Here is a 70490-nt window from a genome sequence, read left to right as displayed (position 1 = left end):
TTCGTGAATTCGCGTGCACGCGAATATCCCTTCGCGCGCGAATCGCGAAGCCAAGTAAAAATGAAGAATCATCGAGCGAAGAGGGGGCAGAGCAGGAGCCATCCATTCGAAGGAGAAAACTCTGTCCGTCGTCGTCCGGATTTTCCTTCGAGGAATTTTCAGTTTATATATATATCAGGCGCCGATAAACCAGCCGGACGAGCAGCGCAAACAAACAACCAAATGAAACAAGCAAATAGCAATTCCAGCGAGCGGAGCAAACACTGCCAACGGTTACTTATATTACGAAATATCGATAGAGCACCAAGTTTATTCGAGCATGCACGGGCGCGTTGACGCAAGCTCTCGTGTTAAGATGCACGCCAGCTGACAACTCCATTTGAGCTTGCCCTCGCTCGACCAAGCAACGTTATATCCTGTCGGGTATCGATTTTCGTTAAATTAATTTTTGCTCTTTCGCGGGAGAGGGGGAACAAAGCAAACACGCGTGGCAACGAGCGGCCGTTGGGATTCGCCGGCAGATACTACATTTTCAGCTCGCGCTTGCCGCGGACGGGTGAGATACATACATGTATATAGACGTGTCGTCGTGCGGCGCGAGGAGTCGGGAATGCCGCGCGAGTTTCGCTCGCAAAGCCGCGGCACGGAGTTTTGACATCGAACAAAGGCGAAAGCCAGCGGGGCCGTCGTCGCAGCTTCGCAACATCCGCGGAGATGATCGATTGGCCTCGGAGCCAAGACTGGGTCGAACCTTTCGCGCCCTTATTTCCGCGGTCGCCGCTCCATCTTCTCCCGCTCGAGCTCGCGCTGTGCGCTGATTTTCGTGCATTCGCACGCGGACGCGCGCGCATCGACAGCTCAATAACGGGCGTCGCGCACTTATCTCGGCTCCAAGTGTCGTCCGCTCCTGTTGCGTATCCGTCTCGCGCTCCAGCTTATCGACTCGTGTCGCGTGCGACACGCCTGCAGTTCATCAGATATAAGCCGTCGCTGTCTACCGGCGGAGTCAACAGCCGAAGAATGCGTCTCGCTCTAGTCAATTTTATCCCAATCTGTCACATGACTCCTACGGGCTCTGCTTTATTTTGCACTTTTTTACGCAAACGGAGCCGAGTGGCGATATTTGATAAGTGACTGACTGCGGGTGGGCCAGCCGGGCCGGAAATTCGTCTGGAACTTAGTGCGGCTACGGGCGGGGAATTCGTGCCACAGCGGTGCCCCGCGAAACGAAGCGAGCTTTGCGCGCCTTTGCTCTTCACGTCGCACTCGCGTTTCCAGCGAAAACTCAATCGAGTATCACGCCGTCCATCGCCCTGTGCCCTTCCCGGCAAGTCGAAAGACAGAGAGCGAGGCAGAGAGAGAGAGAGAGAGAGAGAGAGAGAGAGAGAGAGAGAGAGAGAGAGAGAGAGAGAGAGAGAAAGAAAAGAACGCGCGCTCGGCTTATTCATCGTCTCTGGATCGCACGTGTCGCGATGCGGCATCGGCTGCGCGGGTGTCTCGCGCGACGCAGCCTTAGTGAAACATTCAAATCAATCAATTACCGGACCTTGGATGAGTAATGAATTCTTTATGAGTGTCAGAAATGCCGCTCGCAAGCGAATCCACGACCTTACGCTCGATCGAGCTTAGCGAACGCCGCTAGGGATGCAAATTAGTCGCCGTACCGTGTACACGCCGACGAGCAGCCGCTAAAAATAGGCGCCTGGTGACGGCGCGATAAAGACGAGCGATCGAGATTCTTAAACGCTCGCAGACGTTATCAGTCGATAATACCGTTGAATATCGAACATTCGAAGATTCGAAGAGCAGAAGCGCTGCTAAGCAACCCGTTCGTTGCTCCTTTCCTTCTATTTTTGTTTAATTAGTTGTCGGTATTTGGAATTGACGTTAACGACTCGGCTCAGCTGACCTTTCTATCGAACAAACGCAATTACTATCTTTGTACTGAATACAATCGCTGCATCGAGTGCGTGGTCGTTACGGTATACTTGTCGATTTGGAGGGCAATCACAGAGAGAGAGAGAGAGAGAGAGAGAGAGAGGGGGAGAGAGCGATACGTCGACAGCGTGGAGATCAGCGAAGAAGCGCGAGAGAAACGGCGAGTCAGTCGCGTAGTGCAAGTGGCGGCGATGGGCGCGGCCACGCCCCTCGCGAAGCGAGCCACCGGCGAAGGCAAAGTTCAACGCGACCAGGCCGACGAGCGTGTTGATAAGGATCGAGCGGGGATAGCGCGAAGGACGTCGGCGCGGGGGCAAAGGGAGACGGTCATCGTTCAGTCAGCCGGTCGCCCGGCCAGCCCTGCCAAGGTTCCCTCTATAGCCAGTTGCATGCCGCCAGCCAGTTAACAATCGAGGTCTGCATTTATGAATAAGCCGAGTCGGATAGCCAAGGTCATAGCCAATGAACCGACAGCCAGTTCAGGGCTGCGTCGCGCTTCTTAGTCTCAGCGACGACGAGGCGTCGTATCGAGACCGTTAGCCCCGTGCTCGAGCGCAAACTCCACGCGATTCCCACGATTGTACTTGCGGAGTGACAGGCCCAAAACGAAGGAAACAAGCGTCGGGCAATAGGGTCGACGGTAGATTTTCCTTTGCTCTTTTTCGAGCCAACGTGACAGGGTGAAGGTTAATCTGTGTTACACGGGGTAAACGCGACTACAGCCTTGACTTCCTCTTGTCAGAGAAGCACTCGAATATCAGCGAGCAACGATTCGTATCGCGAGCGCAAAGGAGGCGCTCGGTCTTTATCGGCGCCGAACTCGACGACGAGTGCGCTCCAATAAAAATACCAATGTCACGTGTTAGCACTCGTCGTCTTGAGTAGAGCGCCTCCAAATTGCGGCTTGATAATCGAACGCTTTCTCCACGCGATACGCCCGAAATCGAGATCGCGGAGCGTGAACGCACAGCTTGCGCCGCGACCGTTAACGAGCTCGTCCCGAGGGTTGCCGAGACGAGGCACGTAGCTAGGAATCCGTGGCGCCGCGTGCGCCCTTCAAACAGATCGATGCGCAAGGGTTGAACCTCGGGAGGACGCGCAGGCGTGCGACGGGGCAGCGCGCGATCGAACGAAGAGCAGTCGTGGCGCGGCATGACTAAACGGATCGCTACACGTCAAATGATTATCGACGAGGCTGCCTTGGCACTCGACAAGCCTCGCGTCTACGTGCTCGCTGCGCGCGCGAGGCTAGGGCTGCCGCGCATCTATATATCGATCGTCCTCGCACGGCAGCGTCCGCGCCGTGCCGCTTCGTCTTCTTTCTTCTCCCCGTTGCACGCGCGATCGGCGTTCCCCCGATCCCAGGGCCACGAATCGCTCCTCTCCTCCGACGAACGCGCCTTGCCCGTCCCACTGGCGTCTCGTCTTTCGGGCCTTTGCCAAGCGGATATCGCGCTGCCCGGCCCGCTGCTGCTCGGTTTACGCGCACAGTCCAAAGCCGTAGGGCGGATTCCACAGGCGGGGACGTAAGCAGGCCGTCCTATGCGCCAAGTCGCGCAACTGTGCGAGTCGACCAATGAAATCGGCAGTGGCGCAAGAGCGCTCAATCGCGCCAAACGAGCAGAGTGCGCGGACAATGGCGCGAACGCGCACTGCCAGGCCCGACCAAGCTGCAATTGCGCTATCACGTCACTGCGCGGCCGACGCAGCATCCTCGTGCAATGGAACACGATCAGTCGGGGCCCGCGCGTGTGCTCCGCATGCACGCACGCCTACTGTAATTCGCTCGTCGACTTCGATATTGGCTCGGTCGACCGAGCGACGCGCATAAGGCGCGCAATCGACATTCACGGCGGGGAAGCAACGCGAGCGGCATGCGCGCGAAACTTCTCGTCCGGTCGCGCCGATCCCGAGCTGCGAGCAACGCAGCGCTTGGATCCGACTGCGCACCATTCAATGCCCAGAGAACAATACTCGCCAACGTCGCGACCAATTTTGCGCCCGCGTAACGCGGGCATTATCCCGTGCGCGCGAAAATACCTCGTGGATCTCTATCGCGCCAATTTATTGTTCGAACGCAAAGCAAACAATCGTGCTCTCGGTGTGTGCACCTATGCACGCGTGCACATACATACCGGGTAGTCCAAGCATTCTATCGAGATGCGTACAAAAATTAGGCACTGAAAACAAACAATATGGTCGTATAGGGGACCAACAAATAATATCAGATTCATCACTTTTTAATTCGATCGCTCTATAAGAATCTCACAAAAAGAATCCGTAGAGTTGCCAAAACTGAACTTTCAAGAATATTTCAAAAACTATTGTTCCGATCGAAAATTCTTAATTGGGGAAGTTGTAGATTTTACTCGAACGCCTCATTCTTGAAAAAATCATATCTCAACAAATAATTGACATTTATTAATTTTTCAAAGAAGCACTTTCTGGGCTCACTAAGAGCTGTTTACGTAGCAATAACATAAGTAAGAAATGAAAAATAAAAGTAATAGTGAACGAACTCTAGAGAAACCGTTTTTTACTACTTTTGAAAATACATTTGAAATTGAACAAATAAATTTTAATAGAAAAATATGTCAATCGGTAGGTCGTTTTAATATCTACAACTTCTCCATTTAAGAATTTTCGATCGACACAATAGTTTTTGAAATATTCTTGAAAGTCCAGTTTCTGCAACTACGTCATTTTTTGCAAGGTTCTTATAAAGCGATCCAGTTGAAAAATGATAAACGAACCTCGTATAATTTTTTTGTTCCTTATATGATCATATTTTTTTCAGTTACTAATTTGTGCATTTTTAATATAGAGCCATCACAGAGAGCTTGGACTATGCGTTGAAGCGTCATCGCCCTTCGCGAGGATATATCAAGCGCGTAAAAATCAAACAATAGCACGTCGACAGAGATATAAGCGCATTGTGCTGTTTCGTTATATTTATGAAAATATCTGACGGTGACATTTACAGGCTTCGCGAATTATAGCGCCAAAATAAAGGGCAGAGTGGATTTTATCGAGTTTGAATAACAAAAATCGTAACTTCGAGTCTTCGGGTTCGACTTCTGAAAGTTAAGTTTCTAGTGAGCTCGTTAGTTGTTGAGCTTTCAAACGTGAGAGCTGGTAATGCCATAGAATTCTCTTCAGTCGATTGTACGATTCGTAGAAAGTATTCTGCCTCGATAAAAAGTAAATCTCAAAAAAAAATGTATGTTCAGTTGCATTTATAACAAAGCATCTTTTATCCTCGCACATTTAAAATAAATATCTGATAAAAAAAAACATTAAAAAAACTAATCGAGCCAGCGAACAGACTAATTTAATCTTTTTTGAAAGACTATAAAGTAAATCGTAAATGCGTTTGAAAAGATCAATGCATGAATATCGTATGATAGCTGCAGTCAAAAGTCTATATAGTAACGATTCTAAAATTATTCAGCGCGCGACTGGAAAGTGAGCGATAAACCAACGAGAGAGAGAGAGAGAGAGAGAGAGAGAGAGAGAGAGAGAGAGAGAGAGAGAGAGAAGAAAATAAAGAAAGTGTTAGGGTTGTAAGATAGTTGGTATCGCACAAGCGACGTAAAAATAGGAAACGACATTGTTTTACAAGTCGCGCACGTGCGAACTGTTCTCCTGGAAAAAAGGAGAAGAGGCTTCTTTCATTTTTTGGGCAATATAGTTACATGTGATCGCATAGAATTTATTTCAGGACGTACTATCCGGAGAAGTGCTATCCGCGTTGTTTGCCTCCAGCAGCAGGAGGTACAAAATCAAAGTCGAGATGTCTCGAGTCGTTGTTAGCCTATTCGTTTGGAGAACGACTTTGATCTTTTTCGCGTCTCACTCCACCGAGAAACATTCGAAACAATTAATCCGCGACGGAGCACTCGCTTATCGCCCTTGAGAGAATTTTTCTCGTGTAGAAACGGCTCTGGTGGATACTTTTCTCGCAAGAAGCCTCGAGTATTCGATGATCCCCGCGTACGAATGTAAGCCGCAGCTTACGAGTGGGAATGGAGCGAAAATGAGGATGGAAGTTCGAGCTGAATTACATTAAAGAAACTCCTTTTCTGAAATTTCAAATTAAATTGATCTTTGAGGGGCGGAGTGGTTGTGAAAATTCAACTTGCGGCTGATCGCTGGGCAGAGAGAGAGAGAGAGAGAGAGAGAACTTTCGTGGATCGGGGTCGCAGGGAAATAATGAAAAAAATACATGGAGAAGCGGGAGATTCGCCGGGAAACGGAAGGCTGCTTTTTATATAAAAATCGCTCGACGAAGGCTGATCTTAGAGCAGAGGATTGCCAAGTCAACGTGAAAGTAATACGCTAGGATAGATAAATCACGCAGGCAGACGGGGGTTAACCTCAGAATTTTAACAGGCGCGCCGGTGGCGCATCGATTTCGGTCAGAGATAACAAAACGATCTTAATCTGCTCTCTCGGCTATTGTGTGCAGCCAAACAGTAATGAGAGAAAGAAAGAGAGAGAGAGAGAGAGAAAGCGCAAGGCTTTGCAACAATGACAACATCCAAAGCAATAATGTCTCAAATTAACAATTTTACTTCGATAAAGTGTTCCCGATCCAGCGACATCAAAGTAGTCAGGAGCAGATTAAAAGATGCAATAAGAATGTTTGAGACTTACATGCTCTGTTGGAAACGTTGACGAAAAACTGCGATCCATTCGGTTGATCTGCACAGAAAAATACATGGCGACGCTGTAGTATGCAGCACGAGCTTTCCCCTCTACTCTATCACATTTTATATATGTATATATATTTGTACTCCTACTGCATCACCAACTCTCTGCCTATCCCCGATATTTATATTTTGCTTTTCTCTCTTTTGGCATTCCAATGTACAATAACTCGCGCAGTAGCGGGCAAAGCGTACGGAAGCGCGAATTCGCAAACGCGCATGCAAAAAAGGCGCTCGCGGAGTCTGTATCTTTGTGCCCTTATTTACGGCTAACACTAACAGGCTTACAGCGTATATCTGCGTGTACGATGAAAATAAATAAATTTGGTTTTACACGAGCGTCGTCGGCGTTCAATTCGTAGCACGCGCGTGTATCTACCATTGTTGTCTTTCTCTCGACGCGTCGTCGCTGTAGCGACAGACGCGACGCGTAACAATCCATGAGCTAATTAGTTCGCGCGGTAACGGTTTGCGTGGAGCCACCGACGCGTTGTGGCGTTTGGCTCGGAAGCCCCCCCTGCTCCCTCTCTTTCTGTCTCCCTCTTTGTCACAGGTGGAATGGTGTGTAAATTATGCAACGATGAACGCGTAGGCAAGCCCATCGTGGATTATCACCTGTAGTAGCAAGCTTAAAACAAGAGTTCTTGCGCGAGCTCGAGCTTTTATTCCAGCGCGAAGGCGTGACCCGATGTCCATCGATCTGTCACGACCTCTCTCTCTCTCTCTCTCTCTCTCTCTCTCTCTTTTATATCATTCGTGCTCGCCCCGCACCTCTAGCGCTTTTGTCAATTTAATTGAATTCTTTTAATTTGATTAGCGTCGCAGGCAACGGCTCGGCCTCGACGACACATTTGGAAGCTCGAGGGCGCGGGCAAATGAGCCTCTACGACCGGATAAAAGAGCACGTACACGGCGGCAGGCTTTTTGAATCTTTCAATCCGAAGCACGACTCGCCCAGCTAGTTTTCCGTCGAGCGTCCAATCGGTCATGCCGCTGCCAAATCAACGCTCGTGGCCGGCTGATCGCGCGGCCCTCGGTTGGCTATTAATGAAAATTTCTCGATGCGTCAAACTGCTTGAATCGCTGGACGGACGGCCACGAGCACGGATACGATTGTCGCGCGTAGCATGCAGGGACGCGTCGATCCGTTCATCTGTCCGAGATCGGAAAGAGGCGAAACATTGAGAGAAGTCCACGTCAATTTGTGTGAGCAAGGGAAAGTTTGCGTGTGTCTCTCTCTCTCTCTCTCTCTCTCTATCCCAAGGAATAGTCGTGAGACGTCGAAGTCAATGAAAGCTGATAGGGAGCGTCGCGCGGTGCTTCTGTAATAAAATAGCAGTATACGCTTTGCTTTATAATCGAGCTGATTGGTAGGAATTCAAGCAACGACGGCGCTGAATTAATGCGCTAAGAGCGAGAAACTACTGAGCAATCGGAGACAATTGCCACAAAGCGGGAGCGAGCGTTTTGAAATTGCCGATCAAAAGGCGAGTGAAGAGCTCACGCGATGCCGCCTATTGCCGATATGGGCGTTCTTCGTTCTCTCGTGCATTCGCTTCCACGGCACGCGAGCGGCTCACAAGAGAAAGAGAGAGAGAGAGAGAGAGAGAGAGAGAGAAAAGCCTTAGCGTGTCACTTTGATTTAATTAGGCGGATAGATTGGCAAGCATAACGCAACGACGAGGCGAAGAAGCACCGTCAATAGCAATCGAGCCGAGTAACAACAACAATAATAATAATGTGCGCGAGCCTTTTGACCGGCGCGACGCGGGGTGAGAGCCACTTGAACATAACCGTGGAGCGAATTTCCTTGCGCGAGCGCTGTCGGCATTCATTTGGCACTCTTGGATTGAGATAAATCGCCCTGTGATCGCGAATCAGTGGACGGCCGAGCGCGACAGAGATGTCATCGAATTTTTCTCGGCGAAGCAGCCGCCGTAGCGCTCCTCTTTCGAGGCAACAGAAAACGGAGATTGGAGGCAAACAAGAGGAGATTTCTCGACCTTTCGCCGCGCCGGTTTGCGGCTGCTTGCTTTCAAGATAATTTATTCGGGTGAAAGAGCTTAATGCGAATGCAGCGCGCGCGCTAACTTTGAGGAGAGATAGAGAGGCGAGTTCCTTTGAATGCTCGCAGACATCTCGAGCATCCTTTGAGCAGCTCTCTATAGCGCGTCAATTTGTACCCTAATTTTAGTTTGCATTAAGAATAAGCCTGTAGATGAAAGCCCAATCGGTCGACGGGAAGTCGCAAGGAGAAGCAAAGACGCTCGATATTATGCGACCGCGCGCTGTGTGTCTTGCTCGCTTCGATTAACCACGGATGGTAGTCGATTCCGAGGAACCGAAAGTGACCCGTAATAAGAGCGGAAAGAGGGTGTTTCGCGTAGAGGACAATTGGCTGGCAAACAAACATTTCGCTTACGCAACAGAATAGTTGTTTTTTTGCTTTTCTTTTCGCGAAGAGCGTGGGACGAATCGACGAGTATCTGCCGTCACGTACTTCGGCGACCTTGATTTGCTACTCATCGCGCGAGTTGGATCGGCTCTACAGCACCTCTCGCGCGTTCTCTTTCCCTCTCTGGCGACACTTGACACCAATCGGTGTCGCCGTCACCACCGCGCACTCGCCAAAGACCGCCATCTTTATGCAGTTATCATGCCCGTTGCATTCGAACACACACACACACACACACACACACACACACACACACACACACACACACACACACACACACACACACACACACACACACACACACACACAGATAGATGAGAGGCCGAGCTTGCTGCAGCCAGACCTCGAAAGCTCGCAGACCGACAAAGGAGAGACTAGAGTAGCGTCGCGGCTAAATAGGATTACGTCGAGTAAATACCAAACGCACCAGATCGATTTCCATTAATTAACTTTGGCAACTTTATTGTCTTTTCTGTGAACTTCGTTGCCTTTCTTCTCATTCGTCGTTACGTTATATTTAGGCTGTGCCATCGTTCGGTCGAAATTTCATATTTGGAAAAAAAATTCTATTCACCGATGCGCAATGTCGCGTCCAAATGGAAATAAAATATGTTTCGTTTCGTGGATTTTATCCGCTACTTTTATTAAACCACTTCGGCGTTATTAAAAAAATGATTGCGCGTCGCCAGCAATATTCGACAATGAAAGGTCTCTTTGACACGATTCGGCCTGATCAAAAGATCTTTCATTTTTTCAAAATTCATTATAAATTGTAATCAAGTATAGAGGAGACAAAGCGATAAAATTTTGTTTGACATGCGGCTATCGGTAATTGAATTCCAATATCGACCCGACTCAAATTCCCTTTTGATATGATAATAAATGAATTTTCAAGCAAGATAAAGAAAAACGTTAGTAGGATTATCAATTATGTAGATATCTCGTAAAAAGGATTATCTATGAAGTAACTCTCGCAAAGTTTCACTATTAACGGGCATCCCCTCTCGAAACTTCCGCAAAATTCTCAACGTAATCTCGAACATTTGTGCTGATGGTTAAAATCGATAAGCACATATATATCTCGAGGTGTTACGCTATACGTGTTGTAAGTTAGCGCTCGCAAACAAGTAGACGATAGCAATGTTTTAGAGTGTACATGAGGCAATAGCATACAGGAGTTGCAAGAGACATTCTCAAATTACTGCTGTTCATCCAATTTTTGGATGGAGCATCGCGGTGAAACGAAAAAGAAGTTTCCCAAGAGCCGGGCGAGAAAACACCGAAAGGAAGGATCGATGACGAGGGCGAGGAGTGCAGCAGAAGGGCGAAGGGAGGGCCTCGTGCTTGGAAGTTGGTACAGTGAAAATTTATTCGCGCACGCTTCTTGGCAGTGCGCGCGGGCGCTAATTTGTCGGGCCGAGAGGCGAGGAGGCGGGGAGGCGCAAAAAGTTCGCGGGAACGCGCCCGAGGAGATGCAGGGACGGTCTTTCGCAGGCTAAAGGCTCGCGCAACTGGCGTCAACTCGAGTCGCCCCGATGACAAATAACGCGCCACTTTTGCCCTTTCATCCCGTTTACTCCGCGGCTCTTTGGAAGCGCGCCATCCAAAGATGCGTGTGCACGCGCAGCATCCGCGTCTCCCAAATGGTTCGACAGAACTAATTTTCCCTCGTCTTGTATTGAGCTTTCGAGCTTCGAATTCGATTCGATGAGTTCTCGTCGCATAATAGAATAGCTGCTCCCCGGAGAGACGGGGGCAACTTTTTCATCAGCCGGCTTATTAGAAATGTTGACAATGTCGGATTAGGAAATAAGAGTGGAAAAGTATTAGTTCCATTAAGAAGCTTAATAGAACTAAAACTTGTCAAGTTAACGAGATTACATTCAAGGTGGAATTGAGCTAATCAATAAATAAGCTCCGAATCACCAAAAATCTTTTCCTACGGAGCGACGGCCAAATTAATAAACAAGAAATTTTCGAATAATCCGACTGGAAACTGCGCATTAATTAGTGCCGACAAAAATATATTTCTCGCTGTTGCAAGCTCGATGTTTCCGTGTGTCGCATAGGGCTTTCGGAAGGCATGTAAAGGCGAGCACGGGACTGCAATTTCGGCGCCGACGCTGCGTTGGCTACTATACGATGGACGCGACAAGCGAGCGCGCGCTAAACGGAATATCGGCGCTAGTCTAGTTCCTCGGCCTTGGGGGCGCCACGTGACGCCTCGCTCGCTGCTACCACCCTCTGCTATATCTCTCTCTCTCTCTGTCTCTCTCTCGCGCAGACGCTAATTTGGCTTTTAATTAAATGTCGGGAGCATTTAGTACGGATCCTGCAATATAGCATCCTCTGCTTCGTTCAACTATTCAACTTTACGCGAAAGGCTCCTTGATTAAGTGCAATCAAAATCCTTATCTCTTATTGCATTCCCGAGTGTAGCTTTGTTGAGTGACAAATCACGGAAATTGATATGCAGTGCTGAAAGGAAACGGCTGTCCAAACGTTGACCACTCGTGGAGCGAAGAAGAAAGAAAAGTATAGACTCGTTCTGGAAAGAAGAGGAAATGGAAGGAAGTTGAAAAGTTGTGCGCCCAACTTAGCCTGCGCGTTGGACTACTTTTCAAAGCTTGATCTATCTATCACTGAAAGTTATTAAGCGGCAGAAAGAGTATGAGAGAGAGAGAGAGAGAGAGAGAGAGAGAGAAAGAGAGATGCGCTGAATATCACTTTAGCGTCTCGTGCACTTTACACTTGCTCAACACTTAGTCCTCGCCCTACCCCGCGCAACAGGATTCTCCATTGCTCGATTTTGCCAGCGCCGAATTTGGCAGCTGATGGATTATAGTATTCGCTCGATGCGAAATCATAGCGCGTCGTTCCGGCCGAGACTGCGGGAGACTTGATGAGACGTTAAATTGGCGGCCAGTTGTGACGGATCTATTTTTAACGAATCGATCAGACTACTGGACCATGTGCAATTTCACTCTCTTTTACGAGCAATAAACGCATCAAATTTCGTAACTTTCGTTATTTACTTTTCAATTACAAATCCATTTTTTGCAATGTTCATGAAGGCATGACAATGTGTTCCGCTGCATGTATCACGTTAAAAATTTTATCGGAATAACTCGAACAAAAAATTTATTTCTTCTAAGCTAACATTCGAGTAAATTTGAGTGAATTTAAAGTAGCAAGAATACACAAAACGAGAATAGTTTATTTATGATGTGATTTCCATTAAAAATAAACTTATCTGTTTGAAAAGCTTCTGAGAGAGATGCTGAAAACAACAGAGTTGCATTGGATTTTTCAATTGTTTTTATTCTCTTGGACTATTTTCAATATTTTCGTTTGTCTTATATCCAGCATTGAACTAGGTACGACCATGAAAAATTTTGATTGGCAATTTTTTCAAAAATTTACGTGTAAAAGTCTTGATTTTGCAACTAAAATACAATTGTGCAATATACTTAGTAACAAACTAATTTATAGTGAAAAATAAAAAAGGATATAAATCAATAAAATACGAAGTCTCTTGGGCTCGAATCACGTTCAACACACGATTGATTTGCATGAATGGATTGAAGCTAAACTAAAAGTTATTTTTTCCATACAGTACTTAAGTAAACTTTAGTTTGTCGGGACTTGAGGTTTAAGCTCCCAGCCCATTTGTCTGGCGCTTGATATACGCCGACTACCACTGCTACATGTGCTCGGGATTGTGAGAACAGAAAAAAAAAAGTGACAGTCGGCTTTTCGAATTGACAAATCCAGTGTCTCACACACGCGTATATACGCATTCTATTTTTACATCCAAGGTGAGGAGAGACGATTGCGTTTCTCTCTCTCTCTCTCTCTCTCTCTCTCTCTCTCTCTCTCTCTCTCTCTCTCTCTCTCTCCGTCGCCGAAGCGCGAATAAAAAAAGTAAAGGCTTCTTCTGTTTTGTCGCACTTTCTTAGCAGAAAGCTTGAAATATACGTAAAAACGCATAGGAGCGTTCGCGCGCACACCTATGTCGATGGAGACTGACGTAATTCGATGGTATAGCCATTTAGCAACAGAGGTGCTCGAAAAATCCAATCGAAAACAATGAGAATTGATGAATCACTTTGGGCTCACGGTGCACCAGCGTAGTGTCCGCCTCTCTTCTTCGCGTGCTTTTTTTCGCTCTTTCTCTCTCTCTCTCTCTTTCCCACAGCGAGCGGATCTCGTGTTTGTGCATACGCGCGCTGTCGACGGCGGAGGAGGTCAACGCTCCGCACAACTGTGAGCTTTGAATAATGTTATTTCTCAGCGTCATTTTCTCTCAGACCGTGTGTACCGTGAGCAGACAAATGATTTACTTTTCGGGCCTCTTTTAATAATGACGTTGCACAGTGGCCAATTTGCCCGCAAGCATCACCAGACGAGACTAATGAAAACGGCTGACGGCTACAACCAATGGAAAGGACTCAGCCGAAGTGTCACGAGTACACTCGAGGCGTCAAATATGCTTGGCAGAGAATCGCTCAACGTATTAATTAGCCGCGCTGCGATCCTGTCGATTGCGCTGCGGAGTAAGGGAGGTGAGCGAAGCAAACAGTGCTTCGTACACCAATATGGAAAATACGGAGTCGGGAGAGAGTCCGCGAGCGCAACGGAACGAGGGCTAACGAGCTGGCGCAACAATATTTTCACGTCTTCAGAGCTGCCGCGAAGAAGCGCTCGCCTCGGCGCGCGCACTCTCTACGATCAATTACGAGCAATTAGCTCGTCAATTGAAAGACACGCTCAGGCCGCTGCATTCTAATCGCACGGCCGTTACGTTGCGCGTCCCATTGCACGACGATTGCTCGTTTCGTTCCGCGCGCGCTCGCACGATGCAGCTGCAAAGTGCGCGCACCAAGGATTAACGATCGAGACGCGAAACATTCGGACGCTCAGAGATTTTCGACGAGACGCGTGGCAGCGTTTAAGCAGCCGTTGGGAACCTCGTTCGAAGCTCATTTCGATGTATGCTCTCGGTCGCACGCTTTCACATGCAGATAAGCAAACGACGTCTCGCTCACCGGGACGGCTATGGGGAAATTACACATCACGTGTATTCGAATGGCGATCGCTCTACCAATATCCATATCGCGACTCATCATTGGCGCGTTTGAGATAACGATAAAAAATAATTATTTTCTTCTTGATTTTTATCTCAACAACTTGCTACTCGAAGATAATAAAAATTCAATCGTGCTTATTTTGACATTCTCTTTGCCTACGTCTATGTTTCCGTTGAGTCGACGGTCTACCTGGAGTAATTGTCCGTTTCGTTATCAGTTTCGATGCATCGCACTTTAGTCGTATTGCTCAACAAAATCAAGCACTCGCGTAATACAGCGTCGCGAGCAATCTCTCTTCACCAATTGAAACCCACTGCTTCTGCTATTTATCGTTTAAATACGTAGGTAACGCTTGAATTTCACCTAAGAGCGCACACTTTATCAAATTAATTATTTTACCGCTGTTTATCTTGCAAGAGACTCGAAGGTCAATGCGGAGCGCACACAATAATGTAGAACAGTCGAATGACAAGCGAAAGTGGCAAGTAGGTCTTCGAAGCGCGGTAAATCATCGAGACCGATCTTCCATCCGCAGGTGCGAGACCTTGAGGGAAAATTGAACGGCGATCGATAGCTATTTGATTCTATCCATTGCGAGCTTGACAGCAACAAGAGATAAAAAGAAAAAAGGAAAAGAGACACCGAATCGTAGAAAAAGTGCAAACGACGGGACGAAAGAAAAAAAAATACGCATTCAAAATGAACTCACCATTTGACTGCGAGCGCGCTGTGTACAGCTGATACTGATTAGCGCTACTGGCAAGTGTCACCTTGAACCTTTCCGGCATGATCCTTTCTTCCTCCTCCTCCCTCGTCATGTCAACTGTGGGACGGCCGCAGTACGGTGACGATCGCCGACGAAAAGCGCAAATTTCGCTATCTACGGTCGAAATAAAGAGCAGCTGCAGCCTCGCCAAGCCTTTCTCCGTCGACGATTGGCGAGCAGCGCGTTCTCCATTCGTCGCTCGCGGGCCCCCCGAAAGCAGCGACAGATAGAGAGAGATTGACGCGGCGGCGGCAGCTTATACGCGCGTGTGGCCGGCAACTAAAATGCACGCCTAGTTTATGAGTGAGCTGCCACTCGTCTCTCTTTCTCTCTCTTTCTCGATTAGCCTCCCCCTACTCCTCGCCGTCGGCGGCCCGGTCGGGTTCTCTCTGGCGCGCGCCTGCCTATACTCGCGATTCCCGGAATGAAAGAGATCGAGCTGCGCTCAAGTTGCGTGGCCGTAGTTTACGCTTCCACCCTGCCTGATTGTTTGCGAGCGCGCTCGGCTGCTCGTATATCCACGCGTATTTTTAGCTGGCATCGAGAAGGATCCTGCGGATACGCTGCGCTGGCTACGTCGTCGTACTCAATTGGGTATGCATTTACGGCGAAGCCATTGATCGGGACTACCGCGCTGCTGCTGTTGCTGCTCCGCGCGTGGCGATTCCTCCTCTGTTTGCGATACTTGCCGCAACGTTTCGCTCTGCCTGCGATAATCAATACAAGCGGCCAGTCTGTGGCGTTACTAGTTTCTTTTTTTCAGCGATCCTCGTCAAAGGCAACTGACTGCTCGGCACGCTGCGGCAAAGTGGCGAGTTTTTGAATTTGAATCGTCACGCGCACCTAATCGAGCATTCACTATTTGTATAGCCGAGCAGCGTGAAATTTCATCCGGCAGCGCGCTTTATCGCGCGCACTCGCCAGTCGAATCTCCCGTATGCGTGCACTAACGCCAGATTCCAACGCACAGCACTGTGACAACGATAGGACGACAGAGAGCGCAAAACGAAAAAGCTCCAATTGAGCGCGTTCCGGGCTTCGCTTCTCACGGCAGTCGACTGCTGTATAGCAAGTTTACATCACATGGTATAGGTGGGAGCGCCAACTGTCGCAGCCTATGTAGTACGTGCATGGAGACGATAGCCGTAGTGCGTCGCTCCCTCTTTCTTCGTTCCCCCTTCGATCGTCATCGAATGCGAACGCCTGCTTTCTTTCCATCTCTCTTACCTCTTATACTTCGTCATCCAGTGTATGTACACTTCTGCTTTCATTGCTACGCCGCGAAATCGCACGTGCGCAGCGCGAGTTATGTCAAACCGGGATTATTATACTGACCGGTTAACCTGTGACAACTGCAGTATTTTTCTTTGGCCCACTTCTTTTTAATCAACTATTATCCGAATGTTTAAGTTTCAGTTAGTAGCATCAGCTTGTTTCTCATCAGCAGACTCGCGCTACTTCCGGTACACTCGTACGCGATACTATAGTTACATTTATCACGCTCATTCGTTTCATTTCCTATTGATTGAGGCTTACAGTCGCGAATTCAATACTAGTGGGCGCAAAGTAGCCGGCGAAGCGACGGCAGTGCTCGACCCTCTGTATACAGTAAAATGGCGATTTTTCATTCCTCTGAAAGTCATCTATTTTTGCTCACTTTCGCATGCTTGCTTTCAATATTTCCATGAGCGAAATCGCAAGTAGAGATTACCAGCTTTCATCCAAAAAAAGTTTCACTTAGGTCGATCCAGTTTTGAGACAGTTATTTTGAGTTTAAGTTTTTGAATGAAAATATCATTTTGTTTTCAACGAACGCTAAGATCTTCTGATGCTTCTATTTTATACGTACGAACCATGCGTCACCCACGTATAATACGTCAGCACCAATCAACATTCAATAACAATCGTCGCGCTCGGTCGGTAAATAAACTACAAATACGTACCTAAATGGCTACACCCACACACACACACACAAAAGAGATCAGCCGTTTACTACGAAGTATAAAAAGTTTGTCATCAAGTCGATAAATAACAATTTTTGTGTTTGTAAAAACGTTCAGTTATCACATTAATATTTCTGTCACACACATCATTCCGAAAAGTTAAATCTGACATGCGAGTCAGGTGTGATATATGTTGTACATATGTATGTACATACATACATACATACATGCTATACATTATTTTGAAATCAACTTTCTAGCTGCACGCAATTAATACATAGAAATCGTAATTTGGATTGTGACTATATATAACATTAATTTTAAGCGGGCAAATGTTTGTTATCCATTTGAAACGCGCATGACACGTTTCATCTTATGAAGTTCAAAATCGGCGCATATACTCATTCGCCTTCCCAGATTAATCATCACGCCGTTTTTTCTAGCATTATACTATCACGCGATGAATCTATTTTAGCTCATCGTTGACTGAAATATTAATTATTGTTTTTATAAGTTTATTTCTATCTATTCAAGGAAATGTATCTTTTGCAATAATAAGTATAATTGCGTACAAAAGGAAAACTAATTATATACTTTATTGTCTGAATTCCAGATTACCGTATTTTTATTTTGTTTAATTATACGACTATTATAATTTAATACAAAAATGAAGAGCTTTGCAACACCAAGATTAGTTTTTCGGATTCTTCAAGTAATAAATATAAGAATAAACAAAATTAGCTCAATACTTTATTTGCAAGTGAGAAACACTAAGCTCAAATCGTCACTTGATAATAAATTAAAAAGTGAATAATACGCATTCTTTTTTCATAGCATAGAAATAAGTATTTTTAAAAACATATATAAAGTTGCGGAAGATGAATGAAGACGTAGTGATACAACGTAATTGTACATTTTTAGAAATATTGTTTTTTTTTATTTCACTTTTTCATACATTTTTTGTTTAATATATCGTTTTCACTAGACAATTGATTAAATTATATTATTAATGCAGTCTAATAAATATAAGACTACACGCACAGTATTTACTGAAACGGCGGTGACTAAAGTTTTCGTTCAGTCATGACCCAGGTTCGGTCCTCTTTCATCACATTCTCAATTATAGTTTTTTTTCGTTTAGATGAATACGATTGAATAAAATAATAAATAGATCTGTATCTTGCAACCTATATAGTTAACTTCTCGCTGTATATGTTGCTTGCCAAAATACAGGAAAATTTCTTTTTCCGAAATTCATCTCGAATAAATAGGAAAATGCAGAAGTAAATGTATGAGTCAATAGTTTAGTATTGTACAAACGAATTAATTGCAACTGAGCCAACGGTTTAAAAATAATTTTTGGATATTTCGCTTGCTACAATAAAATTAAGTTTATACTAAACAATTAAAACTCAATTTATCTTTTTATCGTAATGAACAATGATTACGATAAAAAAATGATTTTCAGAAAAATTATTTTTAAATAAACGGCTAGATCAAATGAAAGAATAATTTAAGATACAAATCACTTTATTTCGTGTTAACATAATTGCTCGAGGCAAAACTAAAAAAGACGAATTTCTTATATTTTGATATGCTGCGTTCATCAAAATAAATATTCACAGTTTGTTTTAAAAACTTACCTGATAGCAATTTTACACACACACGCGCGCACACACACAACACACACAACACACATATATATGTGTGTATATATTGCAATTTAAAAATCCATTCCTTTGAGCCAATAAAAACAGTAGACTTCATTTCAGGTTCCAACGTAAATCTGAAGCAGTTTGAGCAAGCTTGAAACGATAACATTTCTTATTTAATTTACAAACTATTTGCTCACCTCTAATATATTTTATATACCAAAACTATGTGATTCATTTTCAACAATATCGAAAAATACGGTTTCGCTATACTTTTTGCAGCAATCAGATCCTCAACTGATTCTTGATTCTTTTCAATACTATAGGGATATCATATGTGCTTCGCGCGTTCTCATCTTCTATTTTCATTTTTAATCGTATTGGTTAACATATTTCACTAATCTTTTTTTTTAAAGGTAGATTTTTCAGTTTTTTTTACAAAACTCGTGTCACACGGAAAACTGTGTATTAGTAAAACAATTCCGTGTATTCCAAATTCATAATTTATCATATCGAATAATCTTTAGTTCTTTTCAATTATATAGGTCATATTACTATTAAACGTTTATCCTACTCTTTGAATAAAGATTACGAAATTACAAAAATTTTTTCAATCTTACAAATTCCAATATTAGATTATCGATTTGCAATAGAAAATGATTCCAAAGCATTACCTCTTGGTTTACCAAACGATTTACTCACTGTTAGTTTCATAAAATGAGTGGTAAATTAACATGTAAATCACTGCAGTCAATCTTTCTTTACTTTCATTATTTTCTAAATAACCTGTTTCAATTATGATAATGGAATTTTTACTACTACATCTCAACTCGAAACCATACATACACGTTATTTGCCGCCACATAGTAGTATATCATGTGATCATAGCACTAAATTATATATAGATATCGGCACTATCGGCAGGACAGCCACTAAAGGTAGCACGCGCCATCTTATGAGAGAGTCGCATATATAGGTACGACAAATAATACTAGTCGGTATATGCTTAGTCGGTATGTAGGTAGGACAGATGCCGACCTCGTTGGGGATCAGGGGGCCTATTCTGAAAAAAAATTTTAGCACGGGGCCTATTCTGAAAAAAAATTTTAGCACATGTCATAAGCATTTATCACATCTAAAGTGATTAATTCTATGGTAAACTGAAGTGACAAACTGATTTACCACAAAATTTTTTTTCAGAATAGGCCTCCAGGTGATGAACTATAAAAAATTTCTAAATCGTGACGAATCTAAGTATGTTTTATAAATCTGATCGCCATTTCTATGCTGCTGTTTGAATTTCACGTTCCACGTATGTTTTTATTTGGAAGTAAGTTTAACCAACTACAATTGAGACTATATACACGTTCACTACTTTGACATTTTTCAATTTGTATAAATTTATTTACCGATCAGTTGTTATAATTACTACAATAAAATTGAAACATATTATTAACATATACATATAGAATTAAAGACTACATATAAAATTACTTAGACTTTCATCTTTTTATCGTAATTGGAATCTTAGAATATCTTTAAGCTAATTTGCCTCGACCAACGCATTACAACAATATAATTATCAAATCTTCTACTGAAAACCTTAACTGCAAATTTTATGTATTATTCATTCTACACTTCAGTTAAATTATTACACTATATACACGAAAATCCGTTGCAATATAGAGATTGGCTATTAGAAATATTTTCACCAAATTTTATATCTTTTCTTTACTTTTACATTGATCCATTTGATTGGATTCCACGTTCCTTCATTAATACAAAATATAGGCCAATACTCAGACTTGTGAATCTGATGCCCAAAAAAATTTTTTAATCATATTTTTGAGTTTTCATGAGCTAAAACGTTTTCTCCCTTTTTCCGGATTATGTCTCCGCTTGAAATTTTATTTCCGGATTTTCCGTTTTTAAGAAAATTGCGAAAAAAAATCGGGCGTTAGTACAGCGCGCAAAATGCATTAAACATTTTTCTCCTGTCTAAAAAGAAATAATATCGATAGCGGATGATAGCTCCTTATTCCCGGATTACGAAACAATTTTCCTTTTGTCGATTTTCTATCAAAAATTAAGGAAAATGTAAAAATTAGTAATATGCGGCAGTTAGTCGATAAAACAGGTAAAACGTTTGCTAATCACCAGATATCCCTATATGAGTTCTACATTACGTAATTATAATAATAAGTAATTTAAATTCTACTCAATTAACCATTCACATTTTATGTACATATACATAAATAATTTTTTCTAAGGATTTCTATAAGTTTGTCAACATGTCAATTTTATAATTAATATTTTAACTATATAAAATAACAATTCTGAACAAAGTAATAAAAAAATTGAATTGACTAGTTAAAATTGAAAAAAACAATCATTGATCAAAAACTTATAGCTTAGTTTTATATTTGTTGAATTATTTAATAACGAACTTAATTTTACTTCCATTCTTCTTAACAATTTAAAGTAATAATCAATTGTAGCATATTATAAAAATACTTCAATATACAGGTCAGGTTAAAATAAACTATATTTGTTTTGTCAAAAATATATAATTTATTTTTCCTTGCTTATGTTATATATACAATATTTATTGATAAACATTGTGAACAATATGTCGTATTATAAAATATATTAAAAACTATAAAACAATAAGGTTGGATTATTTATATTTTTTTATGCAAATACCTAATCGTAATCATTATCCACAAAATTAGCAAAAGTGTTGCTACGTTGAAACAAATATATTTTTGACAAAACAAATATAGTTTATTTTAACCTGACCTGTATATTGAAGTATTTTTATAATATGCTACAATTGATTATTACTTTAAATTGTTAAGAAGAATGGAAGTAAAATTAAGTTCGTTATTAAATAATTCAACAAATATAAAACTAAGCTATAAGTTTTTGATCAATGATTGTTTTTTTCAATTTTAACTAGTCAATTCAATTTTTTTATTACTTTGTTCAGAATTATGTTATTTTATATAGTTAAAATATTAATTATAAAATTGACATGTTGACAAACTTATAGAAAACCTTAGAAAAAATTATTTATGTATATGTACATAAAATGTGAATGGTTAATTGAGTAGAATTTAAATTACTTATTATTATAATTATGCAATGTAGAACTCATATAGGGATATCTGGGGGCCTATTCTGAAAAAAAATTTTGTGGTAAATCAGTTTGTCACTTCAGTTTACCACAGAATTAATCACTTTAGATGTGATAGATGCTTATGACATGTGCTAAAATTTTTTTTCAGAATAGGCCCCGTGCTAAAACTTTTTTTCAGAATAGGCCCCCTGGTGATTAGCAAACGTTTTACCTGTTTTATCGACTAACTGCCGCATGTTACTAATTTTTACATTTTCCTCAATTTTTGATAGAAAATCGACAAAAGGAAAATTGTTTCGTAATCCGGGAATAAGGAGCTATCATCCGCTATCGATATTATTTCTTTTTAAACAGGAGAAAAATGTTTAATGCATTTTGCGCGCTGTACGAACGCCCGATTTTTTTTCGCAATTTTCTTAAAAACGGAAAATCCGGAAATAAAATTTCAAGCGGAGACATAATCCGGAAAAAGGGAGAAAACGTTTTAGCTCATGAAAACTCAAAAATATGATTAAAAAATTTTTTTGGGCGTCAGATTCACAAGTCTCAATACTCAGGTCCTATTTAACATTGAAATTCAGTGACTATCATTCAGCAATCAAGCACAGTTGCAGCTCTCTTCGCTCCAGATAACACAGCGTGCCAGCATGGTTTGGCACGCGCGTGCTCGTCACGGCGTGCCGTTATAATGCAGGCATAGTGCTTCGAGCGGCACTGTGTTATCTGAGTAATAATTAATTTTCTAACCTATTTATAATTTTTAATTTATAAGCGACATAAGGAAACAGTGTTGACAATGGATGACAATAATGACAATACAGAAGTTTATTTTGATAGTTATGAAGATTTGGATGTAAGTATTATAATAATTAAATTTATTATCGTTTCTATAATTTGTTATTTTAGGTCCACCGATTGATGCTCAATGATAAATCTAGAACATTAGCTTACAAAAATACAATATTTAATATGAAAGATAAGTTTACCAATAAAATAGTAATGGATGTAGGAGCTGGGACTGGTAATAAACAGTAAATATAATTTTTTCTAAACCCACTCTCTTGTAATTTTATTTTAATTTTCAGGAATACTGTCTATATTTTGTGCACAAGCAGGAGCCAAGAAAGTTTATGCGGTAGAAGCAAGTAATTTGGCAAAGTTAATATCTATAGTAGCTAAAGAAAATAATGTTGAACAAGTTATAGATATCATAGAAAAAAAGGTTGAAGATATTGACACAAATGAAATAGAGAAAGTTGATATTATTGTGTCCGAATGGATGGGTTTTTATTTAGTGCATGAAGGGATGTTAGATTCTGTCATATTTGCAAGAGATAAATTTCTCAAAGATGATGGGCTTATGTTTCCATCTATAGCTAAGATTTACACAGCTCCTTGTCAACTACCTAACTTTAATGAATTTTGGGATGATATTTTTGGAGTAAGCATGAAGTAAGGGACTAAGTGGTTATATTGATAGATTTGATGTACTAAAATTTGATTCATTTTTTGATTTATACTTTAGATGTATAGCAGAAAAATACAGACAAAGCAAATCTTCTAAGCCAGAAATTTTATTAATTCCTCAGGAAGACATTTTAGCTGAAGGTAAAATAATAGTTTGGCTGGACTTGAAAACAGTAACTTCGGAAAATTTAGATAGTTTAGGATCAAAAGTTGTGTTAGCTTGTTCAAAAAATGGCAAATATCAAGGCTGTGCTATTTGGTTTGATGTGGAGTTTCCAGATGATTCAGTATTATCTACTGATCCTGCATTAGAGCCAACACATTGGCAGCAAACAGTTATAGTCTTACCTACATCCTTTGATGTTAGTAGAAAAGAACCTATTGCTTTTGAATTGAAATTCGATCGAAATAATTCCAATTCAAGAAGGTATAACGTTTCATTTACAATGTTGGATGCCTCAGAAGTTTCTCACGAAATTCCTTGTGATTGTGACATGACTAAATGTATCGTTACCAGAGAATATATAAAAAACCAGTTTGCAATTGAATTAGATACTTAAATACTTTTATATCTGATATTTTTTTATAAAACTACATATAAATTACATAAATAAATACATACAAGTATTTGCTGCAGTTTACTTAGTTTTTCAACTTAAAACTAACTCCTTCTACTGTAGCTTTCTTTCCTACTTCTGGCACAGGTAAATTAGACATATGGCTCTATAAAATAAAGTGAAACAATACTGTTTAAAACATTATCAAATTTGAAAATGAAAGTTGGTGTTTTACAACTTTTGATATTTACTTTTGCTGATTTATCAGTAGAGCTCTTATAACCGATTATCATACTATTTGTAGAATGACTCCAAAGTAAATCCCCACAACCATCTTCATGGGAATACCGAATTGCAATCAAACCACCAAGTTTTTCAGACAAATGTTGCAATAGTCTAGAATCTGGAAATAGGTATTTTGTATAAAACTAGCATTCAAATCTCTACAGTTTATTTGGTCAAAATGAAAATAATTTTACCAATAAAATCAGCTTGCATTGCTCTGTGCAAGCTTGTAGTTGGACATTCAGTTGTTACAATGGCATCAGCTATAGTTCGAGCTAATGTAGTTCTAATGAGATGTTCTCCACAACCAGAAGTACTGGTTCCAACTGAAATTTCCCCTTTACTTGCCCAAGTTCCACAGCCCCATAACCCTGCCTATTTAGAATAACAATTATAGGATATAATAGAGCAATTTTTATCTAAATAAAAGTGAAATTCAATACAAGATTTTACCTGCCCTACACGTCCAGGGTATTTTAAAATTATTCCTCCACTTGAGCATGCTGCAGCAATATTACCATCTTTATCTACACAAACTGCTCCTACTGTATCCATTCGTTTTTTCAATTGCTAAAATTAAAGTTTACTTGACTTATTTGATAATTTATCTAAAATAATAAGTACCTGAGTTATTTCACTAATGTCTCCATTGGCCTTTTCTACTTTCCTCTTGTAGTGTTTGTAAATTTTTTGAGCTTTAACTGATATTAAATTTTCTGGAGGTATAGTTGGGATTCCCATTTCTTTAGCCCAAGCACTTGCACCAGACCCTACTAAAAAACTACATATAATAAGATTATTTATATTATTTGCAAATCATTTTACACATTTGTATTACCTTGGTGGAACTCTTCCATTTCCAATATCAACCATTTGATATTGACACAAACGTTTTGCCAACTCGACAGGGTTTTTAACACCTGTCACTGCACCAACAGCACCATACTGAAGATCAGATCCATCCATAACACTTGCATCACACTCAACATTTCCATTGTAAGTAAGATTTGAGCCATATCCTGCATTTGTTATTGGAGAATCTTCTAAAACAATAACTGCTTGAACAACAGCTTCAAGAACATCATATGACTGATGTAAAGATTCTATTCCCTATAAATTATACACACATATATATTAAGTACATGCTATATACTTTGATTTTGTATAAAATTATTTATATACATATAAACATTTAAATACACCTTTTCACATGCTTCCTTACTCAACTCTAGATATTTATCTTTTAAATGTAACGAATGTTGTCCAGCCCCTTTTTCAAAAGAAATTAAATATAAAAATCAGCAAATCACGTTGATGTTCTTGACTATTACTATTAAAAACAATCAGATAAAAATTACCCAAGTGAACTGCAATAAATCCTTTACACGATTCACTCATCTCATGAAATCCTTAATTACTGAGTTGAAGTGAATATTTTTTCACTAATGGTGTGGGTTTATTATCAAAATTATTAATTTAAGAAAAGGGTTATATCTAATTTCACACGGCAAAAAAGGATTTCGTGCGCAAGGATAGGTGTCGCGTAAACCGTGTACAGCTAGGTCCAGCTACAAGAAGTGGCCAGCAGCTCACTTCAATTTATAGATTCAGTTTAGTATCTTCGTGGTAATCATGAATGTACAGACTGAAGTGCACTGCTGACCATTTTTCTTTAGCTCGGACCATAAAAGTGAATAGTGAAGTGCTCTACGGAACACAAAAATCAATCGATCTTAATTTAAAAGCGCGAAGGAACAGTAGACAATTTCAAGGTAGAATACGATTCTAACCGTTTTTTTTTCGCGTCGACATCATTCGGGTTACGTTTACAGCAGTTTCATATTTATTTTGTAGCATAAACAAAGAAAACAAATCTAACAATGAGTTGTATAAAATTTGTAAGTAAACGAAAAAAATCGATTTGTAGAGAGTAATCGATAAATGACATAACTTAGTTTTAATTTTATAGTAATATTTTCTTTTAAATTCAAAATCAAAAATAGTTAAGCTAATTATTCAAATATTAATTTACTAAACTGGTTTATTATTTTATAGCCAAGTTCTAAAGCTGATTTACTAAAGTCATCAAATAAAGAAAATATAATGAATTACAATACAGTCAATTCACAATTAATAAAATTAGCTAATGAAGTATTTGGAGAAGATAATTGGAGTCACTCAGTTAGCCATCAATCACTGGGTAATTTGTTTTCATTTCAAAATTTATATTCTAAGGAAAAACAATAAGTTTTATTTAAGATATTAATTCTTCTAGACTATGTTGATTATGTGGCTGGTAAATATCAAGCAGGCTGTTCTTCCATAGTTAGAGTCCAATTACAAAGTGGAAATTTTCACGAAGATGTAGGGTATAGCTGTACAGAGAGTTCATCAAAAGGATCAGCTATACACAAAGCAAGAATGGTAAGTCATTGAGAATATGATCAATTGTTACTTTTCTTATGTATAAATTCATATTACTTTTTTTCAAGGGTTCATGTAATATTGCTCTCAAAAGAGCTCTGATGTGCTTTGGAAAAGATATCAAAAATAAAATTAATAAATTACCAAGTCAGCAATGTAGTCCTATGCAGATTGAAAAATACATTAAACAGATTGATCCACCTCAAAACCTTCTATTAGAAGACAATGTTCAATGTAATAACAGAAAACTTGTAAGAATATTTTATTGGTAAGTGTTTGATAATTGTTTTGACATATTATATGTATTGTATTGCAGCAAATACATTTGAAGATTGCATTCCATTGTCACAAGCTGAGGCATTAATGGATGCTGCAGCCTTTGATCAAATATTTGATAAAGATCAAAATTCAAATAATCTTGATCTAGTAAAATCAGGTAGCGTATTTGTGTCTTATCAAGTATTCATTTATTCTAGAAAGATTCTAAAATAAAAGCTATTCTACATTTATATTTGCATCAATACAGACAAAAGTAAGGAAAATTCTATAAGCAATGGAATTAACGAAGAACTTCGAGTAGGTGTTTCTGAGCCAATTACATCTACAGCCAGTGTAGTGCACAAGGAAAAAGTAAACATTAACAATGGTGTAAAGACAGATATAAAAACTGAAGAATCAAAACTTGTTATTTCTACAGGTATAGAAGTGTACCTAATTAAAATAAGACATGTTAATAACTTTATTAATTTATTTTTCTATTGTGTTTCTACATGCTAGTGATGACAGAAGAAGAAATGAGACTGGATCGAAAGAGGAGGCAACGAGAAATGCAAGAAGAATTCAAAAGAAAACAGGAGTCTAAGAAGAAGAAGGAAGACAATGGGAATAAGCCAACACCAAATTCACGTTATTAATAGTCTGATACACATCCCTTGTATTATATTTATTTATATTCTGTGTTTTTATTGTGCTACTGTAGCATATCTATATATATATAGTTTTTATAGAAATATTTATTTAGTCTAGATTAAAAAACAGCTTCATGTGTATGTAAATAATAATTAAAAACAAGTAATATAGGTTTATTCTAAGTGACGCTTTTATTGTTTTTTTTTTCATTGTAATTTGTATAACCACACATTGTTATGAAATAAATTAGATCACCGCAGTAGAAAAAAAGGAAAGTGAGAAAAAAAGGCAAATTGCTCTCTGATTGAACATGCCATCCTAACTCGGAAAAAAAAGTGGGCGAAAGCCAGAGAGAGGGAGAGAAAAAGGAACGTAACGAGACTGCCAGGCAGCGGCAAACGAAATTAAATAATGTGCAGCTTTCCTTCCCTTTCTCTCATTCTCCCTTCGTTCTCTTCCCTGCAACACATGGGTCGTTTGGAGCTAAACGTCCACTTCATTGGTTAAAAAAGTCGCTAACGAGCGCGTGTTTTGAAAATTCAAGTAGCTGGATAATTACAATGGTATGTGTATGTATGTGTGTGTGTGTGTTTTCGTGTGTGTATGCGCGCGCGCGAGGGAATACGTCTAAACGCTTTTTCCTCGCTCTTTCAGCCCTCTCTGACGTCACCGAGCGCGGTGGTGGAAAAAAAGTCATTCTCTTTTTCCTGTGGAAAAGTCTCGTTCTCGTGTGCGGGTGAATAAACCAAATGCGCTCTCCTACGTCATTTGGCGCACTTGAAAAATAAACCTTGCTCTGCGCTACGCGACCAGGTCACACACACACACACGTGCGCGCGACGCTTTTTTTTTATTAATCGCCCCCTGCACACAAGCGCGCGCGTGCTGCGTTAATGGGCATCGAACGAGCCGCGTACTTTTTTCTACCTCTTTCAGCCAACCCACGGGAACGATGGACGAGTGAACATTTCATAGAGCTTTTCTTTATGCTGTGTGGCAAAGGATTGTTTTCCCCCGATATATATCGGACAGGGGGGGGGGGGGGTATAATAAAAGTCGGCAAAGTGGATCGTAAAAGAGGGTGAGAGAGAGAGAGAGCAAACACGCGACTGTTTCCAGTTTACTTTATGAATGAGCACGCGCGTAATGGAGGTCGAGCTTTCGTGTTAAAAATTATTGCAGAGAGCGCTCACTCGCGCGAGCTGTAAAGTGTAAACGTGTTCTGAATATACATGAAACAAAAGAGAGAGAGAGAGAGAGAGAGAGAGAGAGAGAGAGAGAGAGAGAGAGAGAGAGGAGCGATGTATATAACGCGCGGCGGCGGCAGCTATCTACTTCGAGCAGCTTGTTTAAATGAAACGGAATTAAAGTGCTCGGCAGCATTATCTAAACATGCCTCGTGATTTATAATTCTCCCGGGGGGGGGGGGGGGGGGGTGCGAGCGCCATGCGATTTTTCCGAACGAAAAAGAGAACAAAAAATTTATTGTTATACGTGCGCGAGAGGTAGAGCCCAGCGTGAAGCCCCGGATACCAAGGAGAATTATAGTTTTAATGTCGATAATTTCCCGCGCCACGGCTGCTCCGATTCGAGTCGTCAAACACGCGCGAGTGAAAAACTTTTTTAATTTGATGTGTGCTCTTTTATTTGGCCGGCTGGCTGCGCTCGGAATTGCATCGCGGCGAAGCGCATTGAAAATGTAGGTTTCAATCAGAGAGCACGCGGCTAAACAATCAGCGCGGCGAGGCCTAGTGCAGTGTGCCGCGATCGATACGCAGACGACTCGCGGCTAAGTGATGCTCTCGATGCATTAGCAGGCCTCTATCAGCGTCGTTGTTTAAGGCCGAAACGCTACTTGGCCGAGCAGCAGATAATCAGATTATATTCGAGTCCATCTCTCACTTGCAGCCGCCCTGCGCGTGTGCACACGCTGTGCTGCTCGACTTCTACCGTCGCCGCCTCCGCTGCTGCTGCAGATCAAAGGCATTGCCGATGATTAGCAGAGAGACTCTTACGCCGCTCCACTCCGTTCGCTCCACTCATTAATTCCCGGCCGCGAGAAAATGCGAGCTCACGCAATGACCGTCACAGACGATGCGTGCGAGCGCAATTTAATTTCCAGTGCGAAAACAAGGGGCGAAAGCAGCTCGTCCTCGCTAATTACACAAAGAAGTCGCGTCGCCTGGGGATTTTCGCGAGGCTATCGCGCGCTATTTCTCGCGGAACACCTATTGACTTTATATATACGCACTATATGATTAAACGCGCAGAGGAATTTTTTCGTTTGCGGACGATAGATTTTTTTTCTTTTTTTTTCACGTGCATTTTTTACGTTTGTAATTAGTGAAACGCGCGCGCTTGCGTGGGTGGCAAAAGTTGATTTCTCATGCTTTTCCGTTAGTGTAATTAAGGCGAGGATTTTTTTTCGCTCCGAAAGTTATTATTTTCCGGATGCGCAAACAATCTTTCGCTCTCCGAACGTAAACTCGAGCTTTCCTACGTAGCTTGCCAGCGATAATAAATTTTTTTTTTCCAAAAGAACCGTGATAAATTGACCTCGATAAGTTGTCCAATTGGTTGTTATTGTTATTGTTTGACGCAGAACCATTATTAGGTTTTTCGAGGATGATAGATTTTCTTCGCGATCGCGTTTTATTTGCTTATCTTTCACTTCTGTTGAGTTATCGATTCATGCAATATCTTTCCACGGCAGTGACGCTACCGAGGATTATTTCCGTCCGCGGTATCCGTTTGCCGTTGTTTTGCCAACAGAGTCGACAAAATATCGCGAAATCAATTTGAAACGCGGCAGCGTAATCATAGAAATTCAATTGTTAGAATTTAACGTCGATCGCGGCTGCGAGAATGCTTACCTGAATTTGAAAGCTCGAATTACCCGCGAGTGATTTGTACGAGTAACTGTCTTGAATATTCGTTTGTAAGACGAGTTTACGTTATATGGAGCCGGCGATGTCCTTGGAAGCATCTGGCGCGTATTTTTACGAGCGGCATATAAAGTGAAATAAAGGCTTGCCGTCAGCGAAATTTCCGCGTCATTGCAGACGTGCCACGGAGATTTCGAATTAATTTTCAGGGGAGAAAAAGAAGTCGATATAAATTGACAGACTTCCAAGGCAGATGCACCATTGAAAGGCTTCGAGACAGCGGCAAGAGACTCCTCGTGAGCCAAAGCTCATCTTTATTTATCAGAGCACTCGCGTCCTTTAATTCCCAGCATCCGGTTCCGGTTTTCAATGACCGCGCACTCGACTTCCAGTTTTCTGTTCTCAAACGTCGTCACTCCGTTTTCCACTCGTGCTCGCCTTTCAAAACAGTTGCATCCCTTTTCAAATGCGCGCGCGCTTTCTTTTATCAATCTTTCACAGACAATTCGGCAAACTCGATTCATCGTACACGGCGATTCGTCCGCCATCCAAGAGTCTATTCACGTCGGCGGCTTACAAGTCCCAATGTTCGACTCGCGAAAATATCGTTTGGACGGCAAGTATCAAACATGAATGAAAGAAAAAGAGAAAGTCAAGTCGGTCGATACACGTCGAGCAGCCAACAGCCTCCATCAGCGGCGCCAAGCGAAAAATAGTCAAATATCCGTTTGCCGCGTAATTAGTCTGTCTCACCCCTTCGACGGGGAAAGAATGAAGTAGTCCGAGGAAAGAGAAGTGCGAGAAGTTGGATATAGCCCGAGGCGAGCAATATTTGCCTGTTCTGTGCTTCTTCCTCGGCCGCTCGCTGCGCCTTCCCAACTCTTTAACCGCTCGAGGCGCAAGCTATTGCTCGAGGCCCTAGGCACGAGTTGCCAGCCTCGCCGCTAACGATCACGCGGACGGCCGTCTTTCCCCCCATGCTCCGTACACTTGCGCCGGCTAACTTTATCCACCGTGGATTCTCGTATTTTTCACGTCAACGTCTTTTACTTTTCTTTTCTTTATTGTTCGACGACCGACGAAGGAAAAAAGTGTAATTTAGCGTGCTTACTAAGCGGACAATTTTAACGGTGTTTTTTTTTCTTTGTTATTAAAACACGCGCGAGAGAGGAAGAGGGAATCCCTCGAGTATTATATGCACACGTTCGTGCAAACAATCACACCGACGGTTGATTAAATTACGCCTCGCGCACGCTGCATTGGATTATTCGACTTTTACCGCACGAATCAATCCGAAAGAAGAGAGAAATAGAGACGTAGCTTTGATTTATTTCGTTGTCACTGTTTTTTTTTCCTTTTTTTGTTTCGCACTGAATCGCGGGGAAAGGCTACCGCGATACACTATTGACTCTTTCTCTTTTCCTGTTATTTTCGAAAAAGTTCTCAGCCCACACATACGTCATGGGGAGAGCAAAGTTTGCACAGGCAAATGGACGAGTTATTCAATCTTCTCACATAAATTTTGCGAAATACTCGCCACCGCTATCCCAGGAAATTCTCGCTATTTCATGAATTTTCGCTTGGCAAAATTTCGCCCACAAGCTTTTTACTCGCTCTCTATCGCAAAAATCGTTCGAATAACTGCACGCAAAATAAAATGAAAAGTATAAATTGTTATCATGAAGAGGTACAGCGTTACATCAAGTTTTTGATTTATAGGTAAAAATTTTCGATAAATAATTGGCCGTATCGTCCTGCTACTCATCTACGCGCACATCGTCATCGCGTAGATATATACGAGCGATTGGAAAAAAAAGAGACGCGCGGACGAAACGCCACGTGCGATGGAAATCAATCACACGATATTTCTCTCTCTGTCTCTCTCTCTGTCTCTCTCTCTGTCTCTCTCTCTCGGATGTGCAATCTACTTGCATAAACAACAATGGGGGGAGGAGCGGCATGAGAATAAAATAAATTACGCGACTTTATAGCTATCCCGAACATAAATATACCTATCTATCTACGTATCTATCTATCTAGCCATTCGTCTTTTCGTAAACGCGTCTGCGTTCCGATGTGTATATCGGTCCCGCTGCAGACGAGCGTCGAAAAATTTTTATTAATAGTACCTCTTTCCGTCGATTTATTCATCGGCTCGCACGGGAAACTTCTGCGCGGTGTCTCTCTCGCGTCGTGCAATATACGCGATGTACCGGCCACTTTCTTCGCGAAAATGCGCGAGCGGTGAGCAGTTCTTCGCCGTCGTATTTAATGCGACGGTCAACTTGTCCGCGAGCCCCGGCGCGTAATTACTGGCGGGCAACGTTTCCATTTAATAATGAGAGGAATTCGCGCGGGAAGTAATGAAAATCATGACGGCATTTGTTTTCAAAGCCGAATAACAAACATTTTCCAGAAGCTTATGCCGTGGAATTCACGAGCATTTCAGTGGGCCGGCTCGGCTTGGCTTCCCTCGCTCCGGAGTTCACCCAGGTAACAGGAATTACCGGTTTCTCCCGATTTTCCTGCTCGATGCTCACCACCGTCTCCGCTCTCACCACGACAAATGTATTTATGGACTGGAGAGCTACAAAGAGGAATTTCGCCACCGTTTTTTTCCCCGCGAATAACATGTATATCTATCTCTCTCTCTCTCTCTCTCTCTCTCTCTCTCCTCTCACCTCTCTCTCTCTCCTCTCTCCTCTCTCTCTCTCCTCTCTCTCTCTCTCTCTCTCTCTCTCTCCTCTCTCTCTCTCTATCTTACTTTCTCCGGACGCAATGTATTTATTCATTTTTCCCGAATTCAATCCCGTGCACGGCGCGCAGGAAATAGATACGCAATTTTCAATGTGCCGGCCGGGAGTGCGCGCGTTTTTATCTCGGAAAAATGTCGAGCTCGACGTGTTCGACAAGGATATTCCCGTCTGGCTGGGGCTTGAGCCTCGCGCGAGACAAGAATCTACATGCCCGCTCGCTAGTTGGGCAACGCGCGATTAATCAGCAGGCGGTCGAACTGGAAAAAGCAGGCGCCCGCGCACAGAGTAGCGCGGGCACGCGTATAGTCAGACGAGGCGGGCGCGCCTTTTAAAACGTCACTCCGTCGAAGCCACGAAATTGAATCGTCAGCGGTGGCGTTCGCAAATTAAAAAATTGCCGAGCGTAAATAGAGGAGAGCGTGTACCGCGTGTACAAAGGGGTCGGGGAAGAAAAAATTAAAGTAAAATCAGAGAGAGAGAGAGAGAGAGAGAGAGAGAGAGAGAGAGTCGGCTTCTAACGACACTTCAATCCCTCATCCCCGAGCATAATGGAAAGCAATCCCTGCTCTCGTTTTACTTTCAGAAATGGCTCGAAATCCTTCGTCGCGAAATCCCCGCTACTCGGTCGCTGGGACCGAGAGCGAGAACATCGTCGGCTGAGAACTTCTGCTGCGCGCCGCGAGTAAAAAGGAGAGCCAAAGCTCTCCGCGTAAGAAAAATCAGGTGAGCACAGAGAAAAAAGCGAAAGAGAGAGCCAGAGAGGGAGAGAGAGTGTTCAGCTTCCTACTTCTCTCTTTCTCTCACTTTATTCCAGGGGCCAGCTTATAGCCACACCCTTCGCGCGCGCGCGCGCGAAAATTTTCAATAGACCCGGCCAGTGGCGTGCCGCTGACGCGTACCGCTGGCAAAGAAGGTGCGAAGCCACGCTCCGGCGGCGTCAGTCCGTGGCGGAGTGAAAGGGACGCGGCGCGCTTGTCGTCGCCGCCGCCGTCGCGATATACAAAATAACGGCGGCGGCGCTGCGAAGAAAACGCGCGGCCACGTACGAGCGACAGAGCGAGGCAAAGGTGGCGCTGCAAGCGCCGCCGGCAGCCAGCTAGCTGAAGCTCGTCGAAGCCGATCCATAAATTCTCCCAGGCCTTTCTCTCTCTCTCTCTCTCTATCTCTCTCTCTCTCTCTCTCTCTCGCTCGGTCGCTCGCTCACCCACCTTGCTCGCCCACTTCCTCGCTCGCGCAATCATTATTATGTCACGCGTACGCTGCAGCGAAAAAAAAAAAGAAAAAGAAAGAAGAAGAAAATAAAAGACGCGCCGGCGTCCCTTTCGCGCCGATTGCCTTGCTTCCTCCACGTGTGCCGTCAATTTAATAAGCACCGAGAGTCGGCGCGCGCGCGCGCGCGCTCGCGTGATAAACAGCCGGGTTTTCGCAAAGGTGCCTTCGAGAGAAAAACTTTTTCCCTCGAGTCCCGATGCTCTTGCAGTGCGTGTATCGTTTTTACGAGCACGCTGCGCGTCCAGGATTATATTGCGACGAGGTCGGCTGGAGCGGGGGCGCTCATAATTATGATACTCGCTCGAGAGCTTTTTCTAATTGTTTGTCGCGCGTCCGATTGAAAGGGGCTTTTTCGGACGCGTACGTTCGCACGGCTCTAAATTCACCCACGCGTCACGCGACGGGAGTTTTGTTGCGCGACGAGAGGGTCAAAAGAAAAAACAAGAAAAAAAAAATAATACGTTGCCGTTTGTTGCTTTTTATTTCGACGCACCGCGTCGTAAGCGAAACGGGGCAGTTACGATCGTCGTTCGCGCGCGTACCGCGCGATTCGCGACGTCTCGTGGAAATTGGATTACGCGCCGAGTGAATCCTCGCCGTCGCGCGCATTATTTATCGAGAGAGCAGGGGAAAAAAAAACCGCGAGAAGATAAAATCTAAGCGAGCATCTGTAAATTTGCGAGACGCGCCGCACGCGAGAACGATATTTCGGTCGAGTATACAAATTGCAGAATTGACAGAGATAATCCCCGAGCTGGAGCGAGGGAAAATGAAGAGGCAGACGGGAGGCTGCTGGGGCAAGAAGCGCCGATAAGAGATCGCGCGCGTAGGTGCGAAGCGGCGCATTGCCGATGGAAAAAAAAGTGACGTGGCTTTGTTGGCGTCGCCCACGCCTGCAAATAAGCGGCGGAAAAGCGGCGAGCACGAGGCCCGATAAAACGCTGAGTGTATAAGAATGAGCATTGTGACCGGTGCATATAAGTAGTCCTGCACGCGCTACAAGAGGCTGGACGGAAGACAAAAGAAGACATTAAATCAAGGAGCTTGTCGTCCGTTTTCTCTCTCTCTCTCTCTCTCTCTCTCTCTCTCTCTCTCTCTCTCTCTCTCTCTCTCTCTCTCCTCTCTCTCTCTCTCTTCTGTGTTCGAAGCGGCGCCAAACAGAGTCCCCCGGGGGATATCCGAGGCAAAGAATTCGAGTTGTAGTTAGGGGAATGCGAGCCGTTTACGTTTCGGTGTTTAGCCAAAGAAAGAGAGAGAAAGAGAGTTTACTTCTTTTTAAGTGAATCGTAGGCGGTTTGTTTTATTTCTCCGGAGGGCAGACAAGGAGGAAGCTAAGTGATTGCTAATGCTGTCCTGCAACAAACTCCCGCGCAAAAGATGCTGACATACAGGCGCGCCGAGCGGACAAAATGCCAAGTGTCCTTTTAAACATTCATCTCGTCAGCGCGGACGAGAGATCTATTTTTAAAGCGTCGTTTAGCCTCGCGGCCAACGAAAAACCCGAGAGAGAGAGAGAGAGAGAGAGAGCCCCACCCTTCACGACGCCGAGGGAGGACCCTCCACATCGATGAATACAAGAAGAACGAGCCGAGCCGGCCGATCATCAAAATTCCGTAGTCGAGAAGAAGGCGAGGGGAGAGGCGGCAAAGAAATCACATCGACGACGCGTCTGAAATATCGGCATCGATTAAGTGCGGCGCGTTCCTCGTAGCCCGGTTGATTCGCTGGACAGCGCGAGATACGTCGCTCGCGGACTCGCGCGACACGAGAAGCAGGGTCGAGATGACTCGATCGTCGTCATCGCGGGTTCGTCGAGGAGAAGTAGTTGAAAGCCGACCGAGCGGCAAGGTGCGCGCGGCGGGGCAGAGAGGCTGCGGAGCAGAGCGCGAAAAGGAAAGGGCGCGGTGTGTCGGAATAGGAGAGTCGCCGCTGCTGCGGAGAAGGAGGGCACGACGCGCGCGAGTGATGCTGGGAATGACGTCACGTTGCTAAAGCGACGCGCCGCGGCGAGAGAGAGAGAGAGAGAGAGAGAGAGCGAGAGAGAGAGTGCCGCTGCTGCTGCCGTTGCCGCCGCTGCTGCTGCTGCTGGGTCCGCCGCCAGAGAGATCAATAGCGCAGCGCGCGCAACGCTTCTGCTACCCTCTTCCCTCCCGCCGACTCACTCCGGCTACTGCTGCTGTCGGAGAGCGCTTCAGTCCAGGATACGACGCTTTGGCAAGCGGTTCGTTGACTCTGGCCCACGCATCTTCTCTCTCTTTTACTCTACCTCTCTCTCTCTCTCTCTCTCTCTCTGTCTCTCTGTCTTTCTCTGCCTGTCTCGTCTCTCGGTCCTTTCGTCTCGGCTTGCGTCCGCACTGCCCGCTCCACCTGGGACGATTACATGTGCCGCGGGTATGAGAGGCCAGCAGAGCGCGCAGGAGGCTGCGCCAGCGGACGACGGCGACGAGGACAGTGAGAGCGAGTTAGGCGGTGACTGGCCGCCGCCGCCGCCGCGCTCGGCCGGTTAAGCGGCAGCAGGCGCGAGGAGGGAGCTGGCGCGCCGAAGACCAAGCCGCCCAGTAACGTCGACGTCGTCGCCGTCGGCGCTGTCGCCCTGCGCCGCTGTCGTCGTCGTCGTCCGTGCCAACTCGTCCGGCAGCAGCCGCCGCCGCCATGCCGGATCCGCGAGAGCAGCGCAGCCCCTGGCATTCAACGCTAGCCTAGGACTTCACCACACTCCAGGTATGGCTCGTTGCGTCCTTCCCTTCATGCCCAGCCAACCGGCTCGCCGATAACACACTGACATACTCGACGAGATTGTGTGCGCGCGTGCGACGAGGCTCCCCATTTTCTCTCTCTCTCTCTGTCTCTCTCGATTGTCTGAGCTTTCTACCAAAGTGCTGCGTAAGCAACTGTTTTTTTTCCTTGAGCGCGCGCGATTAAAACGATGAACTCTTTCTGTTTGCAGCAAAACGGAAAAAGAGAAAAAGAGAGAGAGAGAGAGAGAGAGAGAGAGAGAGAGAGAGAGAGAGAGAGAGAGCTAACGTAGCCGCGTTCCGTCTCGAATCTATTCTATAGCGCTCGACCTCGGCAAAAAGAAAAAAATAATAATGAAAAGCTCTCTTTTTTTATTCTGTTGTCATTCAACTTTAATGGATTCTCTTTGAACTGGTGAGCTAGATCATTGTCGCCGGTATGGAGATTTCTTTTTTCGTCCCTCTCCCTCCGCACGCAGCTCGGCGGCGGTTCGAAGCCAGTGCAGGGTGATGCGCGCGCGAGAGAGGGCAGGGGATGTTGAAAAAACCGCAGCGTTTCGGCCGAAGAAAAGGAGTCTCGGAGACTTTCGTAGCTCTCGGGACGGAACGGAGTCCGGGAGTGAGAAGTGCGCGCGGGAGGCGATAATGGAAATCCATCCGAAATCACGAGTCTCGACTCTATCAGGCGTGGGCGATAAAGCGACTACATAGAAACTAGGCGCGAAAGCCAGTTCGCCAGTTATTGGACGCTCGTACGGGGCTGCACGCGGATCTACCAACATCGAGACAATGCGCGCGTGTCTGGCGCAGTACGGTAAGAAGTGCTTGCCGAAGCTGCGATCTAATACATCATCTCTTGCCCCGGGTTTTCTGCCGCCCGAGACAACGTGCGCGCGCGCGCGTGTGCAAAAGCTCTGTGTAATAACGTATCGCAGACGCACAAGGATACCAGGAACCGGCCGATTCTCTCCTTCTTTCGCTTTCTTTTTTATTTTTTATTCCCTCCGGGGAAAAGTAGCGGCAGTATACTGGTCGTTGGCTGCTCGCGAGGAGGGAGAAATTGCGATGTGAATTACGAGGGCAGCAGCCTCGGCCAAGATTTAGGAGACGCTCTTAAAATGCAGAGAAGCGCAGTGTAGCAGACTCCTACGGGACTTGAGTAAACTTCTTTCTTCGCTCTCTCTCTCTCTCTCTTTCTCCCTCTAGCGCGCACTACCTTCCTTTTTATCATCTTCTTCTAGCTAAAAGTCTCTCTGCCGTATATAATCTCGCACCTCGGCGACGTGCGCGATTTTCCGTCGATCCGATTTGCACGGTGTAGCGACAGGGTGTTTTTCGATGGAGATATTCCGGATAGCGCTAACGATGCAACGTAGCCGGCAGCCGGTGGGAATCGTGTAACGGTCTACCTCTTGGCCCCTCGTCTTTCGGAACGATTTTCCGAGGATTCTCGGCTGGCGAGGTCGCGCCACGGCGAACGTTCGGTTTCGTGGACCACGCCGACCAACCCGTCGTTCCGGCGACAGCCGAAGCGAAGCAAGAACAAGCGGCGAGTCTAGCCGACTAACTACGGAGGTTATCCCTTTCGCAGAGCAATCGTCGCGCGCGCGTACGCACTTGATCCTTCCGTCCGCCCGCGCGTTCGTATGGTACTTTGGCGATCGTTCGCCGATCTATCGACGTATCGCCTTTTCGAAAGAACAATAGCCGGACAATCGCATACTCCTCGGACCTTGGAGGGCAGGGCTAAGTAAATACGAACGTCGCAGCGATTCGTTTCAATTAAAGCCTGTAAATACGTGTATCGGGATTTGAAGACACGTCGTGGGAGGGTTTCCGTACACCTCGCAGGAAGAAAAGGGCGGACGCGACACGGCGCAATAAAGTTCGAGCCGTAATCACGGCGAATCAAAAGCTAGGCTCTGCAATTTCTTTGCGCGTCGAAGGAAGGTCCGTGTGCGAATAGAGCGAGAACAGAGAACAGAGAGAGAGAGAGAGAGAGAGAGAGAGAGAGAGAGAGAGAGAGAGACAGCCATGACGTATAGATGAAGGCTTTGACGTGAAGCGCGCACATAAGTTCGACGAGGGCGTGGGTTTCCTCTGTCTCTCATTATACAAACGTGATTACATCTGCTTTCAGGCTTTCGCAATGTGGCCTGGAGCACTACCGCTGATAGCGTTACTGGCACTACTCCTGCTACATCCAGCGAGGTGAGTTTATCGCCGCACGACCACCACCGCCGGCGCCGGCGCACCTACGACTCTCTCGACCCGCTCGCGAGATCCTTTGTATTCGAGATTTGCGCCGCTCCCGCCGCGCGATTGGACGGCGCCCGTCCATCAGCGCGCGCGCGCGCGCGCCTCGCTCCGATTGTCCCTCGTGTGCCCGATCGCGCTTTGTGCCATTCGCAACCCCACTGGCGCCGCATCTGCGTTCGAATGAGACGGACCCCACGCGGGGAGTACGCGTCGAGGGCCTCCGCGACGACGTCTCCTCGACGAGTCACGCGGCGATATACCTGTCCTCCGCTCGCTCGAGCCGCGCGCAACCAATATTTCCTCCTCTCGCTCGCTGGAGCGGCCTAACTTTTCCGATTACCCAGGAAGCGCATGCATCAGCCGATCGATACACCTGCACACGTACGCCTTTCGGAACGGACTTGGACGGCAAACTCAATTTTCTTCGCTTTCCGCTTACGGGCATCTCTCTCGAGCGTCAGAGAGCGCCAAATGTAAAAAGAGAAGGGGGAAATCTCCCTTTTCCCTCTCTCTCTCTCTCTCTCTCTCTCTCTCTCTCTCTCTCTCTCTCTCTCTTTGTAGCAGTTGCATTAGAAAAACTGCTTTAACTCGCGATACAGAGGAATCGATGATAAACAGCGTGAGCAGAAGAAGAAAATTGCATGGATAAACAGTGAGGAGAAAAGGAAGCAAACGACGCCGACGACGACGATGACGAGCGACGCGGATGCGGAAGGGAAGACTGCAGGTTGAAATATTCAGACTCGTCGCCGGTAGCCCGCGGCTCGAACGCTGATGAGAAACTCGCGCGCGCAGTATCGTTCTCTGCGAGTCTATTCACCTCTCTCTCTCTCTCTCTCTCTCTCTCTCTCTCTCTCTCTCTCTCTCTCTTACGGACACGCGCACTCTACCACTCTACCCCTTTAAATACTTTTTCATTATACTGCCTCGCGTTGCCTAAATACTTTCTCGCTTTCTCTCTCTCTCTCTCTCCTGGATCTTTTCCGGCCTTTCGCTTCTACTCAATCACGCCACTCGCCTCGCGTAATCGTCCTGACTCTGCGAAATCTCTCCCCGGTCTGTTTATAATTGCGTCCCCCCCCCCCCTCTCCTCGAAGATTAACGAGCTCTCGCCAATCGACCGGCCACGACTACGCAGCAATCGATTCGCCCGGCAGCCTCGGACCAGCCGAATTTGGTGCCTAGCACTCCGCTCACGTATTTTAATTCGACTTCAATTGAGCTTTTCTTCCGTTCTTGAAGGGAAAGAGAGAAACAGAGAGAGCAATCAGAGGACGATTGCCGGGAGAAATCGTCCTCTTTGGGTGTTTATCCTGTCAACATTGCGAACACGCTGCTCTTATTTCGCTGCCACGTATCCTTCCTTCTTCACCTTATCACCTTCAACTATATAAGTTTGGATAGTTACACCCCTCCCGCTATCCTGGTTGTGTGTTGAACGGCGACGTATGTTGAACCGGCGACGTATACAGAGAGAGAGAGAGCGAGCGAGAGAGAGAGAGCGAGCGAGAGAGAGAGAGCGAGAGAGAGAGAGCGAGCGAGAGAGAGCGAGCGAGAGAGAGAGAGAGAGCGAGAGAGAGAGAGCGAGAGAGAGAGAGAGACTGGTAAACAAATATTGACGAGCGTAAACTAGCCGAAGTTTGCACCCCCTCTCTCGAATCCAAGACTGGGGCGCGCGCGGTCAACGTTTGACTTTTCTGGAGAGAGGTCGCGTTATGCATGGCTAATTTGCTTTTAATATCCGTCGAGTGCAGCTATCTCTTACGTCTCGATGCCTTTTTAACGAGCGATCCCCGACCCCCGCTCGAGTGACGAGTTCATTTTCACGAGTGAGACGGAGCAAGTAGAGCCTCAACGGGGGAGCAGTCGCCACGCGGGACTGGCCCGTCTGACGCGACGTCGATGCGCGTCACTTGGCCGTCGTGACTCCTCGACGCGCGAGAATAAAGGAATCGTGACGATCGCGTTAAACGGCCGCTCACGCCCCGTGATCAATTCCGAGCGCCGGCGCGCGAGCGGCCCGACAATACGCCAATGGCTAGCGCGAGCGAGCGCGCCCCGATAAATATTCCCTCCTCGTAAAAGTGCCCGCGCAAGGCGGCGAATTGTCGGCTTTTTCACTCGCGCACGCGTCAATCTCGCTCGCTGCCTCGTACGGTTTTAGTGGCAGCTTCCACCTTCCCGCATATATCCATCTCGCGTTAACGACTTTGCAGTTTCGCGTAACGCGAATTTTTCCCTTTGTTTTCTTTCTTTCTTTCTTCGTTTTATTCTTTTATTTTTTTTTATCTCGCGGAAGCGTTCGATGGGTTTTTAATTGTGCTCTTGCGGGCTGGCTGCTTCTGCTGCCGCTACTGCTACGCGGAGGAAGAAAAAAGTACACGCGATCGATGCGCTTTGTTAGAGATTGACAATGGATTTCTTCTCTTCTCCTTTTTTGTTTGTTTGATTTTTTTTTTTTTTTTTTTGTGATGTGACGAATAAAGGCACGGATTCGTTTTCTTTTTTATTATTAGTTGAGTGTAATCGGTTACTGTGGATACGGCAAATTATGAATTGGCCCAGCGGTTGTTGTTTGATAGCTGAGCCTGCATCGAGAATTATCTATTCGGCCGAGAAAGATCTGTGCGCCGCGCGGAATATCATGGAGATTCTTGGATAGAAACACTAATTGGTTGCCGAGCGCGCGAGCGAGCGACATTCGACGGTTCTGCGCACTCGCGAACGCGGAAGTTTTGCCAGGCGGATTCGCAATCGCGCCAATCTGGAAATGCGCGCATCGGGCTCCACAAAATTGGAATTATCAATTTTGAAGTTGGAGCGGCGTGCGTATAGTTCGCGCTACAGCGCGCGCGCTCGAATTTCCGTGAAAAATCAGACTTGGACGATGCGAGCAAATGAAATTTCGCGCGCGCTGGTGACGCGACATTGGAATTCTCAATTGGAATCAAAGTTTTATTTACATTGCCCCTCTCCCTCTACATTACCTCCAATTTGCGCGCAAACGTTTCGTCACGGGGTAATCAAGGTACGTGCAATTTCCACGGTGCTTCGCTCGCAGTTCGGTAAAGCGAAAAAAGAAAAGGAATACGGGAGAAAATGTAACAACTGAACCGGCGCGCGCCGGCAAATAATTCATCCAGTTGCAATCTAAATCTAAAATCTCGTACGACGTACAGCAATCGGTCATTGGCGCGTGCACACAGCGTTCCGCCAAATTTGTCTCTCGCTCTCTGGCTATCCGTCACAGTTTGGCTCTTTCGCCGCGCGCAAATTATCGGTGACGGCATAGCGATTGAAATGAAAGCGCGATTAAGCGAGCCGATGAAAACTGCGACAAATCACGCGAGAGAAGCCCCGAGTTTAATCAGCCCCCCCCCCCCTCCCCCCGAATATTGTGTCCCTACGCGCCATGATAAAGTCGCGATGTGCCTCCTTTTCACCTCTGCGAGACGTCCGTTTAGAATAATAATACCGAGAGTTGTACGCTCACGAAAGACTCTCTTTCGTCTCTACCTCTGTCTCTCTCTCTCTCTCTCGCGAGTGCGCGCGCGCACGAAACTAATTAGACAGCTATACAGCATTTAAGCAAGCGTACACAAAAGATCATCCGTCTCCGTCGCTAATGACTCGAAAAAAAGCGCACGGAGGAGCATCGCGCTCGCCGCGAACAAAAGCCTATACGTATATAAAAAGAAAATAGCTTCCTCTGCACAAGAACAACGTTTGATGCATACATATGTCGAGCGCGACACTCGTCATTGGCCTCGTTAGGCTTCGCGTCAGCCGCCAACAGGAAAATTCGGGCGAAGCGTGCGCGCGCGAGCTTGCGGGCTTGGAGCGTAATGCCGCGGCAACGTATCGGCGGCCCTCGATCTACAGCGCCGGTAATTGGCCGCTTGTCGTCGCGCGCCATCGTTCGCGCGATTAATCTCTTGATTGACGCGCAGCATGCGACTCGCCTCTTTTCTCATCCTAATCGCCTCGGCGTTAATTGGAAAGGTCGGCGAGCCCCTGTCTAACTCTCTTCGCCTTTAGTCCGTCGACCGTAGCTGGCGCGTAAACTCGGTGGAGAAAAAATAAACCGACGCGGAAATTCAGCGGTGGCGGAAAAGAAAACGAGAGAGAGATAGAGATGAAGAAGGGCTGCCGACGCTCTCGGGTCCATTCAATTAATTAAAAATTCGTGGAATTAATACACGGGACGCCAAGTCCATAACTCAGAGGAGAGCAGCTCGGCGCGTGCCAAGGGAGAAAGGAGGCCGAGGCAGGAAAGGAGCGCGAGATAGGGATCGAGTTGGCCGGAGGAAAGCGGAGCAAGGAGGGCCGCCTCGCGGGTCTCCTGGGCCGCGCACGCGCCGAACGCGCTCGCGAGCGATCGAGCTGTGTACAGAGAGAGACCGCGTGCGTGTGTTACAGATGTGGGCAGCCAAAGAAGATGAACTTTCGGGAGAAGGAGAAGCAGGTGCTGGACGACATCCTCGGCCCCGGCAGCTACGACGCCCGCATAAGGCCGAGCGGCGTAAACGGCACAGGTAACCGACACAGCGCCCACGCGCTCACACGCCGCCACACACGACACACCTCGCCCCTCCACAGCTCCGTCCGCCATCTGATCACACTGCCGACTAATCTGTCTTTCGCACCTCAGAGCCTCTGCGATGTGTGCAGCGCTCATCACCTCTTGTCGAACGAGCGACTCGGCTCTGCGCCGATCGCGGATGATCGATCATGCGCGCCGACGACGCCAATGTAGCGATGGATGCCGACAGACCGCACTATTTGTTCTCCCCCCCCCCCCCCCCGGCCCCTTCTTTTTCGTGTGTGCGTGCGTTAAATTAGAAGCGCGGCTGACGCAAGTGTAATCCCGGTAGCCAAGCTCGACCGAATTTCATGCAAAGCGAATTGCGTCCCGGGTTTATTTTCTCAATTAGCCGCCGTCCTCGTCGTCGCCGTCGCCGCCAAATTGGCAGTTTTTGCACGGACGCTCGCGCTCCTCTCCATGCAAATGCAAGCCGAAAATGTTTTGCCCTCGCGCGAAGAAAGGTCCAATCTCGCGCGAACGGCGCGACGCCGCGACTGCAGCTGGCGAAGGGGAACGGGAAATGAAAGCACACCTCGGTGGAAAAGGGCGTGAATGGGATTCCAGCGAGCTCGGGGGAGAGGGGGACGCCAGGCCCTCGACGGACGAGGACGGAAGAGACGCCGCTGATTAGAATCCTAATTGACAATTAAGAACGAGCGACTGCGCCATCACGGCGAGTGATTGCGCGACTGCTCTCCGCGGCTATAGCCTGCAGCTGCGTGGCGGCTCGATCGAGAGCTCGCCGCCCGCTAAAGCCGAAGGGGCCAATTGTCGTCGCGCCGCGGCGGGCCCAACGAGACGAGCGGTTTCGCGCGGACCACCTTTGCATGGAAGAGCTTGCGGTGAATTTTCTACAGTCGCGAAAGCCGAGCGACAGCTCGTGTGTCCTCTTGCTCGGCTGCGCTGAAAGCGCTCCTATATTTTCTCTCGGGATTAATCGGATTGTCGATTCGCTCGTACGCCAATATCGCCTGTACGCCCGTTACCATATACATTTTTTCTCGCTGTTTCGGGACTACGTATATCGATTTTTCATCTCGAGCGCCTGATTTTTCCCCGGTCGACGGCTCTCCCAACTGCAATAACAGCGCAGTCGGGGAAAAAAGCCAGCGCCGCGCGGAGGGATCGTTTATATTGGAGGTTTCGCGCGCGGGCGTCCGACTGCCCCCGGATCCCGGTTGCCGTCGCCACTTGAAAATTAAGCTCGTATGTCGCGGAGAGCGGCGAGAAGGATCGGCGAGCGTCGCTGCTTATTCGAAATCGAGAACTGGGCCGGCTCGGCGAAGTTGGCCGCGCTCTTTCGAGTCCGAAATCGATTCGGCGAGCTTCGAGCGACGGAGTTATGGCCGATGAAAAGCTTTCGAGCTTCGCGGCGGGAGGGGCGAAAAGAGGATTAAACGCCGAGAGCGACATTTTTGCTAGTAGTACGGGAAAACCAATTCGTACACACTTCGGATTACACTTGTTACGCTCGCAGTTACGACGAATACATACACGTATTCCTTTAACTCTCCTGCTCGTGTTTTTTTTTTCGCTCCGCTAATTAATATGAATGCGCTGCGCAGTTTGTACGCGCGCATCGTTTCTTTTTTCGAACCGCCCTCAGGAACGAGCGAGCAAACAAACAAACGAAAGGGCAGGATTTTCTTTTTTCCATTGTTCTTTGTTCCATCGCGTCGAGCTCTCCGACTGAAAAATAAATCCTGTAAATACATTAATTACTTAGGCATAATACACTCTCTGTAGCTTGAAAGCCAATTACAGGCCATCATGTATAGGGGAAGAGCTCTTTGAAAGCCTGAGCGAGAGAGACTAGCTTTTGTAAAAACGAAAAAACCATAATTGCGTAAAAGATGTAACTCGACTAGCTTTGGACGTGGAACTCGGCACGTTTCAGCGTGGTAGTTTCCCGATTGGAGAGACACTCGCGTAGTTGCGCGGGTAAGCGATAAAAATGGACGACCAATATAGAGTTGATGTGCAATGATCGCACGCAGTGATAATTGTGCCATTGCACAGCCCGACACCTGCCAGTAGCCGAGCGATCACCCAACTCCACGTTAATACCGTCGTTTGAAAGTCGCTTCGAGGTATTGCAAAGTCGTGCGCAAGTGCGAGTGAACGCGGACTGATTTATAAGTCGCGGCAATAAATCTTGTTTTCGTACAACCGTCGACTGTTAACGGTCAGCTGTCTCTTCCTGCTCAATCCCACGCGCAGCTGTCGGGCCGTATTTCGGGCGCCTCGAAATACATTTGGCGTGCGCATCTCCCGCCTCGAGATCTGTCTGCTCTGCGGGCGACGCAGATTAGCCGCAGAAAAGGCGAGTCCGCGCACGAGCGAAGAGGACGTAGCGCTCGCCATTCGCGCTTGGCCGCAAGCTTTCCGTTTCAGGTAGCCGTCGTCGAGGAGAGCGGCTGGCAACCATCGCGAGCACCACCCAGCAAGGGCGCCAGTCACGAGTGAGTACGCAGGTGCGTGCGCTCTGTATCGCTTACGCGCGCAACTGTGTGCGTTTCGCCAACGCCCTCTCCAATCGACAAACTACCAGCTGTAACGTGCCGAATCGCACGTTACAAAAGGAAAAGACGACTCGCGCACTTGTTATCGTCGCAGAAGGCTCAATTTTCATTATGCTAATGCGAGAGAAGGCTTAGAATACATTGTACATGGCATATATATATATACATATATACACATATATGACCACCACACGAGACAATAATGCCGCATTATCATCGCAGCTCTCGCACAGTTTCACTGCGCGCAGCAAACGAGCTCTCGCGTGTGTCTGTGCGAGCGCGAGCTGAAGCATATGTGACCGCGACGCAGACACGACGACGATGACGACACGACGACGACGACGGCGACGACGACGACGACGATGACGACGACTCTCTACTGTTCGCTTGCTGCTGTGCGATACGTTCAAGGGGATTTTTAACTCGTATTCCGCGGAAAAGCTACTGGCGGACAAAACACTTTCTACACCCTTCCCTTGTCCTCTCTTTTTATCTGGCTCTCGTATGAATGTGCCAGCGCACATCTAAGTACATCCATCGCTGCGGGTTTACACGTCTGTATCTCTGTTCTTACCTTCCGTTATTTCACCGCGCTCGCCATCCGTTCACACCCACGTAGCTCGCTACCCTTCGTGCCTTCCTTCTCTCGACTACGAGCTTTCGGGGAGGAGCTTTGCAGCAATTACAAGATCCAAGCCGGGCGTTCGCGTAGCGGCGCGATTGAGCAAATTTTTAAAGGCGTGAAAGGGTGGTAGCGGAAGAGGGGAAGGAAGGGAGACGTCAATCTCGCGGAAGCCTAATTCAGCTGGCGAGCAAGAGTCGAGTGGGCCGCACTCTCCGGCAGCCGGTGATCGATCGATGCACTCGTGAAAGGGAGTACCTGCTGCTGCCAGTGCCCAGGCGGCTCGACGCTAATTGAATCTCGTGCTTCTTTTCGGCGACTGCGGAATCAACCAGAAATGTTTCTTCACGCTCGCGCGAAACGCGGAACGTGATTGTTCATTGATCGTGGCCGCTGTTAGTTGCTTCGTCAAGCGATTGCGATGTTACGCTCTCGCCGACTCTCGACCATTTTTCAATAAAGCGGAGAGAGAGAGAGAGAGAGAGAGAGAGAGAGAGAGACGACAAATAACATTTCCCGAGAGTTTCGAATTTCCAAAGCGACGTTCTCTCTCTCTTTTTATCGCTTCACCCACTCCACCGTCGTTGACGGAATTGACACTCGTTTTTATTCTTCGCTGGCCATAAATGATACATATATACTTTTTCGCGATACTGACAAATTGCCAATATAGATGCGCACGCGGAAAAAAAGGAGGAAGCACGCCGGGCATACGCGCAGATCTTGAATGGCGGTGCTGCGCGCGTAGGTGCAGGGTGCAGTGATCGCATCGCAGCAAGCCAGCAGCGCGCGCAGCCTCTCTCTCTCTCTCTCTCAGAAGAATCAGCGGCTCGATCGATCGACGCGAGCGACCTCCCTGGCCCGCCTAGTCGACAATACAGCTAGTTTTCTTTGGTTTGCGTTCTCGTTATCGGCCGATAAACAGACGAGGGAGTGAGAGAGACAGAGAGCGTGCCTAGCGGATAGAGGCGCGGGTCAATCCCGGGAATGCTGATCTAAGAGTATGCGCCAGCTAACGGAGAGATATGCTGAGCACGCCGCGCGCCGCTCCCTTCCTCTCTCTCTCTCTCTCTCTCGCTCTCTCTGACATGGAGAATTATGCAAATGTTGCGGCCACACACACTCGCCGCGCGGAGCCGCGCTGCTGACGTATGCGGCAGCTGCGATTATTGCGCAGATTTCAATCGAATCGGCATATTTCGCGCGCGTCCACGTCGTAGTCGCCCTTTCTCTCTCCCTCGAGTAGCGCCACTCGAGGACACATATTGCGATCCTTGTAGCAAACAATCGAGGCGCTCTTTCCCTTACCATTTTCGACGCGAGGTCGCTTTTTTAATCGGACCTTCCCCGGTTCACGGATACTCCCTCTCACTCTCATTCTCATCGACAATTAATTCGAGGTCGCGGAATAAACAAAAACAGGAGGCGCATAACGGTCCGATTGCGAGGAACTGTCGTTGGCGCTGCAAAGCCAACCGAGCGCGGAAAGAGAGAGTCGCGCAACTCGTTAAAGAAAGTTGCTGCCGAGCGAAAATCGAAGCTCAGCGCCAGCCAACTTCCGAGTGGCGAGCACAAAAGCTGCAAAGTTCGCGTACGCGCGCGCTGCTTTGTTGCAGCTGCGCATAGCCCGCTCGCACGTTTCGCCGACGATAATTTTGCTAAATTTCGTTGCTTTGTGTCTGTCTAGTTCGCCGTCGGTTGTCGGTTACGTACCTACGGCTTGGCTCCTCTTTTTTCGCTCCGCTGTCTCCCCCTCCCCCGTCGCGCTTCTGTTTTCCGCGCGAGTCTCGATGGCGCACGCACAACGGGGCGAGAGTAACGTTCGTTATCAGCCAGAGAGCCTTTTTCTTCTTGCACACAACGACAGCTCTTGTACTTCACAACATTTGTGTATATATATGTATATATGTATAATATATAACGCCAATCATTTCATGTGTCTACCAAAAAACTCACGTAGTTTCTAGATCTCGGAAACAGAGAAGCAGAAGCAATGTCTCTGTCTCTCTCGAACTCATTCATACAAAGAAAGAGAAAAAAATTTTGATGATAAACGAGGGCCCCCCTCCTTGTGTGCTTTTTCTGCCCCTCAGATGGGCCGGCCATTGTCCGGGTAAACCTGTTTGTGCGAAGCATTGCCACGATAAGTGACATCAAGATGGTAAGTATTGTTTGTGCCGAGTCGTAACGCTCGGCAAAAACGAACTAAAAAACAGCAAAAAAAAAACAAACTTAAAAAAAAAAAAAAAAGAAAAAATAGAAGCGCGTACGATAACGATAGTAGCTAAAAAAAGAATAACAAAGCAAAGCCTGTTTCGTTTGTTTGACCTTTTGTTGTTGTCTTTTTTTTTCAAACTCTCCGACGACCATCTCGTTTCTTTTAGACTTTTTTTCGCATTAGCAAATAACAATGAAGCAAAAAGCAAAAAGAAGAGAAAAGGCAAAACTAGCACTATCATTCCCCATTCCACATTGCGTAACCTGATTCTCTTATTTTTCTCTCTCCGCAGCCGTAATGATACATATTGTGTATATAGAAAACGCAAGCCAATTCAGTTACTTTACAATTAGCATAGAGCTCTTTTATTAAGAATCCATATTGTCGTTATTGTCGTCATTACATCCATCCAACATGTACATGTATATATTTTCATATTGAGCCTGCGGCGTGTACGTATCGCGCACGAAGGGTATGTACGTGCACGCACGATTGAACTCGTACTACAATAAACCCAACCCTTAAAGCATCCTACCGTGTAGTCACAATTAATTATAATTAACATACACATATATATGTGTATATATATATACATATATATATGTATGTATGTATGTATGTATGTATGTATGTATGTATGTATGTATGTATGTATGTATGTATATATATGAATATCGCCCTTAGGACCCTTAGGACGTATATACACGTCATCACGCATCAAGCTAATCCATCTTCCGCTATTTTCTCGTTTTTTCATTGCCTTTTTTCGACTCTCGTTCAACTTGATCGAGCGATGAATCAAGCGCAGCCATACTTACACGAGACAATCGGCAAGACGAGAAGTACGAGAGAGTAGGAAGAAAAGGACCAGGGGCAAAACATAGACACTCTCGAATGGCTTTCCTCTCTCTCTCGCTCGCTGTCTTTTTCCTGCTCGCACTTTAAACTTTTGTTTCTGCCTTACTTCTCTCGTGTTTCTCTCCTCTCTCACTGACCAACAGTTTTTATTTCTCTCGGTAAACTTTGATTTATTCCTTTCGTTGTTCAAACTCTCTCACACGCACACGCACACAACAACACGCGCAGACACACAACTATTCACAATGATTATTATTATTACTATTATATTATATATGTATATATATTATAATCTCCATTGATAATACCTTGACCTAGCATTATACTTAGAATCTATAGAAGTAGGCATGCGGTATCTATAAACCAGCTTGTTTTAACTGACAATCAAATGTATCGAAAATAGTGATAAAAGAGAAACTTAAAAAAGAGTATATCTGACCTAGAGTACGAAAGGACATATATATGATTGCGATGAAGTAGACTGCGATGATGATGAGGTCGACAGATCAAATTTTTTGGAAACCAAATCCCGTAAGGGAGATATCTTCGACCGACTCAGTACTTTACAGGCTCGAACAAGATACAAAACTCTCGACACTCAAACTCACTCGCGCACTTTGTATGTGTGTGTGTGTGTGTGTGTGTGTGTGCACGCGCGTGTGTATGTGTAAATCATCGAACTAAGAGAACTAGGCTAATCGAACACACCGACTCCGGCGCTAACAGCGTCGACGACACTCACCATTATCTTGCTTTTGAATCCCTCCGCATCCCAATTCCAATTGACTCGGCCGATCGCCTCGCTGTAAATTGTATGTCGCTAATTAGGGGAAAATTGACGTATGTTTGCTTCGTATATACCGTATACGACCGATCGTTAAACGTCGCGGAGCTGGGAGGTCGGGAGATGAAAAAAAATACGAGTTTCGAGTTTCGCCTATTGTGCGGCCGCGGGCTATTTTTTTCGCGCTGACCTGGTTAGAGGGAGAGGCCGTTTCTTTTTCCTCCTCTCTCGACCACTTCCCCCTTCCCCTCCGCGCCCGGGTAATGTGGGCAAAACGCGCGCGTGTTTGCCTCTGGTAAATGTGCGACTCTCCGAAAAAAGCTCTTCGTCTGTCTCCGAGCGATCGACGCGTGCTTTTTCGCTTGCTCGAACGACTATAATGGACGTGCCCGACCGAAGTTTCAAGTCGTACTGCCAGCCGTACTCGTGGGTAAAAAGTAATAATTGCAAGCGTATAGTATTTAATAAACGCGGAAGTTAAAAAAGAGAGAAAAAAAAACAGAAGGGAACGGAGGCAAATCACTTCGTTAGCGGTTTTCGCGCGACAACTCGTGAAGGGAAAGCACTCGTAAAGCTCGCGCGAACCCTTTCCCTCTGGCGCTCGTAAAGTTTCGCGATTTCGAGTGCCCGTTACGCGAGCGATGTTTTGATTCGAGAACGCGACCACGCAAGTGCGTACGCGCGAGGTGAAAAATTAAGAGCGCCGATCGCGCGGTCGAGAGAAGAAGAGGAAGACGGCGAAGGAGAAGCACGTCCGTGACCCGGATTCTCGCTTCTCTCTCTCTCTCTCTCTCTCTCTCTCTCTTTCGCTACGAATTGCTGAATATACTGGCTGGCTTTATCAAAGTCGCGGACAGCGCCGAAAACTAGGCCAGACACTTGCGCGCGCCGAAAGATCGCTTCTCTCTCTCTCGAGCGCGCGCGCACATTTCGTCAATGAGGAAATTGAATGAAGCCCGTGGAGCTGGGAGATTTCATTAGTACGCCCGATGCGCCGAGGCTCCACCAGCGTGTCGCGCCACTCGGCCGACCGCGATAACGCTCGCTCGCGATGCCACGCGCGTCGCCGTCGCTCGAAACGCGCCTCCAGAGCTTTCTCTCGCGCGTCCGTCATGGGACGCGCGCGGCCGAGAAATTTGCATCGATAATTTTTTTCAATTTGAACGCACGGGGGATATCCCCCCCCCCTCCCTTCCCGCGACAGAGCTCCGTTTAGCGGTGTCGATCCATATCGCGACTGCTGCCTGCGCGAGTCTTTTTTTCCCTATTTCTTCTTTCTTTTCAACTCGATGACGTTACGTTATTTTCTCCTGCTTCTTCGTTCGGCCAAACGCCCACCTAATTCCGCAATCTCGACTACTGGACGCGTAAAAAGCGCATTTGCGACGGAAATCGAAAAAATTTTCTCTCGGTGCAGTGCGCCCGGCTGCAGCACGCGCTCTCCACAAAACTTTCTTTTTCATTTATTTTGCTGAATGGGTAACGTGCGAGAAAAGAGAAAGCGCGATCGCCGATAAGAAAGAAAATTAAGTAGTCGAGCCTTTGCGTTGGTCAGCCACGTAGTGCGAGCGCGCGCGTGTGGGAAAACCAATAAACAATGACCTCGCGCTTGTATATTATGAAAATGAAAAAAAAGAAAAGAAATTTGGTCCGTGTCCGTGTATACGCGTATATTTCGCGTACAGCGTGTAACGAGCTTTCGATAGCTTGCTTTTTCTCTCTCTCTCTCTCTCCCTTTTTTCCGTCCGTCACGTTAAAAATGAAGCATGTAAATTTATGATCATTGAATTTTCGCTCGAGCGCTCTCGAAAAAAATGAGAAAAAAGTCGGGTCGCTCGTCGTGAATATGCAAGGATGGTGGTACGCTGCCACGCCCTAAAACTGACACGTCGTCGTTGTCGTCGTCGTCGTCGTCGCCGCCGCCGTCGTCGTCGTCGTTGCGTGTCCGCCGAGGCATGAAACGACGCGAGATTTTTTTTCGAGGCGGAGTAAAAAGAGTCCGGATCGTCGATAAATGGCTAATGGAGTCTTCACGCGGGGCTGGCTTCATACGCCGTCGTAATCGATTTCGAATTGTAGTCCTGAATTATTCAAAGGGGGCCCGCACCGGCGCGGCACATCGGATATTATAATCCGGCGTCTCGCTTTTTGGGAGGCGCGTCGCGTGTAAATAAGAAGCGCGCGGACGTGACAGTCGTTAACTCGATTTGCCACGGCTCTTTGACCGTTGAACGCGCGCGCGCCTAATGGAGTCTCTCCCTGTACCGGTCGCGCGAATTTTCGAGCAAAGTCCCATTGTAGCGGAGAGTCACGCCGTTCAATAACGAGGGAGCTGGCGATTTGATTACCCCCCCACTCGCGCGCTCAAACAAAAGATCCAATCATCACTAATCAGAAAACAAAGCCGCCGCCGCCGCCCGACGAAACATAACAGACAGACAGATTGAAAATCGTAATCAACCTACTGGCATTCATCTTTTGTTGCATATTCGAGCTGCGCGCGGAGAACTCACCAAGCGAATAAAACGCAAATTCGACGCATCGTTCAGTTGTTTCTCCTGTCGCCGCGCAAAGATAAAAACGAGACATTTGCTCGCGCAGGAAATGGATTCAAACCGTCGACGTCGTCGTCGATCGCGTACAAGAAGAAGCTTCTGTTTCTCCTTGTGTTTTACTAGATAATTCGCTCGCTTCGACGCATAAAAGCCAGCGAGAAAGAGACAGAGAAATGTAGAGAGAGAGAGAGAGAGAGAGAGAGAGAGAGAGAGAGAGAGAGACAAAGCGAATATATGTTTTACAGTACAACCCTCGTCTCGGAAACGAGCGAATATTTGTTGAGTTTTGTTTGTTCGAGCGCCGATTCGAACGTAGACGGCGGGCGTGTGCTTTCTCGTCTCGCCGTTGCGAATGGAGCGTCAAGTCCATCGGACGAAAAGAAACTCGATAAAGCTTAATGCATTTATCGAAGAGGCTGTAAATCAGCGTCGCGACGCGTGTATCAAAGCATTCGCTTTCACGCGCGACGACGATCATCTATAACCGTTATCGCTTCGGCTTCTCTGGTCGTATCTTTCAATCATGATCGGCGTCTCCGAAAAGTTTTCGCGCGCGAGTGTCGGATAGAGAAGCTCGAACGTGCGCTCGAGACAGAGACGCGCGCACTCGGACCACGAGATATAGTCGCGGCCGCGGTCGTGAAAGCGATTTATGCCTTCCCCCGTCGCTCGCGCGAGGCCAGGAAACGATCAATCCGAGCAGCGATTCGACCGAGTGGTCTTCTTCTCCGTCCAGCCGTGTGCGACTCAATTGCTTTACGGAGGCAATTGGGCGAGAAGCGTTTGCAGTTCGCGCTAATTCTGCAACGGATATATTGCAGGCCACCATTTTTTTCTTTTCGCTTTCCATGTTCGAGCGGGCGTAATTCGCCCTGGCGCCAACGGCCACGGACGGCATGGAAAAAGAAAGGAATGCAAACGCGCCAGACTTGGGCTATTTAGCGGTTTTTACGAGGCCGATACGCGACTACGGCCAACGCGCGAATTTAACTCGCCGTAAAACGCCGGATAAAGACGCGCTTTGCCTCTGCAATCCGCGACAGGCAAATCTCCGCGGCGACCTGCTTTTTCCTCCCTTTTTCCGCTCCGCACGTGCTGATCACGTCGATGTCTTCGTTTTTTCGGCTTCGAATGTAGCTTTTAGAGGAAAACCAATCGTCGTCGTTGTCGTCGTCGTCGTCGTCGTCGTTGTCGTCGTCGTCGTCGTTGTCGTCGTCGTCGTCGTCGTCGTCGTCATCGTTGTTGGTCGACGGCCCGAGAGAATCGATTCAGAGTGGAGTCAATCGGCAATTCGGCAGTGCGATTGTTTTGGAGGAACGCGGAGTGAGAGAGAGAGAGAGAGAGAGAGAGAGAGAGAGAGAGAGAGAGAGAGAGAGAGAGAGAGGAGTTTGCCGGCAATCGGCTCGATTATTCCATTCGGTCCAATTAAGTCGTCGCCGATAATGCTCTTCCGCGCGGAGCTATTCGCTTTATCGATATCGCTGCAGCGCCGGGAGCGATTTTATACGTTGCGCTCGTCCTACTACCGCGAGCGCGCGGCTTTGGCCAAAGCGCGTCGCACTTCGCCGATCGTATCCACGAGCGAGCTACAACATACATACATACATACATGCATACATACATGCATACATACCTGCATACATACCTACATATACCGTGGTTCGGCTTTCTTCTATTCGAAGGCGACGAACAATTATTTTTAATCTTTACCCGATGCTAATCTCAACTCGCGCCTGCTTTCAACCTTCCATTTCCTGTACACGCTAACTCACGCGCGCAAATACCAAGGAAATCTAATCTTTGCCTCGTATAAGAGCCACTTTATCGAGAGCCGATAAACACAACACACGCGCTCTCTATACGAGAAACAGTGTAGAATGTCGACGAGCTAATAAAACGTAATTTATTAGGGTTGCATGCTCAAACGCACACGAATACAGAGAAGACAGAGTATGCCGATGACCGTCGATGTATGCTAGGCGAAGCTGGTTAACTTTGCTTCGCTTCGCCTTGGTTGCAGCGAGAAAAGCGTGCGATAAGACGCACAGTTGTCCCGCTCGACGATGGCAGTTAGAAGGCAGTTAGGCGCGAAGGGGATGCTGCTCTTTTAGGACATTGAAGGGCACTAGAGAAAGGCCGCGCCAAGAAAAAGGTGGAACAAATTTACGGTTTGGTTTAGCGCTAGCGGACTCGAACGTTAGGCGCACATCAGCGAGGTCGAGGCCCGATCCGTGCCTCCGTCTACCGTACGGGCGTGTGCGTGTGCATGGGCTTGAGTGATTAGCGGGGAGAATGGATGGACGTAGATAGTATAAGAGCAAAATCTCACACCTTCTCGAAACAATAACAATCAATGAAGCAATAACAAACGACGAGTAAACTTGCAGCGACACACTGATTAATCTCATGATCTCTGTTTTGCCATGTTAGATGGGCCCGCGGTTGTCCATGTCAACATATTTGTTCGAAGTATCTCGAAAATAGATGACGTTACCATGGTAAGTCTCTCTCAATCAAAATTGACATCAAAACACCGCTCCCCTCCCCGCCGATCACCGCGATCAACAAAGAACGTGCAATCCGTGCAATCGTTTTCACAATCAGATCAATATTGGCCAATCCCCCCGATCTTCCGATTACCTTTCTTTCAAAACGGACAGACAGTGTATATTCATGACGCTCGATCTCCGTCAAAACTATCAACGTTATTCACAGTAACACGCACACTTGTACTAAAATCTATATTCTCTCTCTCTTTCTCTCTCTCTCTTGCTCTATACACACACACGTACACACTGGCTATTTCGTACTTCAATATATTATTCGTATTTATTAGTATATATATATATTGTTATCATTGACTATACATTTATATATAATACAATACACAGTAAATCTGTCTCTATCATCTCTCTGTTTTCATCACATAGCGTGTCACGTTTTTCATTCTCTCTACAACTGCCACCACCACCACCACCACCACCACCACCGATAACGAAATACTAAAAAGCAACGGTCTAAATAAGACAAGTTTCGCATATCTTCATATTTCTTCTATCGCTCTGTTCGCCTACATGTAAAGAGCAGCTAAAACTTCATTCACCGCAAACGTAAAGTCCACTTTTATCTCATTATCAGCTCCGTACTTCTCTCTCTCTCTCTCTCTCTCTCTCTCTCTCTCTCTCTCTCTCTCTCTCTCTCTCTCGCTCATTCGTCACTCGCAGATCACTCACACACTCACACGCGTAGAGATACAAAAATCTCTTGTTCACCGTAGTCTCTCACATACACACACACTCGCGTAGACTTCAGTCATTAAATGCGTGTATCTCATGTCACAGGCATTTTATCATCATTATCTAGTATTCTCTCTCTCTCTCGCGCGCTCTCTCTCTCTCTCTCTCTCTCTTTCTCTCGCACACAAGCCATCCCCCATTGTATTCCAATCTCTATTTTGCACTTTCCGAACACATCGTAGCCAATATAATTACCTGCGTAGGAAGGTTGCGCGCGCGCGTTCTGTCTGTCTGTCTCTCTCTCTCTCTTTCTCTGCTGTTTTCTATTGGACTATGGATATGAATAACAACGTTTGTTTGTGCCTTGATTTTTTATTCACGCGCGATTGGGTTCGCTCGCGGCGCGCTCGGTGTGGCGTCTGGCAAAAATACACGTACTCGCCAGAGAACTGCTGTTGTGCAGGTTCGTATACGCAGCCATTCAGGGATTAATTGAGACGTCACACTGTGCTCGTGAGCAAACCCCGTCGCTCGCCAGTTTATCGCTACATAGATATGTATTATTAATATTATTATTATTATTACTATTACTATTATTATCATCATGATTATTCTTCTACCTAGTTATCTACTCTGACTTTCTTTTTCTTTTCGTTTTTGTCGTCTTTTTCTTCGTTGTTGAATATTTCTCGTACATGCCAGACATAGAACATATACTAAATATGTGTGATATACAAATACACGTTTCATCAGAAAGATCACACCTGCGTATACATCCAAATACACTGTACCAAGCAAAAAGTAGAGTCGAAGTTGGTAAAATAATGGACGATCTCCTTTCCGTATGCGTATGTGTGCGCGTGTGTGTGTCACTTCGGACACGTATGATACACACGTCAAACGATGGCGAACAACAGAGCCATATGAGGCGAAATTTCGGCCGTCAGCAAGCGGCGAAATTGCCAGTGACATTATGTCCGTCAACGGCGCGCCGTTAGATCTCAATTACAATGCAGCTCGCGGCCAGTAACAGCGGCAGCGGCGGCAGTCCTTCCTTTCCTCCCCTGCCCGGCGGCGCGACGATGAGGCGTCTGTCCGAGGATCTGGAGCCTCGGCAATTAGCGCCCATAGGCTTGCGCAATTATTTCCGTGTGTGAGGGTGTGTGTGCGCGGCACATATGTGTTTTCCCCCCTCTCTCCCCATCTCTCTCACTCTCTCTCTCTCTCTCTCTCTCTCTCTCCGCCTGCTGACGATGCAATTTCCAAAGATCACCGTCGTCTTCCATTCGAGCTTGCAGCCACACACGCGTGGATGATGAATAACCAAAAAGCCGATTATATTCTTTTGAATCGAAAGCGAAGACAGGTGTACCGGGGGTAAAGCTCACATTAGAAATTTTAATTGGGTCATCAAACTCTCGAGCGGAGCAGCCGAGCACTTCGATTGTCGTCCATATTCACAGGTTGTTAGGCGTAGCCGCGTCCGTGCTAAAATATGAAACGAGACGGGCTGAGTTATCCCCGGACAAGTTGGCTGCTAAATAAACATCGAAACCACTCGAGCAGCGGCAACTCCTGTAATAGGATTTGATTGCGAACTGCCGCCAGCGGATGATTTTCTTATTGTGAGTTCTTATTGCGTATACGGCCTGGCGATAGTATAAAGCACCTGGCACCCCGTTTATGTATGATGCATGCGCGCGTAAACCGAGCGAACGCGCGCACCTGCGCAGGTGCGCGTTTTATTCGCAGAGCGAGAGATTGATGTCGAACGTGCGTTCGATAAACACACGAATAGCGACGGTGGGCCGCCATTAATCACGAGCAATTAGGCAGACAGCGAGAGCAAGAGAGAAAGAGCAGTGTATTAGAGTGATAAATTACTAGCAGACGGGTAGGTGGAGGTATAGCAGGATGCAAATTTTGACGAAACGCGTGACCCGCTGTGCGCAGTTCTTCGCGCGTTTATACCCGACAATCACTCCTGATCCCGTGACCATCTGCGAATGAGTCGCAAGCGACGGCGGACGACAGTCTCGCCTTCTTTCGCGAGGTGGTTGATGGGTGTGTTCGTCCGTTTGGCTTTCGTTTGGCTTTGAGAGAGAGAGAGGGAGAGAGAGAGCAAGTTAGTCCGCGAAGAGGAAAAGAGCGCCCAGGGCGGGCGAGGGCTCGTACACCACGAGCATTAAATATCCTTGACGCGCCGAGGCAGGCAAAAACAAGAAATGCGCCCTAGGCGTATCGGCCCGACCGAGCGTACTTATCGCGAGAGCAAAGAAAGCGACGTTTATTAGCCGTTCCAGCCCGTACGCCGATCATGTTCCTCCGCCTTTGCCATTGCGATTGAGCGTCTGTTGCGGATATATATATAAAGTTTCATTGCTTGTATATATACGCGCTGATATTTCGACTCTGTGGGATTTCTATTATTATCTCGCTATCATTCGATTTGATATCTCTGGGGGGGGGTACGCTGATTTCGCGATCACGATGCCTTTTCTCTCCCCATAAAAAGGATCGTCGTGGACGCAGGCCGGATAACACAATGACTCGTCAACCGGGCTAAAGCCAAATGAATGATACGCTAATAAAACAGATGAAACAGAAAAACAAAAAAAATATTGGAACGAATCTCTTGATAAAGCGGCAAAAGAAAGAGAAAGAAGAAGTCTTAATAATTCATGCAATATATTGTGTTCTGTTCCGGACAACAGATGGCCCGGTGCTCGTTATGATCAACGTCTTTCTCCGGTCGATCAGCAAAATTGACGATTATTTCATGGTGAGTTTCAATCAATTACAGCCAGGCGCATTCAGCATCTTATATATATATATATATATATATATATATATATATATATATATATATATATATACATATGAATCGCACGCAAAATATATTGTATGTGTAAACTTGTCTATATATTTTGTACAAGAAAGCCCGCGCAGTTGTTGTTTTATATAATATATATACACGTGGATACATATATAGCGCCTATCATGTATATGCAGAATTTACATATGACCTTGAATTAACAATGATCACGTACATCATATCCGCGCTCAATGTGGTTTGATGCTGTATCTGATCGCATGGACGAGGCATGTGTACATTCGCTGATTTTCGTTTTCACTTGTTTATTTTGTGTTTTTACCTTAACTGTCGTCATCGGGTTATTTATTCTTTATATAAATTTGCACTTATATAACATTTTCTGTGTGACAAGTGTATATCTTGTAAACTCGTTGCCGATATGTTTATTCTCAATTTTATATCTGTATATATATTTATATATATATATATATATTGTAAATATGATGTATCAAATAATTCATATTATATGATACTTACCTATAACATATATAGATATATATATTTATTGGACGTCACCTTGATATTATATATATATCTATTTTGACAGTATTTTGATTGAATATATTATTGAATAAACATGATGTATAAACATGAAAATTGATGTTTTTGCTACGTACATCGTTGAATCTCACCCACTCACTCTCGCGCGCGTTCACTCTCGCCTCTGTATCTCTCTCTCTCTCTATTTCTCGCTGCAGTGTCGATATTTTTTATTAACATATAAATGTGCAGAGTGCATTGTACGTAGCGCCTTTTCGGCAAAAAATAAAATAAAATAAAATAAAAAATAATAAATAAATCGTGGTCGAATATCGCGTTGAACCAGTACATTGGCTGTGAAACGATAAAGAGTGCGTAAATTGCGCACTAAAAACGAAACCACGAGTGGACGTGACGAGCGCGCGGGTTCCAAACCAAAATAATAAAACCAGGCCGTTTAATTTAGCCGCACCTTCGCACGCTTCGTGGGAAATGTAAAGGCCCGAGGGGGGGGGGGGGGGGGGGGCACCGAGAGAAGGAAAGGAACAATTAATTCTACTTTAAAGAAAATCTTCTTTTTCTCCACGGGCAGATAAAAAGAAGAAGGAAGAGGTCCTTTACGCGTCTGATTGCGAGTTCTCGCAAGAAGTGCTAAGGCACGCTTGCGTGGCATATACGTATAGGGAGCAAACTCGCCTTTGACGACGTCGCGGCGCAGGCGCAACCGCGCGAGAGTAGTGTTTCTTTTTTGTGCGTGTAAAGCGCGAGCCGTGCGAGAGTCCGACCTCGCTGCTCTTCACGATTTTTCCCGCGTTCGAAGTGAAAAGTCGAACGCGTCGAGAGCCAAGCGTAGAAAAAAGTTGCTCGCCCCGATAATTATTCGCTGGCGAAATCAGTAATTTAACTTTGTTACGGAGGCCAAGTTTTGCGAGGAAATAGGAGGTGGAGGAAGAGGGAGTTTAGATTTAGCTATTGATTCGCGACAGCAGCTTTGAAATTTCATCTGCATACACTGGCGGAGATTACTTTACCCTGCCCTGCCTTCCGCTCCTTCTCTCTCTCTCTCTCTCTCGGAGTATGCGTCATTAAAACGAGCAATCTAACTTGCACGTGCGTACATCCGAGACGACGTACGCTCTGAGAATTCGCGGTAAAGGGCTGATCGGTGCGTGTGGTGCTTATATAGAAGCTGGCGACGGGTGCCGCGTTGTGCGTCGCTGCTTTTCCGGACTGTCGTGTGGCAAAATGAGGATGAAAGCCGTGTAGCGCGCGTCTGCCTCTATACTTTTTTCTCTCTACGCGTGCGAACCATCAGTGACGTGTACCCGTGCGCCGGTGAAACAACGCAAACAACGATCCTACTGCCACGATGTTCGCCTCTGTGTACGCTTTTTCGTGCCTCTCTCTCTCTCTCTCTCTCTCTCTCTCTCTCTCTTCCTCTCTTGTTATCGTTGCTGTGCTAGACCCGCCAACGCATCTGTCTGTTTCGCCAAGCCTCGTCATTGTCACGCGACGATAAGCCTTTGACCGTGCACCTGGCGCGGAACAATCGTGTTGCGTCTTCGGCCCGGGCTTCTTCGTCAACTTCGCCTTGGTGAGAATCTATCGCGATTATGCAGAGAGCCGAGCCACGTCGATAATAGCGGCGGCGACGGTGACTGCGTCGGCAGCGACCGAGTAGCACAATCGACCTACCGCCAGACGCGCGTCCAAGGAACCGGGAGTGCCTTTGTCAGGCCGTTTGCGCGTGGTCCGTCGCTATCTCGGTCCCGCGCGCGCATTTGTGTGTCTCCGACAACGCCCTATCTCGCCTGGAACGCGTCATTTCATTAATCACGATCGTTCGCGCGCACATTCGATTTTCGTGGGCGCATCCGGAGGACGCGCAAAAAGTCGACGACGAGTAATTGTGATCGACGAGGGCGCGCGTCAAGCCGGACTTCGACGAATGCGGTTTGTCGAGCGCGTGGATGCAAGCGCTCGGGCGAAAATGCAGTTAGCGGAGCGTTTCCCTCCCGAGTTTGCAGTCGTCATCGCGAGCAAACTGACCTGAAAAACGAAGGAGGGGGGCGGGCGACGCGAAGGAGAAATCTAAAACGGAAAAGCGCTCTCGAGGTAAGAGAAAGCTCTTGTCTCTCGTTCGCCTCGAGGAAGGGAGGAGGCAAAAAAACAAACAAACGTTTAAAAGCGTTTTAAAAGCCCGGGTAAACAGGCGCGCACGCACGCCGCCGACGATTGCTATATTTTGCTCGGGGTCTTAAATCCTCTCGAAGAGCCTCGGGAGTAGCCACTGAACGAGAGCGCGCGCGCCTCTGGCGAACGTTGTATCCGACGGGCGCCTGCCCTGCTCCTGCGAATGTTTGACAAGCGACTGGGCAGGGCGAAAAAAATCGCCACTGTAATTGGACATGACGATAAAAAGGACGCAAGGCTATAGGGCGCACACCTCTTAATTAATTAAACACTGGTTTTCTCTCGTAGCCGGTTGTTACCAAGAGACCCGAGCTTGCGCGCGCCCTTCCGAGAGGCTTTTCTCTCTTCTTTTCTTTCGAGGACCGTCTCTTCCCGAAAAAAAAATAAAAGAAGCGAGAACAGTGTTGAAACTCAGCGTGGACGAGATTTATATTTTACTCTAAAATTAGGCCACTTTGTACTCGGGGCGGACAACGTGAACAAAACATCGACAAAGTTTTTCGTTAATTAAAGTAATTGCCAATTAAATCCTTGGAAAAAAGAGAAAGAGCGAGAAACCTAGCCCTCTCACGGGCACGGTTTTCCCCTCTAAAAATAGCTCGAGGACCAATAAACACAAGTCATCCATTCATCGGGAAAAGAAGGAGAACGAGAAAAATCCTCGTCCTCAAAGGCAAAGCGAGAAAGAGAGAGAGAGAGAGAGAGAGAGAGAGAGAGAGAGGGAGAGAGAGTGAGAGAAAGAGAGCCCTCGGTGAATATTAAAAGACACTCGAGGAATTATCGCTGTGGCTCATTGTTGCCCGAAGAAGAAGCGGGAGAAAAGCGCGGTACGCGCGTGCCCGATCAATCTCGCCGTCTCTTTTCTTTTTTCGCCTCGGGAAATCGACGCATATGACCTGGTAATCCAAAGAGAGCGAGAGGTCGAGTCGTTAATGGAGATGCGTCGTCGATTGCATTCAGTTCTCTCTCTCTCTCTCTCTGCGGCACCGCGCGTGCGCGCTCTTTTTCCACCTCCGCGCCATAGCTTGATCGCAGTCTTTATCTCTGGCTCGGCAGTACGGATCTGATCATTCGACCTGGTTTATTTCCGCTCTCTTTTTAATTATGCTCCCGCCTTTCATCAGTGTTGCGCGCGTGCGTTCGGCCACGCGTGCCCATGCCGCATCGATCTTGTCTCGCTTTTACGACTCTCATCAATCTGGCTAATCATCGGCTGAGAATTGGCGCTTTCGATCCCTCGGACTCGAGAAGAAATCGCCGACAACGATTATCGAAAGAAGGAGAAAAAGCGATGAATAGCCTGGCGTACGATCGAAGCCTATAAAGAATTCGAGACACCAAGATATACGTGCCATTAGGGACAGACGAACGTAATGCGAGAAAAAAACGAGAGAGAGCCGATAGCGCGTAGTGCGTGCGCGCCACGAGAGAGACGGTCCGGCAAGATATATATCCACGCGGAGAGAGCGGAAATTGAGATGTCCGTGTGTACATGCAATAACGTTGAGTGTGCTCTTGCCCCCTCCCTAAAAAGAAAAAAAAATAAATAAAATCGCTCTCGTACGCGGAAAGCCAGCGCCCACACCTGCGCGCGCGGCGTATCGAGCGACGTTGCGATAGCCTTCGTTGAGTGTTGCGCCTGATTTATTTGACAGTCGTTACCATAACTCGTACGCGCGTGCGTGCCCGCGCGCAAATGTCCCTTTTTGCGATTCGCAGGCGGCAACACGGAGGCGCTCCGTTCCCGTGCCCAACCGATGGAATTGATCCCGGGGAAGCGATTTTTCTTTCTTATCGGCGGCCTCCAAATCGCGTTCCCGTAAAGCCACGAGCAGCGTGCAAGTCCTTCAACGTCAATCTCCGCGAAACTCTGGCATCGACGCTCGGGCTAATATCCATTTAAGCCAGCTTGCCGCGCTCCACGGAAAAAAAAAATTCGATTTGAAAACGACGTTGTTCTAGGTACTTGACGCGCGCCAAACAAAAAAGAGAGAAAGAGTGGGTAAGTCGCTCGCTTGTGAGATATAAATAAAAGCTCTGTGTGTGCTGTATGTGTATGGAATGGCTGTACTCTCTCTCTCTCTCCCTCCCCCCACTCTCTATAACGAATTCTTTTTCTTTATACATGCCCTTCAATATAGCGGTTCTGTCCTCCTGCAAATGCAACGTACGTTAGACGTGCGACGTGACTTATCCATTCCTTGTCTATTTCTATCTGACTCGCTATTTTGCCTGCCGTTATCTCCCTCCATCCTTCTCTCTCTCTCTCTCTCTCTCTCTCTCTCTCTCTCTCTCTCTCTCTCTCTCTCTCTCTCTACGTCTGTCTCTTTCTCTCTGATCAGTCGTGTATGCATCCAAGAGTGTCTAGTCAGATTAGATATCGATGCGATGTACGAAGGGTACAACAACATTACGAGATGTGCTTTTCTGTCGGGCGCTTTTGATGTAAAAATATTTTTCGTAGATTTTTGTCAATCTTACTGACGAATGCAGATTATCTGTCTGTCTATGCGTGTGCATAATGTACGGAAGAAAAACCTCGCTGCTCAAAACTACAGAATAATAGACGAGCAGCAAAACATACAAACATAGCGGGGCGGGAAAGGCAGCAGAAAGGTTTACAATGTAGACAGACTACCATTGGCTCTTAGGACTCCATTCGTTGATATCGTTTTAAAATTTTAAGCCTCTTAAGCCCTCTCACTCGCTTGAGCTCGCAGGAAAAGGAAGAAAAATATAATCGACAAGATACGCAGGACAAGTATATTATTCAAGTGTCGAAGGCAAGGGCCAAGCGTATGAAAAGAGAACAGAAAAAACGACGCAGAGTGCGATGACCTTTTAGCGAAAATTGAACAATAAACTAATCGTCGCGAAGGAGGAAAATGAAAAGTAGTGGTGAGAGAGGGAGAGAAAAGAATACTCACCCGCGTACATCGGCGCAAATATAGTGAAGGCGTGAAAACTCGGTGGTGTAGTTGCGCGAATGTGAGCAGGCTGGGGGTGGGCTGACAAAAAGGATAAAAGTAGGCGCGCAAATGAATGATTTTACTTATCAGTATTTCTATCCCTTGCTTATGCGAGCGAGGGCTATGAAAAGGTGCACGAAGCGATATCACTTTATGGCACTTGTCTTTCTTCCGTATTGTCTTCCTGCGGCTGCCGCTGCTGCTGCTACTCTCTATGTACACTGTCTCTCGAGAACCCTTCACGCTTTTCTCGACGCCATACTTCCTTCCTCTCTCTCTCTCTCTCTCTCTCTGTCTCTCGCTTTTTTTTTGCGTCTGGCGATGCGCCGCTCGCCACAGTTTACGCGAGGCAAACAGTAATACTACGCCGAGTTATTGCGTAACCACACGCGCACGCGATGTTAATTGCTGTAGCGCTTCGTGTGTATGTGTGTCTGAATATGTGTGTTTATTTTAATCAGCATCGCGCTCTCTCTCGTAAATAATCCCTTTTCGATTTCGCCCGATCGCTTTTCCATTCGATTTATCCGAACAGCGCTGGGAGGGAATATCGAAGCCGTGCGTGCTGAATTTTTAATGAGATTCTCTCTCTCTCTCTCTCTCTCTCTCTCGACGCTCCGACGGAATTTTAACGAGCAGCAGCAGAGCACCACAGCGAATTTGCGCTGAATTCATCCCTACGCCGTAGTTTTCGCTTCAGGAGTGAGTGCTTTCTCTCTCTCTCTGTCTCTCTCTTGGTTAGCGCGAGGAACGAAAGTAACCGTTAACGATCGCCAAGGCCGCACTAAACAATGGCAATAAAAGGTCTTACACGAGGCCTTAACGCCGTTAGCCCGTCTGCCTCCGTCGACCTCTTCGGGGGCTTACGGCCGACAGAAGACCCAGCGCAATGCCCGAAACAAAGAGGCAGCTCCCAAGTGTCTCACTGGCGAACTGTGAGCCAAAACTGCACGCTTTGTCAATGTAGACGTAGCAAACGGTGCTTTTGGATCGAGCTCCCGGCCTCACCGAAACTATACATAGACGACACTAACAAATACCCCTCCACCGCTGACTCGATATTGTTGTTGTCGTTGTTGTTGTTGTTACTGCTGTTATTGTCGTTTGTTTCTTTCTACCTTTCGCCGAACGCTAGATGTGTGTATGCTTGCTGGTGCGTATGATCGCAGCGAGCCATGTCTGACTCAACGCTGGCTTATATCACTTGATATTGGCCCTTTGCATGCGATTATCCAGCAGCGCGCTGCAAACAAGTGACTGTGCATGCAGGAGCTTTGACTTTGAGTAATGCATCGACGACTGCCTTACCATGCCTGTCCATACACGCAGATGGAAAATACACTCTCGCTTGCTGCTGCACTACGTTGCCATTTATTTTGATCTGCGATCCATTAGTGAGCATTAACTTCTTTTTCCTTCTCTTTGCTTTTTTCTTCTCTTTTCACGTCATTGCCTGAATCATTCGCGTATTCAATTTCCGCAGTAAACATACATAGAGCGCGAAAAATTGCCTCTTCGTACGCAGCCCATCGCCCTTTGCTGCTATATTTCACTCGGCGCGGTATATGGTTTTGCCATTATCGACTATTATTGCGCGTTTTTTGTTCCTCTTGCACCCCCCTTTCTCTACGTCTCTTTCATATATACGAATCGCGAACCTGTTAGACGCACCGATATATATGTATATATATATATATATATATATATATATATATATATATATATATATATATATTGCGAGCTCTGCACCATTGCACTCAATGTTGTGTTTTTCTTTGCTAATTATTCGAGCGCGGCACATTTGAACGTCGAGTAGTGAGCCACGAGCGAAGCGCCTGCCATAGGTCAGCTTCGAGAATATAGCGTATTTTGTTTTTGCTTGTTCGGCTCGCGCGATACGCGCGTTATCGCGGTTAACGTTGACGAGTCGAAAGCGAAGCCAAATAAATGACTAAAAGCAAGAGGCGAGCAGGCCAGGAGGAACGCTTTGCTGAACAACGCTTTACTGCCTGCAGGAATATTCCGTTCAGTTGACCTTCCGAGAGCAGTGGATTGACGAGAGATTGAAATTCAACGACGTCGGTGGTAAGATTGCGCGACGCCCTATCAGGCGATCGGCTGCCGAGGCTGAGCCGCCCAGGCACTAACTAACCAGCGCTTTCGCCTAGGTAAATTGAGATACTTGACGCTGACCGACGCGGGCAAGATATGGATGCCGGACCTGTTCTTCGCGAACGAGAAGGAGGGCCACTTCCACAACATCATCATGCCCAATGTCTACATCCGAATCTTTCCGGACGGAGCGGTGCTCTACAGCATACGGTAAGCTCCGCGGCGAGGCTGCGCCGACCGGCCTAATCGAGCTCCGCGCGGCTGTTCGCAGAATATCGCTGACGCTGTCGTGCCCGATGAACCTAAAGCTCTACCCGCTGGATCGGCAAACTTGCTCTCTACGAATGGCCAGCTGTGAGTATACGTGGGCGGGGAACGTGGACGTGTGAGCGCGCCTAACTCGACTTGTTTGTCTCGATTGCGCAGATGGATGGACCACGGCCGATCTCGTCTTCCTGTGGAAGGAGGGAGATCCGGTGCAGGTGGTCAAGAACTTGCACCTGCCGCGTTTCACCCTCGAGAAGTTTCTCACGGACTACTGTAACAGCAAGACCAACACCGGTAAGACTGGCCGAGCCGTAGGCCGCACGCCCGATCGACGCGCCCTCACGCGCGATTTCTCCTCCGTTCGCAGGGGAGTACAGCTGTCTGAAGGTGGATCTGCTCTTCAAGCGGGAGTTCAGCTACTACCTCATCCAGATCTACATACCATGCTGCATGCTGGTCATCGTCTCCTGGGTGTCCTTCTGGCTGGACCAGAGCGCCGTGCCTGCGCGCGTCTCTCTAGGTCAGGCCGCTCGACCCATCTCCTCCCCCCCCCCCTCCCTCCCTCCGTTCTTCCCGTGTTGGCTCATCACCGTCATTCTGTTGCAGGAGTGACCACCCTGCTCACGATGGCCACGCAGACGTCCGGCATCAACGCCTCTCTGCCGCCCGTCTCTTACACCAAGGCTATCGATGTCTGGACGGGCGTCTGTCTGACTTTCGTATTTGGCGCGCTGCTCGAGTTCGCCCTGGTCAACTACGCGTCTCGCAGCGATATACACCGCGAGAACCTCAAGAAGAAGTATCAGGAGATGGAACACTCCACCTCGGTTGATCCGGCATTAGAGCCCTTCGAACCTGATGCCCATGCCAAATTCGCCATGGTCAGTTTCTTTCAAACTCTTTTCCTTCTCTTTCATCTTTCTCTCTGCACTTGTCTCTCTCTCTCTCTTTCTCTCACTTATTACACACTTTACTCCCTCTCTCTCTATCACTTTTCTATAATCACACATACACGTACACCAGTAGATGTACTCTACCTATTGTAGCCTCGAGAGCCCCGGTACTTTACTCTCCGCTGCCAAGAGAGGACACTTTTAGATTTTTATCGAGGAGAGTTGATCTTTTTGTAGTTTCGAGAGATCTGTTCTGTCGTAGCGCGCTCATTTTTTTCACACTCTCGTGTTGCTTGCTACCCCAACGTTTTTCAATTGATTGTCCTTTATTTTTCGAACGCTCAACGTTTATTTCTTAACCAAGTCGATGTCGAGGAAACCTGACGCGTCCCCCGTGCAAATGCAATTTTAACCCGTCAAGAACGAAATTTCATGCAGCTATTATTAACCGACCAATTTTCCGTCCTGTGAGCGTTGAATTTTTCGTCTAGAATGCACGCCCTTCCATTGTAAAGTAGAGAACGCAATATTTGATCAAGTAAATGAAAAACTGCGCTCGTGCGATGCAAAAAACAAGGAGAATTTTCATTCTTTATCGATGTACATCCGTCAAATATCGGCGACGTTTTATCATTCTCTTGAATGAAACGATCAACGTAAAATAAAAGAAAAGGTTCCGGTTCTGCGGCGGAAAAAACTTTGCCAGTTTATCGCTCGATCGTTTGTTCGTAGATGGACGAGGCGCAGTTTAAGCGAACTGTATGTCGTGCGGACGCAAGTACAATTTGAAAACTTTGATAATTGTTCGGGAAAGAAGAAAAGGAAAGCTTGCCAAGAGCGCCGCGAACGAGGAGCCGCGACGTAGTTGGCATACGTTCCGCTGTCGCTCAACGATCTCGCGCGAGAGTCGAGTTTTGCCCTGCGAATTGATAATTAAAAAGCTCGCGTCTCTTGGAAGTGGAGGCGTTGTCTTGAGCGACTCTGCGTCGACGAAACAGATGACGGCGCGCTCTCGAGGCTACGCGAGCGCGCGCGTCTGTCGCGCCTGGGTCGTGCCTGGGCCATGGCGCTCGCGAGAGGCGATTCGTAAGAAAGCGAGGCTGCGTTATAGGCATTGTCGACAGACGCGTGCGCGGAGCAATACACGCCCACAACAATTGATAGAGCGGAGAAGAGAAACCAGCGGCAAGCACGAGAAATTTTAGGTGAATTTTTGTTGTCTGTTTGTCTCTTTGCGATGTCTGTCCCGTGAATCCCAACACCACCAAAAACCCCGATTGTCTGCGTCCGTCCGCCCGACTCGCCGAATGACTCTGCGTCTCTCTCACACACGCACTCGCCGCGCGCGCCCGCCAACCGGCCGCACACCTGCTGGCGTGTGTGTGAGAACGGGCTGCAGAATCTGCCGCCTTCGCTGACGGCGACGGCGTCGCCAGATTGGAAATCAAAGGCAGCGCATTTCTTCCAGAAGCCATTGGTACGGCAGACGGAGGGCGGCACGATGTCGATGGAGAAGATGCGGCAGTGCGAATTACACACGGCACCGCCGAAAAAAAACTGCTGCAGGTCGTGGCTGTCCAAGTTCCCGACGAGGTCCAAGCGCATCGACGTCATCGCGCGGATAATATTCCCCCTCGTGTTCGCGCTGTTCAATCTCGCGTACTGGTCAACGTACCTATTTCGAGAGGAAGCGGATGGCGAGTAACGCTCACCGACGAGGAGGCGCTCGGATCAAGGGACGTGGCACACGGCCACCTCTATTACTCAGCCACCGAGCCCACGTCGTCGTCGTTGTCAGCGGCCGCGGCGGCGGCCCCGCCGTCCGGCGCGCTGCTGCACCAGCAGGCCCAGCAGGCCGCCCAGCAAACCAGTAGTCACCACCACCACCACCCGCCCCGCTCCTCGCACCACCACCACCACCACCACCACCACCACCACCCGCGCGCCTCGCACCCGCGCTCGCGGCCGCACTCGCGGCAGGGCTCGCGGCAGGGCTCGCGGCAGGGCTCGCGCCAAGGCTCGCGCCAGGCCTCGCCCTCGCCCTCGCCCTCGCCGCCCTCGACGCACTCGCACCACCGCG

At 46.6% G+C, this 70490-nt stretch overlaps 4 protein-coding genes across 12 annotated transcripts; 3 read left to right on the top strand and 1 right to left on the bottom strand.

Annotated features, from left to right (window-relative positions):
- The first annotated feature begins 22318 nt into the window (after positions 1 to 22318).
- LOC131670508 (uncharacterized) lies at positions 22319 to 23764 on the top strand. Its single transcript, XM_058946166.1, has 4 exons — positions 22319 to 22545; positions 22599 to 22713; positions 22778 to 23144; positions 23218 to 23764. The coding sequence occupies exons 1-4, from the start codon at positions 22489 to 22491 to the stop codon at positions 23717 to 23719; spliced, it is 1041 nt and encodes a 346-aa protein (XP_058802149.1). The 5' UTR covers positions 22319 to 22488; the 3' UTR covers positions 23720 to 23764.
- LOC131670507 (threonine aspartase 1-like) lies at positions 23617 to 25672 on the bottom strand. The gene is made up of 9 exons (XM_058946165.1): positions 25360 to 25672; positions 25204 to 25271; positions 24840 to 25111; positions 24626 to 24782; positions 24455 to 24571; positions 24196 to 24376; positions 23968 to 24119; positions 23782 to 23882; positions 23617 to 23657 (listed from the first exon to the last, which is right to left on the bottom strand). The coding sequence occupies exons 1-8, from the start codon at positions 25397 to 25399 to the stop codon at positions 23802 to 23804; spliced, it is 1068 nt and encodes a 355-aa protein (XP_058802148.1). The 5' UTR covers positions 25400 to 25672; the 3' UTR covers positions 23617 to 23657; positions 23782 to 23801.
- An 83-nt stretch (positions 25673 to 25755) lies between these two features.
- Positions 25756 to 27538, top strand: LOC131670509 (uncharacterized). The gene is made up of 7 exons (XM_058946167.1): positions 25756 to 25899; positions 26057 to 26201; positions 26277 to 26425; positions 26494 to 26659; positions 26742 to 26861; positions 26952 to 27122; positions 27203 to 27538. The coding sequence occupies exons 1-7, from the start codon at positions 25882 to 25884 to the stop codon at positions 27337 to 27339; spliced, it is 906 nt and encodes a 301-aa protein (XP_058802150.1). The 5' UTR covers positions 25756 to 25881; the 3' UTR covers positions 27340 to 27538.
- Positions 27539 to 36433: 8895 nt separating this feature from the next.
- On the top strand, positions 36434 to 70260 carry LOC131670555 (glutamate-gated chloride channel). Of its 9 annotated transcripts, none has more exons than XM_058946241.1 (11): positions 36434 to 36968; positions 39123 to 39193; positions 43661 to 43776; positions 59336 to 59403; positions 67154 to 67223; positions 67307 to 67460; positions 67522 to 67604; positions 67677 to 67811; positions 67885 to 68037; positions 68124 to 68398; positions 69879 to 70260. In XM_058946241.1, exons 2-11 carry the CDS (start codon positions 39132 to 39134, stop codon positions 70113 to 70115), a joined length of 1353 nt encoding a protein of 450 aa, XP_058802224.1. In that variant the 5' UTR covers positions 36434 to 36968; positions 39123 to 39131; the 3' UTR covers positions 70116 to 70260. The 9 variants fall into 9 exon arrangements, with proteins under 9 accessions (XP_058802224.1, XP_058802221.1, XP_058802227.1 ...); XM_058946238.1 differs by having other exon boundaries at positions 69810 to 70260; XM_058946244.1 differs by lacking the exon at positions 59336 to 59403 and adding an exon at positions 55816 to 55883 and having other exon boundaries at positions 69882 to 70260.
- Positions 70261 to 70490: the final 230 nt, after the last annotated feature.

Source organism: Phymastichus coffea, unplaced genomic scaffold (assembly GCF_024137745.1).
Source record: "Phymastichus coffea isolate CEN01 unplaced genomic scaffold, Cenicafe_Pcof_1.1 PCOF00111, whole genome shotgun sequence".
Taxonomy (NCBI): Eukaryota; Metazoa; Arthropoda; class Insecta; order Hymenoptera; family Eulophidae; genus Phymastichus; species Phymastichus coffea.
This window is presented reverse-complemented; position numbering and strand designations above follow the sequence as displayed.

Excerpts from the sequence above, each read along its gene's own strand:
- LOC131670555 (XM_058946238.1), top strand. The coding sequence starts at position 39,132 with ATGTGGCCTGGAGCACTACCGCTGATAGCGTTACTGGCACTACTCCTG. Across the intron at positions 43,777-59,335 it reads GAGCGGCGTAAACGGCACAG|ATGGCCCGGTGCTCGTTATG; the intron begins GTAACCGACACA and ends TCCGGACAACAG. Across the intron at positions 67,461-67,521 it reads GCGGTGCTCTACAGCATACG|AATATCGCTGACGCTGTCGT; the intron begins GTAAGCTCCGCG and ends GGCTGTTCGCAG.
- LOC131670507 (XM_058946165.1), bottom strand. The coding sequence starts at position 25,399 with ATGAGTGAATCGTGTAAAGGATTTATTGCAGTTCACTTGG. Across the intron at positions 25,272-25,359 it reads ATTTATTGCAGTTCACTTGG|GGGCTGGACAACATTCGTTA; the intron begins GTAATTTTTATC and ends CTTTTGAAAAAG. Across the intron at positions 24,572-24,625 it reads ACATTAGTGAAATAACTCAG|CAATTGAAAAAACGAATGGA; the intron begins GTACTTATTATT and ends CTTTAATTTTAG.
- LOC131670508 (XM_058946166.1), top strand. The coding sequence starts at position 22,489 with ATGGATGACAATAATGACAATACAGAAGTTTATTTTGATAGTTATGAA. Across the intron at positions 22,714-22,777 it reads GGATGTAGGAGCTGGGACTG|GAATACTGTCTATATTTTGT; the intron begins GTAATAAACAGT and ends TTTAATTTTCAG. Across the intron at positions 23,145-23,217 it reads ATTTTTGGAGTAAGCATGAA|ATGTATAGCAGAAAAATACA; the intron begins GTAAGGGACTAA and ends TTTATACTTTAG.
- LOC131670509 (XM_058946167.1), top strand. Across the intron at positions 26,862-26,951 it reads TCTTGATCTAGTAAAATCAG|ACAAAAGTAAGGAAAATTCT; the intron begins GTAGCGTATTTG and ends GCATCAATACAG. Across the intron at positions 27,123-27,202 it reads AAAACTTGTTATTTCTACAG|TGATGACAGAAGAAGAAATG; the intron begins GTATAGAAGTGT and ends TCTACATGCTAG.